General features: G+C 37.2%; 8 protein-coding genes and 2 long non-coding RNA genes across 14 annotated transcripts; 5 read left to right on the top strand and 5 right to left on the bottom strand.

Moving 5' to 3' along the window:
- Positions 1-18,792: 18,792 nt before the first annotated feature.
- On the top strand, positions 18,793-21,672 carry LOC103960158 (bifunctional protein FolD 1, mitochondrial). Its single transcript, XM_009372574.3, has 5 exons — positions 18,793-19,119; positions 19,593-19,909; positions 20,664-20,900; positions 20,993-21,160; positions 21,395-21,672. The coding sequence occupies exons 1-5, from the start codon at positions 18,912-18,914 to the stop codon at positions 21,563-21,565; spliced, it is 1,101 nt and encodes a 366-aa protein (XP_009370849.1). The 5' UTR covers positions 18,793-18,911; the 3' UTR covers positions 21,566-21,672.
- A 43-nt stretch (positions 21,673-21,715) lies between these two features.
- On the bottom strand, positions 21,716-26,008 carry LOC103960157. Its single transcript, XM_009372573.3, has 15 exons — positions 25,699-26,008; positions 25,431-25,561; positions 25,211-25,343; positions 24,960-25,116; positions 24,799-24,877; positions 24,435-24,475; positions 24,235-24,351; positions 24,062-24,142; positions 23,360-23,422; positions 23,213-23,264; positions 22,974-23,048; positions 22,828-22,875; positions 22,633-22,668; positions 22,471-22,545; positions 21,716-22,049 (listed from the first exon to the last, which is right to left on the bottom strand). The coding sequence occupies exons 1-15, from the start codon at positions 25,856-25,858 to the stop codon at positions 21,975-21,977; spliced, it is 1,323 nt and encodes a 440-aa protein (XP_009370848.1). The 5' UTR covers positions 25,859-26,008; the 3' UTR covers positions 21,716-21,974.
- A 5,492-nt stretch (positions 26,009-31,500) lies between these two features.
- LOC103960164 (ethanolamine-phosphate cytidylyltransferase) lies at positions 31,501-35,364 on the top strand. The gene is made up of 9 exons (XM_009372580.3): positions 31,501-32,171; positions 32,260-32,495; positions 32,629-32,810; positions 33,022-33,093; positions 33,369-33,436; positions 34,062-34,182; positions 34,499-34,564; positions 34,668-34,790; positions 34,979-35,364. The coding sequence occupies exons 1-9, from the start codon at positions 31,825-31,827 to the stop codon at positions 35,048-35,050; spliced, it is 1,287 nt and encodes a 428-aa protein (XP_009370855.2). The 5' UTR covers positions 31,501-31,824; the 3' UTR covers positions 35,051-35,364.
- On the bottom strand, positions 35,032-36,880 carry LOC103960163 (protein LURP-one-related 5-like). Its single transcript, XM_009372579.3, has 2 exons — positions 36,464-36,880; positions 35,032-36,272 (listed from the first exon to the last, which is right to left on the bottom strand). Exons 1-2 carry the CDS (start codon positions 36,722-36,724, stop codon positions 35,865-35,867), a joined length of 669 nt encoding a protein of 222 aa, XP_009370854.1. The 5' UTR covers positions 36,725-36,880; the 3' UTR covers positions 35,032-35,864.
- A 2,285-nt stretch (positions 36,881-39,165) lies between these two features.
- On the bottom strand, positions 39,166-40,200 carry LOC103960162 (protein LURP-one-related 5). Its single transcript, XM_009372578.2, has 2 exons — positions 39,815-40,200; positions 39,166-39,635 (listed from the first exon to the last, which is right to left on the bottom strand). Exons 1-2 carry the CDS (start codon positions 40,073-40,075, stop codon positions 39,228-39,230), a joined length of 669 nt encoding a protein of 222 aa, XP_009370853.1. The 5' UTR covers positions 40,076-40,200; the 3' UTR covers positions 39,166-39,227.
- Positions 40,201-46,042: 5,842 nt separating this feature from the next.
- Positions 46,043-50,073, top strand: LOC103947694. 3 transcript variants are annotated; one of them, XR_007255147.1, is made up of 9 exons: positions 46,043-46,208; positions 46,413-46,549; positions 46,713-46,836; positions 46,980-47,052; positions 48,444-48,638; positions 49,262-49,340; positions 49,448-49,522; positions 49,590-49,670; positions 49,865-50,073. It is a non-coding gene; the product is annotated as an uncharacterized LOC103947694 (long non-coding RNA). The 3 variants fall into 3 exon arrangements; XR_007255150.1 differs by having other exon boundaries at positions 46,043-46,218; XR_007255148.1 differs by lacking the exon at positions 49,262-49,340.
- A 1,042-nt stretch (positions 50,074-51,115) lies between these two features.
- LOC125473280 lies at positions 51,116-53,367 on the top strand. Of its 3 annotated transcripts, none has more exons than XR_007255153.1 (4): positions 51,116-52,016; positions 52,201-52,315; positions 52,590-52,686; positions 53,315-53,367. It is a non-coding gene; the product is annotated as an uncharacterized LOC125473280 (long non-coding RNA). The 3 variants fall into 3 exon arrangements; XR_007255152.1 differs by lacking the exon at positions 53,315-53,367 and adding an exon at positions 52,837-53,231; XR_007255151.1 differs by lacking the exon at positions 53,315-53,367 and having other exon boundaries at positions 52,590-53,231.
- Positions 53,368-56,371: 3,004 nt separating this feature from the next.
- Positions 56,372-57,933, bottom strand: LOC108868150. Its single transcript, XM_018650607.2, has 2 exons — positions 57,559-57,933; positions 56,372-57,466 (listed from the first exon to the last, which is right to left on the bottom strand). The coding sequence occupies exons 1-2, from the start codon at positions 57,653-57,655 to the stop codon at positions 57,171-57,173; spliced, it is 393 nt and encodes a 130-aa protein (XP_018506123.1). The 5' UTR covers positions 57,656-57,933; the 3' UTR covers positions 56,372-57,170.
- A 1,570-nt stretch (positions 57,934-59,503) lies between these two features.
- On the bottom strand, positions 59,504-62,913 carry LOC103960160 (probable serine/threonine-protein kinase PBL8). The gene is made up of 5 exons (XM_048575858.1): positions 62,183-62,913; positions 61,583-62,062; positions 61,350-61,486; positions 61,141-61,264; positions 59,504-60,077 (listed from the first exon to the last, which is right to left on the bottom strand). Exons 1-5 carry the CDS (start codon positions 62,232-62,234, stop codon positions 59,611-59,613), a joined length of 1,260 nt encoding a protein of 419 aa, XP_048431815.1. The 5' UTR covers positions 62,235-62,913; the 3' UTR covers positions 59,504-59,610.
- Positions 62,914-63,221: 308 nt separating this feature from the next.
- LOC103960159 (50S ribosomal protein L17, chloroplastic-like) lies at positions 63,222-65,075 on the top strand. The gene is made up of 2 exons (XM_009372575.3): positions 63,222-63,486; positions 64,566-65,075. The coding sequence occupies exons 1-2, from the start codon at positions 63,237-63,239 to the stop codon at positions 64,973-64,975; spliced, it is 660 nt and encodes a 219-aa protein (XP_009370850.1). The 5' UTR covers positions 63,222-63,236; the 3' UTR covers positions 64,976-65,075.
- The last annotated feature ends 2,212 nt before the right edge of the window (positions 65,076-67,287 follow it).

Below are 67,287 nucleotides of genomic sequence, written 5' to 3'. Positions count from 1 at the left end.
TAGTAGGACAATTATTTTGCATTGCTACACCAATCACATGCGCAAACTCCACATATTGCCTCATATCATAGGGCCTAGGGGGCATGCTTTGCTCCCAGTTTCTATCCTCCATTCGAGCACGAACAAAATTGTGAAGAATAAGGAGAGCAAAAGCGCATATTTATAGGAAATTTAGGGACTTTGAGCGACGAAGCCTTTGTTGTGCAAACATTTGCACTAAACACAGTATTGATTCCTCAGATTCACATGCACTGAATGCTCTAACTCAAAAACCGACTGCACTTTGAGCAACGAAGCCTTTGTTGCGCAAGTGTTCGGCTAATTCGCATGCACTGAATGCTCTAACTAAAAAACTAAACGAACTCTGTGCGACGAAACCTTTGTCACCCAAGGTTTTCGTGGGAAAAACTTCGTCGTGCATTTTTTCGAGCCAAAAAAAATTACCCATGGTTTTCTTATGGACTTTGCGCGATGAGTATCTTTTTTTTGTCATGCAAACTATATTGCGTGACAAAGGTGTGTGTCGCACAAATTAGCACCATTCTTGCGCAATGAAGCTATTGTTTTCTTGCGCAAAGCGCACTGGCGCAATGAATTTTGTTTTGTCGCCCAAACATCTGTCACACAAATAATTTTTCCTATTAGTGAAATTATTTAAGGGCATGTTTGGGTGAGGAACTTTCAAATTCCAAGGAATATAGGCATAATGAGGAAGAGATAAATCACAAAAAATTAAAATAGAAGAAATTAAAAATGCACCATATGAACATTTACAATTTATGTATAAATTCCTCATATGCCGTTGTAATGTTCATGAGGATGCATTTATAATCCACCTAACTAATTTTTTGTGATCTATTTCTGTTTAAGTTCCTTGGAATTTGAAGTTCCCCACCCTAACATGCATGAAGGTTTTCATTATTACTCACTACTTAATTAAGGTTTTGATATTGAACTTTGACAAAAAAAAGAACCCAGACTAGAAGCTGAAAATGGAAACTAATTAATTTGCAACATATATTTTTTCACATCACTATGACATGAACATGATGCATGAGTCATGACAAACCATGCTATTTGCATGTTGCCAAATTTCCTTGTGACAAAAATGCACGAGAAAGTCGACGATAACGCAAGTGAATTACAAGGATTTACCCCAAGAATGTCAATATGACAGCATGAAAGATTGTGATATCTGCATCTTGGATTCTGGATATAGCTAGCTTGCATTTTTGGGTGTATTTTTGTTCGGTACACTTAAGTGATGGTACTGCTCACCATTGTACTTATAATTCTTAGGAGAAATGCTAAGGAGACTCTCTGAAAGTAGGACTTTTCATGGACTATCTGCCACATCAATGTTTAATGTTAACCTTTGAACCAAAATATTGTGCTAAAAACATGAGGTGATAGATAGTCCATGGAGAGTCACACTTTTGAGAGTCTATGGAGAGTCCCATTTTTAAGAGTCTCCTTAGCAATTCTCTTACCATTAGATAAGTTTAAATTTTGAGATTTATATATATCCCCTACACAAATCTCGAAATTTAAACTCAACTCAAGATAATAAATAAGGTAGTGGGCATTACCATCACTTGAGAGTGGTAAGCAAACAAGGTAGTGGGCATTACCATCACTTGAAAGTGGTGAGCAAACATATTCCCTGCATTTTAATCCATGCATGAAATGTTTGATTTTTCTTCCGCCAAACGTAGTGTCTTAATTCGTCGTTGTTTAATTACAATGCAGTTTGCTAATCAATTGATAATTGTTTTGGAATTTACTTTTTGGTCGAAGAAAAGGACGCGTAATTCCAGTAAGTATAAGCTAATTATCTACTAATTAAGATTTGATATGTATTTGACTCAGAAGGCCAACTTTTTCATCGTTTTCAAAGTCTTCAATACCAATATTGACATGGGAAAACGTTGCTATGCTAAAGCTAATTAGCTACTAATTACTTAATTAGTGATTACATTACCAAGCAGAACATCTCATGCTCGTTCCAAGGCCAAACCTAATGGTAATGCTCACAATTCTACTTATAACTCATAGGAAAAATGTTAAAGAGACTCTTTGAAAGTAGGGCTTTTCATGGATTATCTGCCAGATCAATGTTTAATGTTAATTATTTTACCAAAATATTGTTCTAAAAACATGAGGTGACAGATAGTCCATGGAGAGTCACACTTTTGAGAGAATCTATGAAGAGTCCCACTTTTGAGAGTCTCCTTAGCAATTCTCTTACCATTAGATAAGTTTAAATTTTGAGATTTATATATATGTCCTACATAGATCTCGAAATTTAAACTCAACTCACGATAATAAATGAGGTAGTGGGCATTACCATCACTTGAGAGTGGTATTAGTGGGCATTACCATGACTTGAAAGTGGTGAGCAAACATATTCCCTACATTTTAATCCATGCATGAAATGATTGTTGTTTTTTCCGCCAAACGTAGTGTCTTAATTCGTCGTTGTTTAATTACAATGCAGTTTGCTAATCAATTGATAATTGTTTTGGAATTTACCTTTTGGTCGAAGAAAAGGACGCGTAATTCCAGTAAGTATATGCTAATTATCTACTAATTAAGATTTGATATGTATTTGACTCAGAAGGCCAACTTTTTCATTGTTTTCAAAGTCTTCGATACCAACATTGACATGGGAAAACGTTGCTATGCTAAAGCTAATTAGCTACTAATTACTTAATTAGTGATTACGTTACCAAGCAGAACATCTCATGCTCGTTCCAAGACCAAACCCTAAAGTAATATTTTTGTATTGCAGCTTCGTTAACAGCAAGGAAAATAGTTGCGTTGATATTGTAAACTAGTTTATTTATTTAAATTGCATTTAGGCCCTTTCCCAACTGCTCCATGTAATATAGAAAGGAAATGAAAAAAAACACACAAAATTTTTGGCCTCAAACACACTCCTGTTTAATTTTGGCCGTTATTTTTGCTTGATTTTTTTCAATGGCCAAAAACAGAGAAATGTGTGTTACAAACTAAAATGGATGTGTGAAAATTATCTCTCACATAGAAAGACAGAAAGGAGAAGTCTTTCAATGTACTTGAAATACTACTATGTTCAGGGGTGGATCCACCTTGTGGCAAGGTGGGACAATTGACCCTCTCAACCTCAGAAATTCTCTATGAAAGAGTTGCATGTTGCCCTTTAAAAATTTGAGATGCCCTTGGAAGCTGCCCTTTAACTGCTCAATAAATTACCTCTATTGGCACTAGTTGGGTAGCTACTAACCTCATACCTTTGTATGCATCGTTATGGGCACTTGTCTATAGGCTCACTTGGCATACGTTAGCATCTGTTGGCATGCTTGCTCAAAAGCTAACATCAGTTGACATGCCAGCTTGAAAATTGTTGGCATATGTCGATAAGCGTGTAATATGACTTAGAAAATGACCAGGCCTAACAAAATTCAATGAAATTCCAATTTGCATGCTATTCCGTTCAAAAATATTGTGCGTTTTGCGCATTATTCTTACTAACTCTCCAAATAATATTTCATGAGCCCGTCGCTGTCTATACAATGTCGCTATTTCATTCAATTTATAATGTATGTATTTATTTTTTTACTAATATACATTAAAAATAAGATGTAGCTATAATATTAATTACGTATAATCTAACACGTGAAATAATACATTCCAGGACAAGAGTTTCCAACCGACAAAAAAAATTCTCTAGAAATAAATAGAATATAAAGAAGACGGTAAAATCTAAAAGTTGTGGGCATGCAATAATAATATTTAAGCCTCGTGACCCACCCAGAGAGGGAAGAGAGTAGCTGTCAAACCTCAGTTCCTGAAAATTGAAGCCTAGTGTTTGACATTTTGCTTTCCTCTGCATTACCACCCATCAACCTTTTCTTCTTGCTCTTATTTTATTTGTATGGTATCTCTCTCTTCTGTATATTTTACTACTTAACTTTTTACTGACTTTTACAGCCAACAAAAGCCTAGCAGTAAAAAACTATGTTGCCTTGTTCGACACTCCCACCGGTTATGTGTTGTTGCCCTAGATTTGGAGATTAGTGTCAGCTAATTAACTTTTGAATAATGTTTGAATACTCAAGAATGAGCAGGAATTTTTACTCAAAATTTTTCGTATTTGAATTACAAAGTTTTATGTTTATGATCAAAACTGTTCACGTTATAAATCACTCTGTAAAGATATATAATTTGTGCAAAAAATGAGTTAAAATTAAGGTCCTTTAGTTAATGTATTGTAGCAAATATATAGACAGTTTGTAATACTTTTACCAATTCCGTTCATTTGTCAGTTCGATGAATAAACAATCTTAGATTTAATTGATTTTTTGCAAAGACGATCTTTATAGAGTGATTTATAATATGAACGGTTATGATCATAAACACGAAATTTTATGAATCAACAATGAACAAATTTTAAGTAGGAACTTTTCTAGCTAGGTTTATGAATGAAGTACAATAAGCAAGGGGTTTTGGACAAACTGAACATCGATAGAGAATTGAGGAAAATTATTAGTTGGCTTAACACGCGACATGTTGATGTTATGAATTTGCTTAATTTTTTTCTACGTCCTATTATATAAAATCAGTACTAATAAATGAAAACATTATTCACAATTATATTATGCATATACTTGTTAAACCAAGTTTTGGTTACTAGGTAATAAAAGTTTGTTTTTGTTGTAGCCTATTTTATTTGATAAGGGGAAGGGGGCTAGCGGCAAGGGAAGAGAGATAGGGAGATGTGTTTGTAGAATCGTAGGGGAATGTGTGTGTTGAGTATGTGTTATTCCCCTATGCATTGCCTTTATTTATAGTAATAAGAGGGAGAATAAATCCTTCATCCCAAAGGAATACAAGTCCATATAGGAAAAAATAACTAGAATCAAATCTAATCTAGGATTTACACAATCACACTTAAACTAGGAAAGTTCATAACACTCCCCCTTGAGTGTGTAAATACTCAAGGTAGATTTAGCATCATGCAGAAGTTGAGAAAGTCAACTCGTCGACACTGATTCTGGGAACAACGCTATTCTCAATAAGGGAGGAACTTGCATAAGGAAGTAAGTCTCACTAAAAAAAACCCTAAGGCTATGGTAAAAACCCGAGAAGGGACAAAAATCATAGTCTAAGGAAAAGTGAGTGAGAAATGCAAAGTTAAAAGAAACGTCTACGAGACGCCATCAGGGATATGATCAACCCAAGGTGGGTGCCTCGTTAAAACCTAGTTAGGTAGCAAAAATCCAGTGGGAAAAATGCTCCTAATCATAGGAAAAAAGAGTACATTAAGATCAAGCAAATAATTCAGGATACTCCCCTTGAATTTGACATAATTCCAAAGAGAACTAGCAATGTTACAATTCAGAAAGTTTACGCATACCAATTCCTTGAACAAGCTTCTAAAACATCGCCTTTGGTAGTGATCTGGTGATGAGGTTGGCCAGATTGTCTTGTGAACGGATTTGCGTGACTTCAATCTTCTAATGCTCTTGTTGTTGATGTGAGAAAAACTTCGGTGCAATGTGCTTCATGTTGTCTCATTTGATGTAACCCTTCTTGAGCTGTTCGATGCATGCTGCGTTGTCTTCATAGATTGTTGTCAGGACATCCACAACGGGGTAAAGATTGCAAGAGCTTTGAATATGGCCCACAACTGCTCTCAACCAAAAGCATTCCCGAGTTGCTTCATGTAAAGCTAGAATTTCAGCATAATTAGATGAAGTGGCAACTAAGGTATGTTTAGTTGACCTCCAAGAGATTGTGGTGCCTCCAATGGTAAAGACATAACCCGTTTAAGAACGCGCTTTGTGCGGATCAGATAAGTATCACGTGTCGGCATAACCAATAAGGCAAGAATCAACTCGAGAAGCGGGGGGTGCGGCATTACTCGAGGATCCATAGGGATAGAACAAGCCAAAATCCGTAGTACCCTTAAGGTAGCGGAAAAAGTCTTTAACACCAGTCCAGTGTCTACGTGTTGATGCATTATTGTATCTTACCAAAAGATACAGTGAATGATATGTCGGGTCTAGTGCATTGAGCTAAGTACAATAAAGCACCTATCGTACTTAGATAAAGAACTTTAGGCTCCAAAATTTCTTCATCATCCTCATTCGATCGAAGGGGATCTCGTTTTGCATCTAGCGATCGAATGACCATAAGAGTACTTGAAGGCTTTGCTTTATCCTTGTTAAGGCAGCATAACACCTTCTGGGTGTAGTTCGTTTGATGTACTAAGATTCCATCTAAACGGTGCTCTATCTCGAGACCAAGATAATATTCAGTTTTTCCTAGATCTTTCATCTCAATTCTGAATTCAGGTGTATGACAGTTTTGGCAAGCTCTTTAGGAGTTTCGATGAGGTTCATGTGATCGACATATACTGCAGCTATCACAAAACCAGAATATGACTTCTTAATGAACACACAGGGGCATAATTCGTTGTTCATATATCCCTGACTAGTCAAATACTAACTCAGATGGTTATACCACATTCTTCCGAATTGCTTCAAACCGTAGAGTGAACGCCTCAGCCAAATTGAGAGCATGTTCCGGGGTTTAGAAATATTTGATCTAGTCAATGTAAGTCATTCGAGAACTTTCATATAAATTTCTGTATCAAGATCCCCATAAAGATACACAGTTACTACACCCATCAGCTGCATACTCAGTTTTTCGGAAACTACCAAACTGATAAGGTAGCGAAAAGTAATCACATCCATAATGGGTGAATAAGTTTCATCATTTTCAATCCCAAGGCATTATGAGAAGCCTTGCGCAACAAGACAAGCTTTGTAATGCATAATTTTGTTCTTCTCATTACGCTTCCGAATGAAAACCCAATTGTAGCCAACGGGTTTCACATGTGGAGGAGTAGAAGCTACAAGTCCAAACACCATACATTTCGCAAGCGAATCGAGTTCGACTTGGATTGCTTGTTTCCAGTTTGACAAATCGGTTCTACGTCGACATTTATCAACGGAACAGGGTTCAACGTCATCACTCAACATGATCTCAGTAGAAGCTGTATATACTAATACATCGTCGACGATCATCTCATTTCTACACCACACATCATCTAAGCTAGCATAATAGACCGAAATCTCACGATTCTCGAGAAGAGGATTCGTCTTTTCAAGGACACTTCCGTAATCTAAAATTTCCTCATGAGTTGGATAAAATGAGTAGGCTAAAGTCGAATTCACGGTAGGCTCTTCAGAAGCTTGTGCCATGGGTTTTCTCTTCCGGGGGTGTGAATCCTTTGAACCAAGAGGTCTGCCACGCTTATGTGTAGGAGCAAATGATTAGCTAACAACTAATGTACGTGGATCACCAAAAGTTGGCATCCTGGGCCTCCAGGAGGGAAGTTAGTAGTACATTTGGTACATCCATCTTTGCAAGCATATTCGCAGCTAGAATTTGTGATCTTGTCACTCTCGCTAGATCGGTGAAAGCATCTGGCATGTTTTGGAGATCTAATATGCGCTACACTTCAGTTTCAGACTGAGCGGTGCCAGGATCTAAATGAGACAAAGTGGGAGTCATCCACGATAATTTGTGTCACTCTTCAGGAACGTTGACGTTCTTATCTCCCTCCGAACGACAGGAAAACTGTCTCATAAAAGTGACAATTCGCGAAACAAGCAAGAAAAAGATCGCCTGTCAAAGGTTCTAAGTAACGAATAATCAAAGGTGAATCGTATCTGACATAGAATCTCATCCATTTTTGTTCATAAGGGTGGCAAAATCGGTACATAGACCGCACAACAAAAAATAAGCAGTTGCGATATGTTGGGCTCATCTCCAATAACCAACTGAAATATGCTGTATGGTTGGGTTGCAACAGGCCTCAGGCGGACCAACATGGCTGTATGCAATATTTCATGGCCCCAAGCAATGATCGGGAGCTTAGTACGTATGACCAATGATCGAGTAATCATTTGTAAGCCTTTAATGAATGCATCTGCCAGGCCATTCTGGGTGTGAACATGGGGTACTGGATGTTCAACTTCAACCCCAATGGACATGCAATAGTCATCAAAAGTTTTAGATGTGAATTCTCCAGCATTATCCAATCAAATAGATTTGATCGGATAATCAGGGTGATGAGCCCTGAGCTTGATAACCTAAGCCAACAGTTTGGAGAATGCAGCGTTCCTTGTGGACAATAAGCATAAGTGTGACCAACGTGTGGAAGCATCAACCAAAACCATAAAATATCTAAATGGTCCACATGAAGGGTGAATCGGTCCACATATGTACCCCTAAATCCGTTGTAAAAAAATGGGAGGATTCCAACAAATCTTGTCATAAGAAGGCTTAGTAATAAGTTTTCCCATAGAACATGTTTGACATGCGATTCCTTGAATTGAACTTAAACTTCAAGTTAGTGGATACCCATGTGATGACTTGAGGATATAGCGCATCGTTATTTGTCCAACATGTCCCAAACGCTCATGCCAAAGTGTAATTTCATGTGCGATCCTAGAGGTAGGGCCAACCACATAGTGGCTTTCTATGAGGCGTATAGTCGTAGTATACAGACCACTTGGGATACGCTCAATCTTCTTTAGAATATGCTTCTGGCCATATTCGTACGAAGTTACGAACAGAAATTCAACTCCGTTGTCTACATGGATTTCAGCGTGGTAATTGTTATCTCTAATGTCCTTAAAGCTCAACAACGTTCTTCCGGAATGTGGAGAATAAAGTGCCTCATCAATGGTCAAAATCGTACCATTGGACAACATTATTCGTGTCTTACCGTATCCTTCAATCAAGTTGGATGGACCTGAGAGGGTTGTTAGAGGTGCATTCTTAGGTACCAAGTTAGTGAAATAGATGCGTTCACGCAAAACGGTGTGCGTGGTTGCACTATCTGTTGAACAACTAACTCCCCCACTAGTCATACTTAGAATGAAAATTAATTTGAATTGGTCACATGCATAAAAGTTCTTAAAACAAATATCCATTCAAAATAATTTAAGTATTCAAGGATGAAAATGAATTAAAACTTAATATCCAAAAAACAAATCGCCAATAAATAATCCAAACATAAAGGAAAATTGTTCAAAATTAACCAAAAAACCATAAGGGGGTTCAACCACTACTGTGGAATTCAGCCCCATGGTCTTATTTCAACTAAAAAAAATAGTTTATGTCTAAGATTCTAATATTCCATAAGTGTGGTATCCTCCTGAAAGTCAAAAACCTCAATTTTGGTACTCTCTAGTTCGTCCACTTGCACAAAGTTTGATTCAAACTTTTTACGACGACAATGATATTCAGCTACAACCTTCTAGGGAGCTCGACAAACATAGGACCAATGGTTCTTTGAACCACAGCGATAGCACATGTCTGTATCTATGGTTTCAAGTGTTTAAACTAGGTGTTTTGCCCTTATTCTTGAAGTTTGGGGCCTTTGGAGTGAGGTTAGGTGTTTTGGGGCTTTATTTCCTCCTTTAGATGGGCCTTGACTCTATTTACGTTGACGAGGTAGCTTCTGGCCACCTTTACCACGCCTCTTTTGGGGTTTCGGGTGTTGGTTTGTGCTATAGTGTGTTTCAGGCACAGCAATTTCCCTAGTAGGTCGAGCTTGATGATTTTTCATCAACAACTGATTTTGTTTTTCAGCTAGAAGTAAAACAGAGATCAAATCTGAGAACTTAGTGAACTTCTGAGCTCTATATTGTTGCTGCATGACAATATTAATAGCAGAAAAGGTCGAACAGGTCTTTTCCAAGAGATCCTCTTCGGTCAAAGTTTCGTTACAAAACTTGAGAAGTGATCGAATTTGACAAACTTCATAATTATATTCATTCACATTCTTAAAGTCTTGGAAGCGCAAATGCTACCAGTCATGTCTTGCTTCAGGTAAGAAGATGTCCTTTTGGTGATCAAAACGATCAGCCAAAGCGACCCATTGTGCTCGTGGATCCTCCTCATCAAGATACTTAGTTTGCAATGCGTTATGGATATGTCTTCGGATGAAGATCATAGCAATGGCTTTCTCAGCTTCGCCAACAAGGTTGTCTGTCTCATCTTTAATGGCGAGACGCAAATTCTTTGCAATGAGGTGGAGCTTCACATCTTGGATCCACTTGAGGTAGTTCCTTCCAAAGACCTCCAAAGCCGTGAAGTCGAGTTTGTTCAAATTCGACATGTTCTTATCACAAAAGATAGACAAAATGTGGTTGGTGCAATAAAGAAAGAAAATCAATCCATTCACATAAGAGTAGAACATTCAGGTTCTAATAGACATATATTGGTCAAAATTCACATGAAAAAGCTTCGGCTTTTCATGGGTGATGTTTTTAAGAAAAACTTCAGGTATTCAAACAAGGCATGTTTTTAGAAACTTTAGGTTTCGAAATAATTATGAACTTCAAGTTCATATGTTCCTACAGACAAACACAAATATATACACAGAAAAATGCAACAAGAGAATATACAAATAGAACTTCAGGTCTAGAATTATAATTGAATTAATTATTTGGACTTCAGGCCAAATTTAAAGTGTGGGTGAAAAAATGTAAAACCCATTTGGGCCTAAAATAATTAGGCAATTAAACTCGGGGCCCAAAAATTGGACCAAAGCCCATAGGTGAGTTAAGTAAATATGAGCCATGCAGCCTAGGCCCAAGAATGGGCTGGGACAGGCTCGGGTGGATCAGGCCTAACGAGCAGGTAGGTTGCAGGCCTAATAGTAACAAAATCGGTTGCAAAGGAAATCAGGCCCAAAAAGATGGCCCAAATAGGGGCATGATCAAGTATGACGCGACACCAGGGGATACCGTGTACTGGCATTGGGCTGGGTCCAATAGAAACCCAATGGGGGTTAGATTTGGGTCGGGACAACAAATGACAACAACAAGCCCAACAGGCGCTGATGCAAGCCAAGGATTCGAGGCCCACTTGGGCTCAGGTTAAAGGTATTCGAGACACCCCAAAGGCACTGGGTATCGAAACTAAACTGGGAGAAACACTGGTGTCGCTTCAGGCAACTTTCCTTGGGGGTCACAGCATGGCGAAGCTTGTGGGTTCAACTGGTAACCCAAATCGTGGATGGAAACCTAGGTTTCGACGTCGGGGATATCCGAGAATGGTGAGGATTTGAAGAGTCTGTCAAAAAATTTCTTTGATATTCTTCGGATTTTTGAGAAAATTTCATTGTCTCCGACGATGGTGAGGTCCCAAACACGACTGTAGTTTGTGATTTCCCAGGAACGACGTTGGTGAGGCTGTGGCCGACTGCGGGCGGCGCCAAGTGTTAGGGTTCGATGCCAAAAGGCATCTTCTTAGATGGAGCAATGGTTTTGCTCCAGTGCTTCGCAGCCCAAGGTAGGCTCATATGAGCTCAGTGGTGTTAGAGGTCACGGGTTTGAATAGGGTTTTCAATTTCAATTTTTTTTTCTTTTCTTTTTTTTTTTCAATTCAATGCTTATTTAAGCATATTCAATTCAATAGTTTAATGCATGTACATATATTTGATCAGTTCATGGCAATATCAAATTCACATAATTCAACAATTATGAATATAATGCATACACAATTTATGTAGAATCTAAAATTCGAAAAACATAAAGTTGGGTCATGTATTATGGTGAATGTTCATGATATCAAGGCTGCAAAAAAATCGAGATAAAAAACTTTTTTTTTGGAAGAACCTGATTGCGTGATGATTTGGATGAACTGGTTTGATGCAGAAAAAAATCTTCATCGTCAAATTCCTAAGCGCAATGGTAGGAGCGTGCTGATAACGTGTTGTAGCCTATTTTATCTAACAAGGGAAAGGGGGCCGGCGGCAAGGGAAGAGAGAGGGAGGAAAGATGTGTTTGTAGAATCGTAGGGGAATGTGTGTGTTGAGGATGTATTATTCCTCCTTCGCAGTACCTTTATTTATAGTAATAAGAGGAAGAAGAAATCTTTCATCCCCAAGGAATACAAGTCCATATAGGAAATAATAAATAGAATCAAATCTAATATAGGATTTACACAATCACACTTAAACTAAGAAAGTTCATAACAATTTTTTGTTATTTCTTATTATATCATGGACGTAAAAAAATAATTGGTGCAATTACAAAATAATGTTTAGCATTTTGTTGAATAAACAAGTTCTTGAATAAGCTTAGAGATTGTTTGAGACGCTTTATGATGACCAAAATCACTTCTAACTACATCCGTTAGAAAAACTCAAACGTAATTTCGGGTTTTTAAGACAGGTCCATGTACTTCTTTGAAAAACGCTTCCAAACTGTATTTATAACTAGAAGGGTTTCATACAAAACCAATTTCAGATCCATACGGATCTTAAAAGTTTAGAAGCAGCCGCTTAGTATGACATTGTATAATTATGGAACCACTTTTACAGTGAAATATGTCTCGAGAACTGGCAGCCAGAGAAACAAAAACAGATACGAACAAAAAGCAGCACGTTCTGTCACCAAAAAGTAGGCTGACTTGTTTGAATCCCTAATACGTAATTAGAGAAAGAGATCAAAAGATTAAATAATTTACTGTAAATAATTATCTAATTAATTATGAAGGAGTTCGAACAGTAATTAGATAGATAGATGCAAGGTGTGGGCATTGCATGTAAAAAGTTATTTGTCTTTTGGACCGTCGTCCTCTCGAACTCTTTCTCTCTTCCTTTTCTTCTGTTTCTGCATTTCTGACGTTGCTGACACAGTCACAAGCTAAGAACACGTGAAAGAGAGACATCACCCACGAGCATTCCCTTCATTTTTTGAGATGTGAAGATCTCGACCACATTGGTCCTTTTCACACATTTCTGAATGAATCCCAACTCATCAGCTTTTTGTTTTACCTTTTTCCCACTTTCTGTTGTTCTTTTAATTTACTCATCAATCACCATTCACCATTCACCATGCATGCTTATCTCGTTATCTAAGTTTCTGTGTTCTTGTTCTTTTCTGCACCTCTTTTTACTTTTCCTCTCATTGTTCTTGTTCTATCCCCTCCAATGTGGAGCATCTTTTCACATCCTCACCAAGTTGTGTGTGGCTAATTTTAAACCTACTGTACATGGCCAACACAAATTGAACGACTGTGTTTCACGTGCGGTCGTTTGATTTACATGTAGGTCAACCTGGATCTAATACTATAAAAAAGTTGAAATTCTAATATAAAATTTATCGGCTAATTTTAAATCTAACGTACATGGACAATAGTCACAATACAAAAGGGATAATGTATAATACATGTGGCTGTTTAGCGTATGATCTTAATGGTGAATTATCATTGGATTATATAGTGGACAATTACTTGATTTACAAGTATAATTACTATTCAATGAATACAAAAAGGGAATTTTGAATGATACAGGAAAATCAGAGATTATGGAGAATCTCGGTGAATTAGGTTACATTCGCAAGAAATCAGAGGATATTATCTGTCATGGAGTAACCAGGCTCTAATATAAAGAACTTGAGATTCCAAGGTAAAATTCATTGACAAGTTGATAAGTACTCCAATTCTTTAGAAGCAACAAGATTTAGTAGACTTCCAATGTGAGACATTTATTCACATCGTCAAATATAATTTAATGTTGTAATAGTATGACACTGTAACACTCTAGTCCTTCTGAAAATTATTGACAAATGCCTTTTCTTTCTTATATGAACAGCTTATTGGAGGCAGGTTGTCTTCCCTTTTATTTGGGTACCCTTCCTATCCTCTCCTATTTGTGCGGTCACAATTAAGTCACGTCAACATTTTATATTCCTATTGCTTTTTATCTGGTTCATATTGTTTTTTATCTTATTATCTTTATAAAAAAATCAATATAAAATGTTAATGTGACTTAATCATAACCGCACAAAATAAAAAAAGATAAGAAGGACACTCAAACAGGAGGCAGACAATCTGCCTCCCAGCTTATTAGTGTTCATATTTTAAAACTGGAAAGATCAAACCCAGCAAGTTGACAAACAAAATCTGGAAAATGCTACTGTAGGAAGATTTTTACAGAAATTACATTTGTTTGATAGGAGTATGACATTCATAATGATGACATGGCACACCTACTTGCTAGCTCTTTTCTCTGTATTTGGAGGACAGATGGATAGAGAGAGGGCCTCAGAATTCCATTTGGTTTGCGTCCGCTTAGACATGGACGAAGTGGACTATTCTTCTGACAGGTGTTGGTGTTTTCTGGTCTAACTTAGCGTCTTCACCTTTCTAATAAACTCACTCAATCCCCAGACCGCAATCAGTGCAGGGATTATATTTGGTCGAGTCGAGCTTCGAAAAATGTCACTATATTCAGAACTAGTTTTTTATAATAAGATTTTGATTCACTTTCTTTTTAGAACACGCTATAGGTTACTGTGCACAACAAGTACCCTATTCGTTATTGTGTTGGTGCTAGTGTGATAATATACCATGCAATTAGCTAGCTAAATTTCACAATACATATTAGAAAATGCAATATTAGTTGGGTGTACGAAATTGATCTCTTCTCTGATAGCTAAAATTCGCAATACATAGTAGAAAATGTAATGTTATGTGCGTGTACAAAACTAATACCTTCTCTAATACAGACGAACAAATATGCTAATTTTGTGTCTAACTTTTTTTAGAACACACTACAGTTTACTGTGCACTACAAGTACCCTATTCACTATTGTGTCAATGACAGTGTGATAATATACCATGTAACTAGCTAACTAGCTAATTTCACAGTACACATTAAAAAATGCAATGTTATTTGGGTATACAAAACTGATACCTTTTATGATACAGACGAACAAATATGTTAATTTTTTTATGTCTGAATTTTCTTGTCGTTAAGAAAATTGATTACATCTGTAAAGATGTGAACGGTATAGTGATTACATGTGTAAGATTGATTACATATAATTACAAAGGTGACAACAAAAACCTTTTTTTGGAGGTAACATGTGATGTGCCATAATCTTTACCCCACAGTGTAAGACTTCCATGCATTCAGCTTTTGTATGTATGAACGCTGTAACTTAAACCACATCAAACATCTCATCCAACTGTTGATGCCAATAAGTACCCAATTATCACTCTTGGCCTTTGAAAAGACATGTTTGGCCCAAAAAGTAACGTGTTGACCAATGACGACTCCCATTCAAAACCCTAGAAACATATGGAGGCCGTCAAATTTGAATATTTCATGTTTCATGTTTCAACCACAGATTAATCTCGGTTTAGTTAGTTCTCATTCCTCAGGCGTACGATTATATTCCGTAGACCGGATGTGCTCATTTATGTATTTGAGTTCGATTGTTTTTTTTTTTTTTTGTTTAAACTAGTTTAAAATATAATATTTCTTGTTTTAATTGTTTGAGCACATAGTTCACGTCCTCCAATAATTTAGTAGCCTTGTTGAGAAACCCTACAACATCATCTTTGCCTGCCATCAATAAAGAAAAAGGTTGATATTTGCAAGAAAACGATTTGACGCTCAAATTTGCTTGTTCATAAAGTTTGCAATAAAATGTAAAATAATATCATATCCCTCTCTCCCAAGTGCTTGTGGGTTAAGGTGCCATTGTATAGGCATCAAAGTCTTTCTCGATGCCAAATTCCCCTACATCTGGCTCCAAGTTTCACATTCCTCATCTTTCTTCATGTGCCATGCATGGTAGTGGGTGTTATGTTGCCACTCTCACAAGTTTAAGAAATTAGGATACATGGAAATTAAGTGGCTCATTACTTGATGCTTAATTTTTTTCTCCCACACAAACCATCATTGCTTACATATATATATATATATATATATGTGTGTGTGTGTGTGTAATAATACATAATATGATTTTCAATACCTATGTGTAATGGGAAAGTAATTATCTCATGCAACAGATTACACACAATTTTGTATCTTTCTCTTTTATCACGCGATAAAACATAAAAAAAAATTCGTGAAAGGACGCGGTGTGGAGTGGGCAGTGCAGGCAATGTCATATTGTCATGTTAATAGTGTCAAAGCGATTGATCAAAATTGAGGCAGGTCACATGGATTGATGATGTATAGAACAATATGAACAAGTTATATAGGTTAAAACATATTGATGCAGAAGGCGATAATCTGCATTTGATAGGAAAAAGACGCACTAAGTTGTACCAAAACATTCGAGCCTTAACAACACAACAAAGGCATCCATTTAAACTTTAACATCAAATTTAGAATGTGGTTCAAAGCATAGGCCAAAACTTGCCGCTGGCTGTTCATCATATTGTAGCAATATTCATAAATCACCTACAAAAACTTTCAATATGTCCACTCTCTCTCTCTCTATGTCCCTCTCTCTCTTTCTCTCTCTTATGTATGAATTTGATAAGACCATCACTTTTATCATCTGTCGAGGAGTCGACTTGATTGATTTGATGTGTGCATATACGCGCTGATCCATGCAAATATAATCTATTTTTTGCAATATGATGAAAGAGAGATGAGTTGGAAAGAAAATTACATTCGAGTGATTCCACGATAATAACTCCATGCTTCCCTCAAGGGGAGACTCTCATGTCTACACATGCACATACAGAGTTTTGTTTTACTGCTGTTTTTTTGTTCGTTTTCTTGTTTTACATTTGTCTTTGTATTTTTGTTACTTCTTTATTTCCTGGGAAGATTAATTGAAATGTTGAAACAAGCATGTCATCCTAAAACGTGCAGATCATCAATTAATTTCAACTATAAGTATATACAGTAGAGGAGCTAGGATTTTCAAATAATGGGGTCATAATTTTGACCAAAAAAACTTCAATGTATCATTTCGTCGAGAACATGTTAGGAACTTATTCTTGCCAATATTTGCCGAGGGCTTATGCCAACAACACTATGACCTGTAGAGACTTGTCGAGGGTGGCTATAGACAATTGTGGAGAAATGTTGAAGACTATCAAGCCTTGTGGCATTTCATCGAGGTGGGCACAAAAGAATTGCACAAAGAAGAGAGAAAGGGAAGACAGGGATGATAGAAAAAATAGAAGAAGTAGGAAGAGAATGTTGTAAGTTAGTTTTTCCTAGTTGTTTAGGGTTAAATACAATACACATACAAATATATACATGGAGTTTTTGAAGTTTTTGAGGTCATGGACAAACCAATAGCCTGTGCTGACTCCGCCACTGTGTATATACATATATTAGGGAAAAGTATTTGATTTAGAACCCAAAAGAAAGAAAAAGTACGTATACCAGATGTTTAAGTTAAATAGTGAAAGGAATATACTTGGCTCCCTTCTTTGCAAGTAATTATTTCTACTTACGTGTTAATTAATTACAGTTGAAAACATGTGTGTAACTGATTTGCAAAAAGGAAAAACGATCTCATCTCAATCTTTGAATGAATTATGCAGGAAAGTATTAAGATATTTATTTCTAGTATTTTAGGAGAAATTCTTCTGTTAACCTCAACGACGACGTCTTTTGTACACATAGAGTTGCTAAAACTAGCCTACATACGTGGTTAGATGCAATACAGAAGAGTTCCGCTAAGTTATTTGAGTGGACGTATGGATGGCATGGTTGTTTGGACCGTCAAATAAAGTAAAAAGTCCCATATAGTCATCTTAAACAGCAAATTACAATGCATTATTATTTTTAATTGCAATGCCGGAGCCAAGTTTTTATATGTGGGAGCGCCTCTCACATACATATATAATTGAACTTAAAACATGAGAGATTAGAGTAATTTGCATAAAAAGTAATTTGCATATAAATGGAAAGACCCTAAATTTGATAGAGAGAACTAAAACATGAGAGATTAGAGTAATTTGCATAAAAATGGAAAGACCCTAAATTTGATAGAGAGAACTAAAACTATTGCACAAATCTAGAAACTCGAATGAGGTCAAGATCAAGCAAGAATTTACTTATTTTTTAAATATAAGTTAAAGCCAAAGACTTGATAGAATAAGGAGGAGAAGTGAAGACCGCACTGCAATAAGAGTGATGGAGAGAAAAATGAGATCTGACATGTAACAAAAAGAGTTTGGATTGAGAATATACTTGAATTTTAATATTACTAGACTGATATACAGCAACAACATCTGTTATAGTAGCAAGAAGAAGAAAACAAAGGCAATATGGGTCAGGAACTATTATGATCCCTTAGTGATTCGGCCACTATCTAATTGCATTGATGTTATATTCATAAAAACGCCACCTATATAGATTGCAAGAATGATTAAGTAGCGACAATATCAATACGATTAGCTATGAAATCTGATCCGTGTCTCTATAACGTTAACATAGACTAATACAAAAATTTCTTCAAACTTAGTGGGCTCCATATGTTCGTAAATGGATTATTCATAAACAAGCGTATGGACGGCTGGACCCACTTTTCTCCATGGAACAATAATGAGTGAGTAAAATTCTGAGGGAATGTCAAAGCAGATAAGAATCTTAGAGATTTTCACATCATAGTCGCTCATTATACATCGTGCGGTCAATTTTCGTTACATACTATTTGTATTTAATCTTAAATAATGACTTCACGATGTACGATAAATGGTTAAAATGTGAGGATCAAATTTCAAAATAATTTCTGACTTCACGATGTACGATAAACATTTAAAATGACAATTTGGATCCGAATGGGATCCAAATCCAAAGCTTGGCCTTTTGTGGGTCCATTTTTGTACTTGGAATATGAGCGAGGGCAGGTAGAATGGGCTTGCTCAGTTTATGGGCTTGGTTGGTCCAATCCATTGGGCCTTAAAGATATTAACAAGGCATTTGGGCCTCTGCCTTTTTGCAGATAAGCAAATGCTCTCTCTCTCTCTGTAAATGGTGATGCGCAAAGAAAGGAGAGTCGAGAGGAGAAAGACGCAAATGAAGTAGCAGCCAAAGGGGGTAGACAACAATTTGGAACAGGAGCAAAAGCAGAGCAATGATTCCACGAGTGTCATTGCCATGGCGGAACGGACTCAGAACCAGAGTTCCGGCGGGAAGCAGAGGCTGCAGCGGAGCTCAGACCACCTTGAGAAACGACGACGGCCACCCGATTATCATCTCTCCTCCTCTTGTCTCCTTAGACATACCTGACGATTGGGCTCCCGCCACCGCCCAATCTGGGTTTTCTTCCCCTTTGAGTTTCTGTAAGCTTCCTGCTTTCCCATCTCTGCTGGTTAGCTTTCCTCTGTTTATCTGCTTCCATTTCATTTCTTGTAGTGTTTAATGTGTTAATGTTTCAATATTTTAATTAAATTAAGTGGTATTTGATGGTTTGTAGAAAACCCAGTTCCTAAAATTTTGATTTGTGTTAGTTCGTCACAGTATTATGCGTTAAAGTTTCCATATTTCTTTTGGGTAAATTAAGTTGTATTTGATGTTCGTTTGTTAATGTGTCCATATCATTGTCGCCAACAATAGCTACCTGACATGTTATCTGTACATTTTCGACAATACTGATATGCGTAGAGAAGCACAAAGAAGTTTCAATATTTTGAGTAAATGGAGTGGTACTTGATTGTCACAGAAAATCCAAAATTCCGGAACTTTGATTTGTGGTAATTCATGATAGTATATAATGCATTAACGATTTCAATCTTCGTTTTCATGCCCACCTCAGCAAACGAGCAGCAAGCTGCTGTGATTGATGGGAAATCGATGGCGGATGAAATTAGATCAAGAATAGGCAGTGAGGTGAGGAGGATGAAGAAGAGCATTGGAATGGTTCCTGGATTGGCTGTCATTGTGGTGGGCCACAGAAGGGACTCGCAGACTTACGTCCGAAACAAGGTGATGGCTTGTGAAGAAGTTGGAATCAAATCAATGGTTACTCAGCTACCTGAAGAGTGTACAAAAGATCAACTTCTTGGCGCTTTATCTTGTTTCGATGTGGATCCCTCTGTTCATGGTATTCTTGTGCAACTTCCTCTACCACAAGTAATTTCTTAATCTGTGCCAATACTTCTTTAAGCTTTATTTTGTGCAATATGCTGTTCTGAGAGTAAAGGATGCATATAGAGCTAGACTAAAATTGAAGTTATATATGGTATGTTTATTTTATCTACAAATAATTCATTTCCCCAATGAAAATGTAGTAGATGGTCATGATGATTCTCCAATTCCGAGATAATTTGAATCTTAAACATAGGTGATTAACTAGAACGATCATTTTGTTAAGAATGATAAAACAAACTTATATACTTGTTAGCTATTACTAATAAGTACTTTACCTGAAACTACCACACTCAAGGGAATGCCCCTTTATTGGGGTTCTTACTTGACTCAAAAACTGGGTGGGATAGGCTTTAAAGCCTAAATCTATCACACAATCACCCACCGATTGGAAGCTTCCCCATTTTTAGAATTCAGTTCCCTTAAAAACCACAGCACATTTCAAGCAAAACGGTGTCTGAATTGTGCTAATCCAACAATTTCAAAGTTTCGGTCACTTCAGGATTGCAGGCCCATACGTTTGGTTTCAAGCTTGTGAGATCCCTAGTTGACAAAGTTGAATTCAAGAGTACAGCCACCCACCGAACTTGAGACTTGACCCTTGAGCACCCTAGTGGATAGTTATTACTCTTAGATCATGTGTGGCAAGTTGGCAACTAAATAGTTGAGGTTTTGATGCATTACATGTCAGAACTTGCTGCTGTTGTATGGATGACTTACAACAAACTGTCTGGGACAGCATTTGGATGAGGGAAGAGTTTTGGATGTGCTGAGTCCAGAGAAAGATGTCGATGGCTTCCACCCGATTAATATGGGAAATCTAGCTATGAGAGGAAGGGAGCCTTTGTTCATTCCCTGCACTCCCAAGGGTTGCATTGAGTTGTTGCTCAGGTCTGGTGTGGAAATCACGGGGAAGAAAGCTACTGTGATTGGGAGAAGTAACATTGTCGGACTTCCAGCATCACTGCTCCTGCAGGTGATATTATATTCTTTCAAAAATGAAATTAATAGTAAACAATCCATAGATTGCTAATGTACAGGTATAATTTTCTTTGAATTGTTGTGCAGAGGCACCATGCAACAGTCAGCATTGTACATGCGTTCACAAAGAACCCAGAACGTATCACCTGTGAAGCCGACATTGTGGTCACAGCTGCTGGAGTGCCTAATCTGGTCCGTGGAAATTGGCTGAAGCCTGGAGCAGTTGTTATCGACATTGGAACTACTCCAGTTGAGGTAAATACCAGACTCCTCTATCCGTTAAGTTATAACGTTAGAGAATCGAATAAATACCACGATTGGATAATATTGATTAAGCTTCTGTTATATTGATCAACTAATGGCAACGCCATAGCAGAATCCAGTTTTCTTGCACCTATTTTTAATTAAAAGTTTGAATTTGGCAAAACAAAACGACTGCTTCTTGATTAGTTCGCTTTCCGTATGTTAATTGCATATATGCATTCGCAGGACTCGAGCTGTGAGCATGGTTACCGTCTCACCGGAGATGTTTGCTACGAAGAAGCTGTGCGGGTGGCTTCAGCCATCACCCCAGTGCCTGGAGGAGTTGGACCCATGACAATTGCTATGCTTCTATCGAACACTCTCGACTCGGCGAAGCGAGTATACGCCTTCACATGAACTGTAATTTTGTTGATTGTAGCATAGTTTTGGTCATGTTAAACTGCAGGCTTTCGTTGTTTTTTTTCGACTTTCAAACTCATTCAGTGTTCAGTGTTCAGTTTTCAGTCACTCGAATCATCAAATTATCTAAGGACTACAATAGGCTGCTGAATCAAATTTTCGGGCTGATAGCCTCGTAAATAGGTAATATACAAAAGATTCATAATACAACATTCTGTACCTTCAACGATCGCACGCCCTGATGATGAAGGAAACCAATCTGGATATCCAAACCTCCGGAGATGCGATGTAAAAAAAACGAAATGAATAACATGGTACAATTCAATGCTGACAGAAATCACGAATATCATCAATCTGGCACAAAGATAAAGTATCCACTCTTCAATCTGCGCCGACGCTAAACCAGTCATTCTTCCACTTCAGTCGCAGGTTCAACCGGCTCTGTGACTGGTGGTATGCAATCTACCTTGTAGCGCAACACCTATATTCCAGCAAATGAAAAGATATAAATGTAAGAAAATTCCGATATTGAACATGTAGAATCCAACCGCGACCAATTCATAATAAAGTTTGAAAAAAGATCGGATTTTGCTTTCGATCTCTCAAAGTTGATGATAAAGTCGTCTGACCTACTTTAGCTACTTTGTTAGAGATGGAGACTTAGCAGCCACTATACGTAGTTGCATAGGATTATTGAAAAGAAACGTAACAGAATGTAAACAAAAGACGCCAATTCTGTTGACAACGAGATATGATCCAACGCAACTTAACGGTTCAAACTTCAAAGTGAAGTTTCCAAGTAGCATCTAAGGCCCGCTTGTTTTCAAGCAAGAATAATATGTAAAGCGGCGTAGCAAAACAAAAACTGAATATCTACAAGATACCGAAACATGTCTGCGTACCTTCTTAAAAAAACTAGAATAGGAATTGTCCCAAATCAGTTTGTAGTTTCCCACCTCGCATGTGCAGAAGTTTCCCTGTGAAAGGACATATATTGAAGCCAGGACATTAAAATAAAAAATGGTGTTCTAACACCACAAATAGCCAGAAATAGCAGAACTTACTTGGTCAGACTCAAAACGTCGGTAAGGTAAAATGAGCTGTGGTAAAACCAGCAATGCCCCCAAAGTAATTACAAGAAAACAATTAAGTTAGAAGGAGCAAAAAGAGGGAAAAAAAAAAAAAAAAACAAGGATTGAACAGGAAGAGAATAAAGTGAGCATGGTAATTAATAACTGACGCGTCATCGTTAAACTTACAGATTTTTGCCCAGAAGGATTTGTATACTCAACACTAAATCCAATATCCTGACCACCAAACATAACTATCAGTATGCGATGAACGTTGTCATAAATTTTGCATAAAGCAGCAAACGAGAAATCCCAACAATGCTTAAGAACAATACCAAGTTTATCTTCCCTTGTACAAGCGAGAAATCCCAAGCAATATATGAATTGATTGCGTCCACAGCCAATGAAACCTATAAAGAGTAATGAAGCTACATTAATTACCGGCTGGGTATTAGTTAAACGGCAACAATTGTTAAGAAATAAAGCAATAGAATTACACCCCCATGCATGTGAACACTAAGCACGACGTCATGAGGAAAAAGAACAAGTACCACGAGAAGATATATAAACAAACCTCATGAATTTTCCCAGCTGGAACACTGGTCTCTTGGTAATCATCGTTATTCCTACACAGAAGAAATTAACAAAAGTTTTAATTCAAAATTACAGAAGATAATTTAAACAAATAAAAAAGAACTAAACCAGAGTCTCAGTGCCCCACCTTCCTTGTAATGCGCCCGCAACCTCTGCTGGGATAAAAAAGGGGGAATTTGCAAAGACCTCACTGAAAAAAATGCATACGTAAATTGATATAGGAATAAGCGCAACCTAGCAGCAGGACAAAGGAAAAACAGGCTTGCAGCCCAATATGACAACACTGCTTTTATTTTGGATGTGTAAGTGTGTGAGTACTATCATGCCTATAATACACAAGCAAGCAACCATGATTAGCAATTTTTTACATCTACACATGTTTACGGTCAAAAAAGGATAGTCAAATCAAACCCTTAGCAAAAGGAAGGGGTATATAAATTGAAGGGGCGATGTTATTGGCACTCCAAAAAAGTCATTTTGCATGTGTATTTTTGTTTAGGGTGTTGCTATCCACACACCCCTTTTTACCTCCCACACACTCTTGTTAATTTCTGTCCATTTGATCTTATTCATTCGACTTGACGGCCGGAAATTAAGAGGGTGTGTGGGAAGTAAAAAGGGGTGTGTAGATAGCACCACCCTTTGTTTATAAATATAGAAAGTTTGGCGTGCACGCTAACTTTTTTGGAGTGCCAATAACATCTCCCAAATTAAAACCTCAAAACCAATATGCAAGTGCTTAATACAATGACAGCGATAATAATCATTATAGTCAGGATGACATATGAAATTAAAGTTACCCAATCCAAAACAGAAAAAGGAGTAATACCTGATGAACGTAATAAACCTTACAAATTCAGTGGTGTAGACATCAACAGCTTCTTCGAAGACAACTAACTCTTGCTTGCTTCTTCTCAATTCATAAAACAAACGAAAGTGTCACCATTAAAAACAATAGAACTACATCTTGAACATAACAACCTAAGGTAAAAAGATTCTCACAATTTTCTAGTCTCAAATCGCCCCCAAGACAACGAAATAAAGAGTCGTATAAGAAGCGCCATAGTTGTAAGGCTGTATAAGGGTGGTCCATAACGCTGTCGTTGCTCTTCCATGGGCCTATTAATGAAGGATACAGTAAGAGTATAAGACATTCATTACTATAGGAAATGCAATCAAACTACTCCCACAATAAAACTTACCCATCATCATCATTTATTTGGCGAATAAAATCAAGTAAAACCTGCATCCAAAAGGAAGTGCAGGAACAGTTACCAATGATCGACAATCTATAACATGGAATCAGTAAAATGCACTTAAATTCATCTACAAATATATAAACTGAAGCTCCATCAAATAACTACGCTCTCACTAATACATACTAAGGCAAAACAAGAAATCTAGGTAGATAGGCAAGTCAAACTGTTAATTATTGATCAAACCATTAAGAACATTAACCATGGAAATGAACAAACCAGCAGTGGATATACAGGTCCATACAAAGCATATGGTGTAGTAGGCAAATCCAGCCAATAATGTGGTAAGTAAAGGCCGAGAGGAGCATACCTGTGGAACCCCAACCAAGTACTTGACAAGTGTCTTGTAGACACCAGTTGCAGAACCAAGCTGCGCTAACAGTCTCCTCCTGAAAAGTTTTTGGGCCGAGTAGAATGTGAGATGGAGCATGTGTTGCTTTTCAACTGATTGGCAAACGCAAGGAGGCTTACCTCTCCATTTGTTGGTTCCACAAGAGAGCATAACGTTCACGTATAGTTGCTCCAGAACTAACCAAAGCTTCAACCTCTGCTTGCTTATTCCTCTCTGAACGCTCCCGCTGTAGTCTGATGAGCCTTCCCCGAAAATCCTGGGGAATGTAAGTCATAACTGCAGGCAGCACATTCAGAAAATTCCATTACGACCATAGAAAATTCATGAATAACTCATCGAAACACAACACAGGCAAGTGAGAGGGAACTACCCGTGTTAAACACACGTTCGGAATTTTTTGCTTGGAAAGTCTCCAATGTCTTCAAACTGGTTTGAAATTTCTGGTGGAGACGATCAATCACAGTAGCAAGTTCAGCATCATCAGGACTGGACTGCTTTCGAAGCTGCCGAAAGAAACACGGATCAAAACACAACGAAAAGGCAGCATCTTTCGCAGCAAAACGACTTACATTAACTTAGCTTAGACTTACAGTTTGAGGCCAATGGGATTTTTCAAGCAAAAATAGTATCTCTTCCATATGCTCTCGATTCTTCCACATGTTTTCGTCAACTTTATGGGGAGGTTCACTCTCCAATTCACTCACTAACAATCTCTCCTCGCCTAAAAATCAAACCCATTCGATTCATTCACTATGCAAGATATTGAATTTTTTAGATTGCAAGCAAAAAATTGGGAAAAGTTGATCACTTTAGCAAAAATATGTAAAATTTTCATAAGGGTTTTGAAATTACGATGACCTTGAGCCGCCGGAGAGTGGCGGAGCAAATCGGCGGTCAATGATCGAATCTCGGCTGAGAGGCGAGCGACGTCGTTTGAGAGAGGGGGAAATTGGTATGTGTCGTAGTAGGAAGCGAGAAAAGCCCTGGTTATTGGTACTATACCCTCCGTGGAAGCCATTTTTACTTGTGAGCAAGACCAGTCCAACGCGATCTCCCTTTACCTATCTTTCTCTCTCCAGCTTTCTCTCTCTTACTTTTCTGTGTTCGTCGGCAACAGGAAGAGGGGAAGAGGAAGAAGGAAGTTACGGCGGAATAACGAATTTTGAAAAGGAATAAACCAAATAGAGAGCAATTGAGTCAAGTCCACGCCACTACCCAGCGTACCACTCTCACCTCATTAAAATTCTCTCTCCTTCTAAATCACTTCTCTCTTCTCCTCTTTTCTTCCGGAGTCGGATTTTCTCTTTTTTTTTTCTTTTTTTTTTTAATATATATTTTTATTTTTCTTATATTTAAATGGTTACAATTAAATCAGATCGATATTTTATATTAATTTTATATATAAATAGACAAAATAAAAAATATGAAATGAGGAGATGGAAGAAGATGGAAAGAGGGGGGGGGGAGATAATCCTAATCCTTCCCTCTCTCTCCCTTCTCTTTTTATCTTTTTCTCTCAATAAAAAAATTACCTTAAAATATTGACATAGCTTAATTGACTCCCTCCCTTCTTTTTTACCTGTCTCCCAACAAAAAAAAAAAATCACCTTAAAATATTAACGTTGTTTAATCGTGACCGTTTAAATAAAAACGAACGAAAAGAGAATAAAATTTGAAAGAGAAAAAATCCTACTTACTTATGATTATTTTAAATTTAGATCAATTGTATTTTACTCTTAAATGGTTTTAAAATCGTTTATTATTCATGTGAAATCGTTTTTAGATTTTTAAAATCTAATGCCTAAAACCTTTGATTTCAATCACTTTAAAAAAAAAAAAAAAAAACCACCTTCTCTAATCACTCAACTTCGTCTCTAAGTTCTAATTAGATTTGAAACCACGTAGTATTATGATTTAGTGGTATTCATTTTCTTTTGTAAATAAAAGATATTATATTCGATTTTCGTCAAAACTGAATTTGAACTACATTATTGATAGTTCATTTTGAAGCTAAGCTCACCTAATCATATAATACCGTTAGTTAAAAAACAAAAAATTAGAGTGGGGATGTACATTAAAAGTCAAAATGGTGATTTAACAATGACAAAATCATATGGGCGAAAGTGCAATAAAGCGGAATGAGTTATTGAAATTGAAGCAAAGAAAATAAAATAAAGCACAATAAGTTAACAAGACGAGGGCTTTGAGAGATGAACAAATACAATGTAGACATCTCTACGTTCATGTCAATGCCACCCCCTATTCCGCCGGCCAATTTCCTACGCATCTCCAGCTTCACTTTTTTGAGTTCACAGCGTAGCAAACTTCACCATCGAACCCACCAAACAAGAAGGAAACATAAGCTTTCAAACGGCCGGGAAGAATTTGAAAAAATTTACTTTTCTGTTTGTAGCAATGCAATCTTTGACACCTCTGCGCTATTCGGATATTGCACCTCGCGCTAGTGGAGGGATTGGCGTTGGCCACCATGGGAGCACAATCGGGAAGAATCTGAAACAATTAAATTTTCTGTTTCCAACAATCTTTGACACCTCTCCGGTTACAATGTTGCACCTGATAATATTTTTTATCCAAACATGGAACTTCTTCGCATTTACTGTCATATACAAGGTATCCTCGTTATTTTGGTCCAAAAATACCCCCTCAATCTCTGTCAATGGAGAGTAGTTTTACAATATCAAGTCCTCTAAACATATGTTAGGACTTACACAATAATTTGTTAAGAAGTAGACTTCCTCACATTTAAGTTGTTTAAAGAAAGATCTCTAAAGCTTTTCATACCTTAAAATTACATATTGTCACGTTTAGGTAGCAAATACTTCTTGTTAAGTAAATACCATTACATCTTAATGACATTTAAGTCACGCTCACAATTCTCTCATAATTGTGATTGCTAAAATGCATGAGATTAGTAGAAACATATGAAGCTATTCTATCTTCTTAGGCCTTAAAGCCTCACTAGTCTTTTAAGGGAAGCATTTTTGCTCACCACCATTAGTGTATTGTATACTCACCATCCTATTTATCATCGTTGAATGAGTTTAAATTTCGAAATTTGTGTAGTGGATAAGCACAAATCTCAAAATTCAAATTTATTTAATGGTGCTAAATAGAGTGGTGAGCATACACCACATTAAATGGTGGTAAGCAAAAATGCACTCGTCTTTTAAGATAAGCACAAAATCTTTCTTCCCATGAACAACCATGATATAACAAACTTATTGGTTGCCATGACAAATTTTGAATGCACGTCTTTAGGCCAGTATGCAAGTGTATGTACACTTCCTATGACATTCTCTTATTTTGCAAGATAATTTGAAGTCTTAATCTTCCAATATCTCAAATAAGGAACTGCTTCAAGACTTAAATCTTCCAAATTTTGCAAACATGTATATGTCTAACCGTTAATTTGGCAGTTCTCTAAATCCAATGAACGTAAAACTGATTCGCCATTCTCATCTGTTTGGCACAAGTTCTTGGCCCTATATATATATATATATATATATATGTATGTATGTATGTATGTATATGTTAATGCAATTCAAATGAAGTTCCTTCCTTAAGAGGAACTAATCCCAGGGATTGATACTAATCTGCACTATGAAAAGCAAATGAATCCACGAGTCTCTTTATACATACCAATTGTTCTAGCTTTTCTCATTGAATGGGTTTTCAGTAGCATACTAGCTGCAATAGAACCTTGTCACCTGTCACTACTTTGGAAAACTTGGCTGAGTATCAAACATAGTCAACCAATGAAGTTGTTTTGTGATAATAAGGCTGCTTGCGATATTGCTCATAATCCGGTGCAATATGATAGAGCTTAAGCATGTAGAGGTTGGCAGGTTCTTTATTAAAGAAAAACTAGAAGGTAAAATAATTTAAGTGCATCTAATCAGAACGGAAGATCAAATAGCTGACATTCTCACAAAAGCAGTTTCTAGTGAAAAGTTCTCTAAGTTTTTAGACAAGTTGGGCATGTGTAACATATATGCACCAACTTGAGGGAGAGTGTTGACTTGTATTGTTTCCTATAATTTAGGATTTCCTAGTTTAGGATGAATCCCGTGTAATTTGGGTGAAATCTCTTTGTAATATCCTGTAATTATTTTTTCCTATTTGGTTATGATTAAGATTGTATATTATGCCTCTTTAGAAGAATAAACATATCATTCAAAGCAATCTTGTTTCTCATATGGGCATTCGTTTTTAATACACTATTGTCTTCTTGATTTGATTTACTTTCCATATGCTTCTATATTGTTATCAATATATACAAGGTGTTTGTTCAGAAAAATTATACAATGTTGTATTCCATATCGAATAAGCATGTCCAAGAGATTAATATTAAGTAAGCTTAGTTCAGACACCTCCTTGTAAAAAATATATGTGGACACACTTGCACTAGTAGTGGTTTATACATTTGGTATTCCTTTTGTTACTGCTTGATGTATGTATATGGATTTTATGAAGAAAACTGAGGAGATTTATATTCATGGAGGAAACATTAGCTTACAAACGGGAAGAACCTGAAACAATTTACTTTTCTGCTTGTCGCAATCACTGACACCTCGCCTATTCGGATATTGCACCTTGCGCTAGTCGAGGGATCGGCGTCGGCTACCATGGGAGCACAAACGGGAAGAATTTGAAACAATTAAATTTCTGTTTCCAACAATCTTCGACACCTCTCCTATTAGAATGTTGCACCTGATAATATTTTTTTTGCAGACATGGAGGTTATCTACAATCATATACAAGGTATCCTCGTCATTTGGGTCAAAAAATACCGCATCAATATCTGTCCATGGGCCTATCACAACCTTTTTTTCATCCACCAAATAGACCCTCTTCTTAAGTTTCACAAACAAACTTTTTGCTTCTCCATGGATCCTTACTCTCTGATCATCTTCTTGTTCTTCTTCTTCACCTCGCAAATAGACAGATTGCGGGAATTAACGGCGGTAGTCACACATCAGCACACCCCCATCATAGCTGCTATGCATCTCACTGGAACAAAGTCCCACTCATGACTAAAACGACGTCTATAACAGGTTGTAGTAGATAAACTAGCACTAGCACTCTTGTCGATCATGGACGGAGTCATCTGAATAAGAATGTCTCCGTCATCACTCATCCAATACAGCATTCTTGTGGAAGCAACGCCAAAACTGGGACTCATTTTTTTCAAACTAAAGTTGAACGCAGATAATACAGTTGTCTCCCTCCATTCACCAGTCTCAGAAGAGAGGATCTGCACTTTGAATTCGAGGGAATATTCTACGTCGTAGTCGTCATCACCATCATCAGGATCCATTAATCTCACAACTCTGCACCTATACTCCGCATTAAGCTGGATCATATCTCCTGGCTGATAATCTTCCTCGTTGTTATAGTAGGGAAGATCACAGATGAATCCCACTAGTACAAATGCGCACACTTGTGGTGGGGGAGGAAGAGGAACCCACTGGTTGTGTATGGATTGCAGATGTAGTAATCCCGCTGGTTAAACTCGCTTGCGCAGCACAGAACTAAGTCATTATACGTACCTGCCACAACTGGCTCTTGTTTCAAAGTGTGGAAACTCACAAGTCTTTGGAAAAGCTGATTCAACGGTTTAGAGGACGGGGACATTCTTTTAAGGAATTCCTCCCCTTCTGAATTTATTGCAGTAGTTATTGGCTTTTGCTTACGATCCCTTTGGAGGTATAGAAAACGGCCAATGAAATGAGGATCTGAAATGAGAGTGCACCAACGCTTGGAAACGCACTTGCATTGTGAAACGTACTTATAAGAAGGAAGTTGACAAAGGATTTCAACCCATAACGAGTCCGGTAGATCATCGATATTGCTGTTCATCAATTTTGATGATGGCCAACTTGATGTTGTTGCTGATGATCTTCTTACTCGTATCGAGTGACAGATATTAACCGAAGGCGGTACTGCTCCTGAGGGGGATTACCGGCTTATTCTGCTGCGGGCACTCTTCCCAGCAATAGTACGTACTCTTAGGACCTCTCATGGCAAGATGCAGTGTTAAAGCCAGGCTGTCAGCTTCTGAGGGTATTCAGAAACAAAACAAAAAAAAAAAAAAAAAAAAAAAAAAAAAGAAACAAAAAAAAAAACAAGATAGGTACGCATCAAGCTTGGTTTCCAATCTATACTACTCACAAGGATTGTACTGTACCTAACGAAGCAAAATTTTGCAATTCACGGTCTTGCTTCCAGAATTTCGTCTGCGGATTTGGACCGCCAACTGCACGAATCTGCAACAATGTAACATGCAAAGGAAAAATGAACACCAACAACATAAACACAACAAATCTGGAAGACAGAAACAAAAATGCAAAGCCAAAAAGAACCGAACTGGCAACATTAAACCAAAACCTACTGTAAGTGCACCAGAAAAGAAAGCAACCCACGAGTACTACAAGTCCAATTCAATCCAAAAGTTGCAACCCTTGAGATACACGTGCAAACAAAGCATCCTCGATATCACCGGTTTCGTCAGCGTCGAATCATCTTTGACTCGGAAACGAAAAAGGGCGACGAGGATTGCAGATATGAAGAATTTGGGTGCACAGACATGTGAAAGACGGATGAGAGAGAAAGAGATGGGTCCGCGAAATATGGGTTTCACTTAACCCGTTTCAACGCGAAACTATTTTGCCTCAATCCAAAATCTCAAACCGTCCGTGTTTGATCCAACGGCGAAGAAGCACAGCGCTTTAGGCCTAGCCCAAGAATCACCCGCCGCACAGAAAAAGAAAGAGTGAAAATTGAGCGAGAGAGAGAAAAGTGAGGGGAACCCCCGAACAGAACCCAACAGTTGCAAATAAAAAAAGTTGCCGACTTTCTTCGATTTTTCGATTCGATACTCCGAAGGAAATGTTGGGTTGAATCAAATGACCGAAGCAATCTCTTTCGTTTTGATTTGATTTGGCAAATTTCAGAAGATTCAAGATGGGTATGGAAGATGGGAACTCAGAGAACGCGCGGAGCTGGGCGAGGTTTGTAGCCACGGGTCTCGTAGGCGGGGTGGTGGTGGCGGTGGGGGTCGGCGTCGGGGTTTCGCTTCTGGGCTCAGAAGAACGCGGCGGACCTCAGCTTCCTTTGGGACTTCCATGGCGGAGGAAGAAGAACAGACCCGTCCGGGTTTACATGGACGGCTGCTTCGACATGATGCACTACGGCCACTGCAACGCCCTCCGTCAGGCGCGTGCCCTCGGCGACCAATTAGTGGTCGGAGTCGTCAGCGACGCCGAAATCATCGTCAATAAAGGCCCCCCTGTGACTCCTCTCAACGAAAGGTACCAACTTTCTGTGTTGATCAGCTGATTAGCTTCATAATTATGGGTTATGTGAATGTGTGGTTTAGCTAATTACCTTGTTAATTAGGATGATTATGGTTAATGCTGTGAAATGGGTTGATGAGGTGATTCCGGATGCACCCTATGCTATAACCGAAGAGTTCATGAAGAAGCTGTTTGATGAATACAATATAGACTATATCATTCATGGGGATGACCCATGTGTGCTTCCTGATGGGACCGATGCTTATGCTCTTGCGAAGAAGGCCGGCCGCTACAAGCAGATCAAACGGACAGAAGGCGTCTCCAGCACCGACATTGTTGGTTAGTTCCATTTCTAGGAGAGGAGCTGATTAAATACTGATGTTCTGTATAGAGTTACGGTTGTATAGTTCTGTTATTGCGGCAGTTTGAATTTGTTAGTCTAATTTTATTATTTGATAATTCCTTGTAATAGGGCGTATGCTTCTCTGTGTAAGAGAGAGATCTGTTAATGAGAACCAACATCACTCTTCCTTGCAAAGACAATTCAGCCACGGTCACAGTCAGAAGTTCGAAGATCGTGGATCTGGAAGTGGAACCCGTGTGTCTCATTTCCTACCGACATCTCGGAGAATTGTTCAGTTTTCAAACGGAAAGGTAATTTTGTCTCCGTAACTGTATCCCTACTGGTTATTTGAAATAGAGCAATTTTTTTCTTCAATCGCTCACCTAGATTCCGAAGTTTGTTTCTTTATAAACAAGGCATATGAAAAAGGAAAGACAATTCATGATTTCTGTGTCACGTATACTTGGCCTTGAATTACTACGCTTTGTCACTTTTTAATGAATGCTTTATGCCTGAATGCAGGGGCCTCAGTCTGACGCGCGCATAGTTTATATAGATGGTGCATTTGATCTTTTCCATGCTGGACATGTGGAGGTAATGTGGATGATTTTACTCACATATATTTAGCTTTTACTTCGCTTACAGTACTCTTCCAGACACAAATACAAACACGAACACACAAACAAACAACACAGACACACTTACACATCTGCACCGTTTTTCTTAGATGTAGGATTGTTTTCTGTTCATTCTACTATTATGGTCTTCTTGTCTGTTTCTCTTGTTTTCCAAAATTTGCTTTAGATTTGATAAGCTAGTAAGGGAGAAAAAACTTACTTTTTGGTTACATGGCCTTCCTTTTCATATAGATCTTAAGGAAAGCACGAGAGCTTGGGGATTTTCTTCTTGTTGGAATACACACTGATCAGACTGTCAGGTACTATCTCCATCTTACTCTCACTCTCACATGTTAATTTCTACAACCAATAACCCTTTAATCACTTGAATCTACTTTAGAACCATATAGAGTTTGACAATGCTAAAAATCAAATCCAATAGTAAACATACAATTGTAGCAGAATGTCCTGCACACGCATGTGTGTGTATATTATCTCGTCGCATGAAAAGCAAATGACTTCATAAGTCACTTTATACCAAGTGTTCTAGGTTTTCTCATTGAACAGAACCTTGTCGCTTGTCACTACTTTGGAAAACTTGGCTGAGCATCAGTTTATCTTTCATGAAATTTGATTTACTTAATCTACCTTTATTGTTTGCACCCGTTTCCCTGCCTTGTGTGCATTTTGGTATCACATAAAAATGCCACTTTGCTCTCACCATATGTGTATTATTTCAATTCCTGGTTGCGATTGAACCCAAAACTTTATATATTTCACTAATACTTCAGTTCATGAATGTCCACCTTGTATATATGTTAATTTATTATTGCGCACTCTCATTAGGTTTTTATTTTCTTCTTCGAAGTACAAATCCTTTTATTGCATTATATACTAGATTTCAAAATCCACTAGTAATAGCTGTTTCTAATATTTGCATTGCAGTGCTAATAGAGGAGCACATCGCCCAATAATGAACCTTCACGAAAGAAGCCTAAGTGTTTTGGCTTGCCGCTATGTGGATGAGGTTATAATCGGTTCTCCATGGGAAATCTCAAAAGACATGGTGAGCTTGTCTTACATTTGGTCCTGAGTTTGCTTAATTATGCTTTTAGTCAGCCTTCATTCTTCTCCTGTATTCTTCTGGTTTCCTTATGGTTATTTCTTTTCGTCACAAAATTTTCTTATTCGGGAAGTTGGATATAGTTAATTTCAAAACCCCCCCCCCCCCCCCCCAAACATTTAATGTTACTTGAACTAGAATTTGGGTCTACCAGTAATCTCATTTGAGTACTTTCCATATTTTTGTGAACTTCACTTGTTTAAAACAGTGCTCACATTTATAATTATATGATTCTTTCTGGAATGTTTTATTGCTGCAGCTCACAACCTTTAACATCTCCTTAGTGGTCCATGGAACAGTAGCAGAGAATAGCAACTTTGAAAAGGTAAATTGCAAAACAAGGTCCTAACGCTGATATATTTACTTCGGTAGCTTTAATTCTGGAGCCGCCAAGATGCGTTGGTTATTTAGACATTTTTATTTTGCAGGAAGAAGGCAATCCATATGAAGTCCCAATCAGTTTGGGCATCTTCAAAGTTTTGGATAGCTCGCTTGATATCACCACTTCCACGATAATTAGAAGGATTGTATCCAATCATGAAGCATACCAGGTTTCCCCCTATACCTGAACTTCCTCGCAATACTCTTGTTCAAATGTGGACCCATCATATATAATGAAACTTCCAACGTTATAAACATAAAGCATTCTTATGTTCAACAAATGTTTTAGTTGATATTGTTTTGAAATCTGCTTAGCATGCTTCAAACATATGGCTTATCACTATATCTTTTCCTGCAGAAACGTAACGAGAAAAAGGCAGCAAGTGAGAAAAGGTATTACGAAGGCAAGGCTTATGTTTCCGGTGACTGATAGACGTAGATCTCTGAGGCCAATACATGGCTAGCCGTTGGGTGTACCTGTTATTTTGGTACTTTCACCAAGTAGTACTAACTTCACAGATGACACAGCTGAGTTTTGGTACATTCACATGATGTTTTTCACAGATCCTATTATCACATGCGATTCCCGAGTCTTGTCATGCAGCAATATTTTTGTTGTATAGATCGATATTTTCGGATTCAATCCACAACCTCTAGAACTTGAGAAAAACTAGTTTGATTTTCCTTCTGTGCCATATCTTTCCCAAAAAAGGAATAATCTTTAGACATCAAGTTACGAGGTAATCTCTCCGAGTTTGGTTTACTTCTTTTCGTTGTCGAAAACTTGTCCTGTATAGACATGTTTGGCATTGTTAGTAACATGTGTGGCGCTGGAACAACCAGCTGTTCCATAACATGCCATGTGCATCCTGTATAAGTCGATCAACAAACAGTTGTGTATGGCTATCCTTTGCCCTTTGGGATAAATACACCGAAAAGTTTCGGCTTGGGCAAGGCGGTAGTATACGTATATTCTCTCACACGTACATATCACTTGCCGCTCACATGACGCGTCTCAAAGAGAACGACGATCTAAAGTATGTACATAATTTACAAAAATTGTGATTTGAACAAACCGACAAGCACAATGTCATGGCCAACTGGTTTAATCCAGAATTGCAAACTCTTGGTTTACTTAGTAACAAGAAAATGGGAGTGATGGCTCCTCTACAAAATATGAGATCCAGTGGGGTACAAAAGTATCCTGTTTTATATGGGATTATTTTTGTACATCACAAGGTAAATCAAGAACACAAGATCGGGGTAAATGTCTTCCCACAAATCCGATCCAAAATAATTACAAAACCCATAATTAATTCAAGATCAAATCCAGGTTGCACGACCAAGCTGAACACGTCGTTTTCTAGCAAGACTGAATTATTTACTCGTTTTCTGGACACAGTGGCCACAAGTTCTCCACTGCAATCTAGAATTTTGCAGTTTCTTCTCCCAAAACAACCTTCAACTATGAAATCTGGTGCACTATTCGAGCTCGTGGATCCTCCCATGAACACCTCAGCTGGTGTACTTTTATTTCTGCTGCCAAAAAGATTTGATCCACTTTTCATGGTGAACACTCTGCTGGATTTAGGGTTCTTTCCACATCCATCTTCTCCTCTATATGCATTCCATTGATCTTGCAAGCTCAACATCTGTTCATTTCAAGAATGGATTTGGATAAGCTTTCATGTACCATATGATATACAGAGAAACGAAATTATTATTCTAATCAACTGATTTAACTCATGTATGTTATCTCGTATAAGTTTGAACTATATTTATCGTATTGGTTACTAAACATGCATAATGCAATGAAGAGGAGGATTTGATGACAAATAATTACCTGGGGTTTGAGGGTCAGCAAGGCTCTTCCAGCTCCATCCATGAGTACAAGTCCTCCTCTAACGCAACAGTTCTTCCTGGAATAATTGTCTACTCGAAAAGTTAGAATTCCACGATCGTCAAACACTGTAAATCCATCAGTTCCCTGGAAACTCATGCTGGATCTCTTCCACACGGTGAGCACAGACGGAGGCACATGAACATCTTCCACCTGATGATGAAACCTTTCTTTCAACGACGCGGCCGGATGTATCCTCGACATGGTTAGCTAGATAGAGAAAATCGAAAGGTGTCGGAGAACACAGAGAGAATGATAGAGAGGAATATGAGTAGTGACAAATGATTTAGCTTTGGTTTTGCTGTCTGAAACTTGAGAATAAAACTATGTCCAAAGATATGTGTGTATATATAGAGGCAAGGACAGAGCTAGAAATTTCTTCTAGTGGGGGCAATCCGAAAATCAACTAAGAAAACCTTATTATAGTATGACTTATACCTAATATGATAACAGGGATGATTTCAAATGATGATGCATCACAATTCCAATCTTACTAAAATTTCAATGTAGTAGTAGAAAGTGACAAAGTGATAAGAAAAATATTAATACATGATTACGCGGGAGAGGTTTTTCAGTTTGAATGACAAAATAAGAGCACTTTTACTCATATAATATTTAATATGGAGTACATGCAGTATAAAGATATGTTGGATATTAGATACATATATTTTCTTCAAAGATAACGCGTGTGTATTATATAATTGTAATCTACAACTTAACAAACAAATCACTTGAGTGGGGGCATATGCCCCCAATGAGCCTTCATTAGCTCCGTCCATGTATAGAGGTAGGAGCCTATATATATATATATATTGGTACATACAGTGAAAGGACGTAGGTACGTGGAAACAAAGAGAGAGAGTTTTGTGTTCTCTGTTGTCTAGCTAACTGGTTAACACTGACTTCTTACGTCTGTCCCCAGCTTTTTCAACTCTGCAATCTCTACTATGGAGCCTGGCTGTTTTCCTTCTTCTATTCTTTTTCATCATTTTTTATATACAACTTACAATTATTTATATACAATTTACAAGACTCTGTGACCGCACCAGTGACTAGCCTACCTACTTTACATATATTAACAGGTTGGTTGTACGTTGTAAATTTATTTTTTGTGTCACATAATCTGGTTCTTTATGGTATCGAGACCAATTTGAATTCTTCGTCCAGTAAAATTACATATAAATGTATAATCGTAATAGATGGTGAAATAACCTATCATGCCAAACTATCTGACGAATAATATAATTGTGTACTGCACCTTATCTTCATAAGTATAGACATCTTATAAAATGTTTTCAGGTTGGAATGTTCGATCTTTTGGTGGGCACATAAAGTGCATGGTCGAGGGTTAGGCCAAGTAATCATTTTATATCATTTGGCTTTGTGAATTCATTAGCAAACATCATCAATGTCATGTTTTCATGAAAACCTAAGAAATGCATCAATGGCACTAATGCCACAGACAGAGTGGGACTCTCGATCAATGGCATTTTGGTTCATTAGCAAACATCATCAATGTCATGTTTTCATGAAAACCTAAGAAATGCATCAATGGCACTAATGCCACAGACAGAGTGACTCTCGATCAATGACATTTTGGTTATGGAGCCGAGTAATGTTTTTGATATACCTAGAACACTGTCCACGTTATGTTATAAGACATTAATTTTGTTGTTCACTTTTATTATAATACGTAAAATAATACATTACGTAACTTGTGTTATCAACGATGATCTTAAAAATTTCTCATGGCCAAACTGACGCGTTTGCTTTACAAGTCATGATTACTTTAAACCTCGATCGATCTGGCTAGGATTAATGGACTCCATGAAGTGATTTAATTCAACCAATGAGCAGCAATTAAGCAAGTACATTTGATGCTCATTAGTCAAAATTTCCTGCGTTCATGTGAGTCCATTTGTCGGCATACTGAAACTTTGCACCAGATATTCCCATTTGTATATTTCAATTGGGGATATTATATAATTAATTTAAGCTAAACATCCTATTTGGTATTTGCCACTCTACATGACCAATATTATTCGAAACCAAGAATATATTTTCGTCTGGTTTTAGTTGGCAAGCAAGGGATTTCTTGTTGTCATGTTGTGTGTCGTGATTCATAATGCGTGACGTCATCCACGCACCCTTTATTAATTTCTGTTCTTTGATCTTTTTTAATTTATTCGATCCGACGATTAATTAGAGAGGGATGTATGGATAACTCTACCCATTCATAATATGTAGTTAGCCGATTAATTGGCCATAAAAACTCTTTAAAAAGAACTAATTGCCATGGGAAATAATCCATAAGAAATGTGTCCGATTTAGGGAATGTACATGTAACGGTAAGATTGGACTGACAGATGGATAGATAGTAAAAGGAAGAACATATACCATTAGTGCCAATTAATTAATATATCATCGTTGGTTTAGAGATTCTTAATTAAGCAAGATTGAACTCTTTTATTTCTTCATAAAAGAAGCGAGCGATGTTCTAAACTATGCTTATTTACAAAAATTGCAATTTAAACAATGCGACGGATATACTGTCCTAACCAACTGCCTTGCATTTAGATTTGCAAACTCCTTGTTTAATTAAATACAAGAAAATTGGAGTGATGGCTCCTCTACAAAGTATAAGATTCAGTGGGGTAAAAAAGTATCCAGTTTTATATGGGATTATTTCTGTACATCACAAGGTAAATCAAGAACACAAAATCGGCGTAAATGTCTTCCCACAAATCCGATCCAAAACAATTACAAAACCCATAATTAATTCAAGATCAAATCCAGGTTGCACCTCCAAGCTGAACACGTCGTTTTCAAGCAAGACTGAATTATTTACTCGTTTTCTAGACACAGTGGCCACAAGTTTTCCACTGCAATCTCTGATTTTGCAGTTTCTTCTCCTAAAACAACCTTCAACTATGAAATCTGGTGCACTATTTGAGCTTGTGGGCCCTCCCATGAACACCTCTGCTGCTTCGCCTTTATTTCTGCTGCCAAAAAGATTTGATCCACTTTTCATGGTGAAGACTCTGCTAGATTTAGGGTTCTTTCCACATCCATCTTCTCCTCTATATGCATTCCATTGATCTTGCAAGCTCAACATCTGTTCATTACAATAATGGATTTGAATAAGCTTTCATGTTTCATATGATATAAGGAGAAACAAGCGTACTGCTCTGATGAACTGATTTAATTCACTTATGTTATAACTCATATAAATTCGAATTGGTTACTAAACATGCATACTACAATGAAGAGGAGGATTTGATGACAAATAATTACCTGGGGTTTGAGGGTTAGTAAGGCTCTTCCAGCTCCATCCATGAGGATAAGCCCTCCTCTAACGCAACAGTTCTTCCTTGAATAATTGTCTACTCGAAAAGTTAGAATTCCGCGATCGTCAAACACTGTAAATCCATCAGTTCCCTGGAAACTCATGCTAGATCTCTTCCACACAGTGAGCACAGACGGAGGCACATGAACATCTTCCACCTGATAATGAACCCTTTCTTTGAACGACGCGGCCGGATGTATCCTCGACATGGTTAGCTAGCTAGGAAGAAATGAAAGGTTTCGGAGAACACAGAGAGAATGATAGAGAGGAATATGAGTAGTGACAAATAGTTTCGCATTGGTTTTCCTGTCTGAAACTTGAGAATAAATCTATGTCCACAGATGTCTATATATAGGGGTAACGCTTTATGCAAAGGGATTCTCATTATAAAATAAAATAAAAAAAATAAAAAAATAAAAAATAAAAAACAAAAAAAAGGGATTAGGTGTGGTGTACATTCTACATCGAATTTTAATGATTCGAACCGTTTATTTTGTAAATCTCAATTCATAGATCATTCTTGCAAAAATTCAATTCAATCCGAAATTATTTGCCTATTTAATTATCAAGATAAAATTTCATTGTTTCTTATATAACAAAGTTTTCATTAATTTTTTAAATCCAATTAGATGTCTTAAATATTTATGATTTGGCTAATATTTTGCAATGATAATGTATGAGGTGTGACTTGAAAAATAAACGGTTTGAATCATTAAAGTTTGATGTGGTGTGAACCCCATAACTAATTCCTATTTAAAAGCTCCATATGTATACAAGTATATACTATGAGAGGACGTATGTACGTGGAAACAAAGAGAGAGAGAGTTCTCTGTTGTCTAGCTTATGGTCAACACTGCATTCTTTCGTAGGTCCCCTTTTTTGGCGCTGCAATATTCCATGAGCCTGCCTGTTTTCCTTCTATTATTTTCCATCATTTTTTATATACAACTTACAATTATTTATATATACAATTTACAAGACTCTTTTACCTCCCCAGCCAATAGGATTCTCTCCGGATCTTTTGGTGAGAATTTTGAGAATCCGTGAATCGTGTCCGTTTATCGTACATTATATGATCATTTTTTGTCAATTACTGTTTATGTTTATTTTTCGGGAATTATTATTAGCATTTCAAAAATCTCATTTGGCACTCCAAACTTTCTATAATTAGAAAGAAAAATACATTTGTGAGAAGTATAGAATGAGATTTTTGGAGTGCTAATAACAATTCCCTATTTTTAAATAAAAATATTTAAAATAATTTCTGACCGTACGATGTAGAATAAACAAATACAATTCATTGATCTTTGGGATCCTCATAAAGAGCATCCGGTGAGAACCCGGACTCCCTCACCAGCGACCAGCCTCCCTACTTTACATACATTTACAGGTTGTTTATATGTTGTGAATTTGTTTGTACTTTATGTTATTGGGATTAATTTGAATTCTTCGTCCAGTAGAATTACATATAAATAGAATCACATATAAGTATATGATACAATGAAATAACTTATCAGGCCAAATTATCTGACAATAATATAATTGTGTATTGTACCTTATCTTCATAAGTATAGACATTATATAAAATGTTTTTAAGTTGCAGTGTTCGATCTTTTGGTGGGCACATTAAGTTCATGGTCGAGGGTTAGGCCAAGTAATCATTTTATAACATTTGGCTTTGCGAATCCATTAGCAAACATCATCAATGTCATGTTTCCATGAAAACCTAAGAAATGCATCAATGGCACTAATGCCCCAGACAAAGTGGGACTCTCGATCAATGACATTATGGTTATGGGGCCGGGTAATGTTTTTTGATATACTTAGATCACGGCCCACATTACGTTATAAGACATATTAATTTTATCGTTCATTTTTATTATAATACGTAAAATAATACATCACGTAACTTGTGTTAATGATGGTCATAAAAATTTCTCACGAGGCCAAACCGACTCGTTTGCTTTACAAGTCATGATTACTATAAAACCTGGATCAATCTGGCTAGGATTAATGGACTCCATGAAGTGATTTAATTCAAACAATGAACAGCAAGTATATTTGTAGCTCACTAGCGCAAACTTCCTGCATGCATGTGAGTCCAATTGTCGGCATACTGAAACTTTTGACCAAACATTCCCATTTGTATATTTCAATTGGGGATATTTATATAAGCTCATCCTATTGGCCACTCTAGATGACCAAATTATTCGAAACCAAGAACATTTTCGTACGGTTTAGTTGGGAAAAAAAAAAATAAATAAAAATAGGGATTTCCTTTTGACATGTTGCGTGTCGTGATTCATTATGGTCACATTCTCTGTTAATTTTTGTTATTTTGTTCTTTTTATTTCATTCGATCTGAGAACTAAAAATTGATAATGGTGTATGAATAACACCCAACACCACCCCCCCCCCCCCCCCCCCAAGGAATTTGTTTGATCAAGGGAATGAAAATGTAAGATTGGACTGACAGATGGATAAATAGTAAAAGAGAGAACAGATACTGGGCACCGTTAGTGCCAATTAATTAATATTTCATCGTTGGTTTAGAGATTTTTAATTAAGCAAGTTGCTCAGTGCCCATTGTTTTGAGTCACTAAAGCACTAACAAATCACTATAACGTATTGAACGCGGGTTCATATTTTATCCATCCAAAGATTACCACTTTTCTAAAATTGTCAATTAATTTTGATTTTCATTACACATCATTGACACAACAGAAGTGATAGGTTAAAGTGGGATCACCGTTAGATAGAGTTGGTATGCCAGAGAAGTGAAAGAAATTATCATTTTGATTGGGGAGGGGCTTGGAAAACCAAAAATCGAGAAAAACCGAGTAGAATATCAAAACCGAAAATTCCGAACCAAACCCAAATCTAGTGGTTGTTTTGATTTCGATTTCGATGGTTCAAAAATTGAACTGAAGTGAATGAGATATAAAATAATACTCCTTTTTTTATATTTATGTTGAATATTCATTTTTCAAGTCAGCCATTAGACTAATTTCAATTCAAGCCTAGTTATCTTATATTTGATATTTCAATCCAGGCCCATTTCTTAAATCTCCACATTTTTTTTCTTCATTTCTAGGTTTAAAATATAAAAATTTGAAGAAAAACGAAATTGAACAAAAAAAAAAAAAAAAAAACTAAACTGAAACAATTCGGTATTTACTTTACAAATTGCAAGAACTGAACCAAATAGTAATTTCAAGTTGTTATTTTGGCTAAAAATCAAACCAAAATGAACTAAATCCACTCCTAATTTTGACCCACTAAACGTTATTAAACTCCCAAAATTCATCATATGTTGTGGGAGACTAGTTTGATTCATATCTCGTTGTTCCCTTTCCAAAAAGATATCTTGATTTAGAAACAAACTTCGTAAAGTCCAAAAACATGGTTCATTGTAAAAGACACTAGCAATCTAGAAATCATTATTCACGCCGAAACTCACCAATCTAAGATGTTGTTCCAATTCTACATCAACTATAATTATCAAGAACTTTTGTATTTAGAAACACAAAACTAATCACATTGTTGACATTCTTTCTAAAAAAATAGGCCTTATCATTATGCATGAATATTTTGTACTATAATATTTTATAAATAAATAAAAAACTGATGTTTGTTATTTTTATCTCCCTTATTTTCATCATGTACATGTACAACAATAACAAAAAGGGAGCCTCTCAAATGGAAGCCGACATCCATTAAAACAAAGGGATCAAGTTGGGTGATAAGCAGCCATCGACCTATGTGCCCCATGCACATAAATTCGGCTTCTCTCCATTGATCCCGTCCACTAATATTTACTATAATTTAATTAGGCATCCATGTTATATTGATAAACCATCAATCCTGAGATAAAGAAGATGATGATGATGTCTTTTTACTGAGTATATAGCATATGTTTAAATAGGGTCAATTACTTTGGGTTTTTAAAAGAGGGTCAATTATTTCACCAACTTTTAAACGGAGTAAAGTTTTACATATTCTGAAAACGTCAATTACAAAGCAAAAAGGTATCAATACAAAAGCTAGACTTCACAACCTCATCAAATTGTGATATGATTTTGAAAAGTTGAGTGTACATACGTAGAGAATTGATTTGCACACATATTTTCCCTCTCTTTATACATTTATGTTTATTTTTTGTCTACTTTTTGAATAAATAAAAAAAATTAAATAACATAAATAAATAACTAGGAGTTTGTAGAAAGAGAAAAAATATGCGCGAATATCCTTATATGTATATGTACCAGGCACCACATAAAATACTTATGGATATAACTCTCACACAGATTTTAAAGTTTGGTATCTTGAATAAGTTTGCTACAAATTGTATATCAATCACAGCACTGAACACATCTTGTTGAGAGTGAATATCAAATCGGAAAAAAGAAGAAATTTTGCATGTACTCTACTTCTCATATTGTCAATTGGTTTTATAGTTGAACTTCAATTTCAAAGTAGGTTGGCACACATGTAAAGCCCAATAGCCACAAGCATTCTACGTCATCTAATTTGAATTGTTTACGTGTTAGACTTGAAAACTCGTTGCATGTAAGGGAGCATGTGAGAATGTGAGTACAAAGTCCCATGACGGTGAGGAATCAATTCATACAAGGACTTATAAGAAGTTGAGCTACTTTCTATTTGTCAATTGGTTTAATGCTGAAACCTTAACTTTCCATCTCTTACGAGAAAATAGATATAATTCGAATAATTATACTTCAAATCAAATGACACTTTCCGTCATCTTTTACGTGCATGCATGGCATATTATCCGAACTAAATTCTGTCCCGTCATGACCAGAAATCCCCGAATTCACGCTCCTGGTAATGAAATAGCTCGTGGATCTAACTTCGCAGACACAGAAATTGAAAAGGGTTGGATCAATTCCTCCTCTAATTAAGATTAAAATAACATATGGTATGTGTAAACCCGAAATGTATGAATGTTTATATAAAATATTGACGTGAGTGGCGTAATTAGAAATTAACATTAACATAATCCAGGAAAACTCAAAAGCTACATGACATTAGGTTGAGTTGGATCATCGTCTTCTTCAAATACGGCAACAGATTAAAGCAACAAAATAAATAAACGTGGATTAAGACTAAGGATGCAATAGTGGCTTAAGGATAACGATTAACGACGTTTCACAATTCATTAGTGGATAACATATACAAATTATTATTAAACTAAATATAACTGTTCGTGGTCTGACATAAAATATAGTACAAGAGCAGCCTTCTATCTATTTGAAGGAGGTGACTGGGGTGAGATTTTTTTTTTAAGTGCCCCATGAAGTAAATTAAACCATTATCTGATTAAGTTATAAGGATAGCTGCAGCTTTCAGCAGGTTGCACAACTACTGATCGAGACATGCACCACCTCGTGTTAATTTGTAAACCGAGAAGGACTTTCATGGGTACACATTATGATAGAACCGAGACTTTCGTGTTTATGATATCATCTCCCTTTAGGCTATAACTTACAATCCCGTATGAACTTGTGTTGTTTTGCTTATCGTTTTCATTAATCGACTTTAGATAATTATCCCCACTTTGGTAGTGATGTTGATGGGAGAGTGAGAAGAGTATATATACTAGACATGACATTAGTTAAAGTGAGAAGCGTGCAACTTTTTATTTGACTTGCTTCTCCATAACCATGCTGACATTTAGATTATTCCAGTAATTAATTAACCAAATCCTTTTTACGGGAAATGAAGGGAGAGGAATGTCTTACGATGGATAATGTTGTTAAACCTCATGCACACACTTCAAAAATATCTTCGTAACACATACAGCCACATATACATAACCCTAATATATAATTGGCATTATCCCTAGTGAGAATTACTTTAGTCTAAAGAAGCTGGCAAAATTGCACTGTAGAAATGAACAGTGTTTTAGGCCGAATTTCACTTTATTTACGAGGTTGCCACTGACTCTGTCTGCCGTTGATCATGATGCCGCGTGTTGATAATCGTGGTTAGGCAGGGGTGCGATGGTCGTTTTGAGTCTAGGGTTTCGAACGGATTGGGTGGGTTAGGGAGACTTTCATTTCCCTTCTTTCTGTGAGCTTCAGAGGGACTCGGTGAGACCATGCCGTCAGGAGAAAGAGCGGGAGGGAGAGAGATAGGGATTTGGTGAGGGGAAGGCATATGGCTTGCAGGTAGACAGTCATAGGGGTGTACGATTCAAGGGGAGAGAGGAGATTGAGTGGTTGCATCACTCTCACAAGGTTTCATATTTTTCACAGGACCCGCTCACCCTATGGGCACCCGCGCCGGTGGGCTTGGCCCTTCCATCTCCTCCAACCGCAGGTGCATATATGTATATATATCTGTCAAATCTACTTATTTGCATATGTGTCTTTGTAGGGTTTGTTCCTGATCATTTTTAACAATCTATGCACTTATATTGCTTTGGATTAGGATTTCAAATTGAGGTTTTTAATACGTTTGTTTTGGAATTTTTGAGATTGTTGGAAATTTTAGGGTTTGATGATTTTTATTTCAAATATTCAGTTTTAAGAAGCATATTAACAATGCACAAGGAGGAGCCAAGGCAAGTGTAGCCACTGTAAACACGAAGGATTCCAGTATTGCTTCTGCGCAACACGACGTTGTACAAAATGGAGCCCGTGTACATCCCCAATTACATGGTACAGATTTCTAAGTATCAGTTCTCTTTTAGTCTAGAAAATGTATGTGTTTGAAGGAGTTCGGGAATATTAGATAATTGTGTTCTTTTTTAACATCTGAGTTGCCCATTTTGTTTGATTTTCATTTCTTGGCAATGTTTTTCCTTCTACTGATTTAATGTAGGAGGTTCTGATACGCCCATTGCAAGCACGCTTCCCGGACAGCTGAAGCTTCAGCCTTTCAGAAAAGCTCCCGAACTTTTCCAAAGGCTCCGACTTCTCAGAGAAGCTCTGCAACTGTTCCAAAGGTTCCAAAGGCTCTGACTTCTCAAGAACACCACCTCTCTTTCATCAACAAAGCTTGATAATTTGTTTTATTTATTTTTTTTGGAAAAATTCCCGATTTTGATTTTTTCAATTTTTTTTTTTGTTTTGTTTTTGTTAATTGCAGCTGCCAGTAGCAATTTTCCCAGTACACATGCCCTTGATACAGCTCACGCTACTGTTCCCTGTACCGCTACAAGGTATGCATGCTGATTTTTCCATATTCTTATTTATTTTATTTTGTAATATTTAGCAAAATCAAACATTTGATCACCTTCTTTTGATTTTGGGTTTGGTGGGTTTGATGCGTACTAATAAATTTATTTGGTTTTGGTTGATCTGAAATTGGTGATTGCATAACACGTTGGAATGTGAATTTTCATGCGTTTTGTAATTCTGAGTCTGTGTTTGAATGCTGTAATATGTTGGATTACCTAGATACTGGCCTTCCATGACTCCCTTGATTTATGCATGATGGAACTAAGTTACTTTAGAATAGATAATTTTTCTGGTCTTCTTACTTTTGTTGGAATGTTGTTAATGTAATTTGTTAATTTTGGATATTTGTTTGTCATGGGTTCTGTAGAATTAGACTCCAATTGTGTCATCTGGTTTTCTGATTTTTTTTCTCAATTAGGATTAGTTCTTACCAATTTCCTATGAGATTTGTGCATGTTTGTTTGTTAATGCTCATTGCTCGGTGAGGGTTTCAGGGATGGGAGGTCATAGAGATAGAGATAGAGATAGAGATAGAGATAGATAGAGGGAGACAGAAAGGGAGAATGAGAGGGAGATGGATAGAGAGGGAGAGGGAGAGAGGGAGAGAGGGAGACAGACAGAGAAAGAGTGATTTATGCATGATGGAACTAAGTTACTTTAGAATAGATAATTTTTCTGGTCTTCTTACTTTTGTTGGAATGTTGTTAATGTAATTTGTTAATTTTGGATATTTTTTTGTCATGGGTTCTGTAGAATTAGACTCCAATTGTGTCCTCTGGTTTTCTGATTTTTTTTCTCAATTAGGATTAGTTCTTACCAATTTCCTATGAGATTTGTGCATGTTTGTTTGTTAATGCTCATTGCTCGGTGAGGGTTTCAGGGATGGGAGGTCATAGAGATAGAGATAGAGATAGAGGTAGAGATAGAGATAGAGATAGATAGAGGGAGACAGAAAGGGAGAAGGAGAGGGAGATGGATAGAGAGGGAGAGGGAGAGAGGGAGAGAGACAGAGAAAGAGTGATAGAGAGAGAGAGAGGGAGAGGGAGGAGTGGGGATCTCATCACCATTGCTGCAGATCCTCGATTTCATGAGTGGGAGAGGGGGGACAGTCAGAGAAAAGCACGGGGGCCATCGGGATTTGAGGGAGAGGAGGAGGGATCGTGGCTAGGGGTTTGGGTTTATCCTATCTTTCTCATCGCTTTCAGAATTCTATATATATATATATATATATGCCAATGGAAGTTAATAATTTTATTGTTCTCTGGGGTTGGTTTTGTTCATGAATAAAGTACTGTGTTTTCGCTGTATTTTGGTTTCAAGAAGTTGATGGTTTTGGGTTATGTTCTTTTTTCCCTTTTTTCTCAATTCTCAGTGAGTGGCACTTTTTCTCAATGGAAGATGATAGTTCAAATGTGTCAATGGTTCTGGAAATACGATTACAAGTTTACGTACATTCAGTCTACCAACAGCATTTCTATGCACACAACTCAAGACACATGGATATGTTCCAATCTCAGCGACAAGCACTACTATGAGGCCACTACCATATGCGAATATCTTCATACATGTCGGTTCCCTTTCTCACCCTCTTCATGTTTTATCCAATATTATGTTTTTTATCTGATTTCATGTGTTTTCTTGACGCTTTTCCATTCTTTGATATGGGTAATTTGTTGTTATGTTTTCATGATCTGGGTCTTTTTTCAATTTGCATTTTGGTTGTCCAAGATTTCTAAGTTTTTTTATTTATAAAAATATAAGAACAAATTAAACTGAACATCAAGGAGTTTATTATGATCAACTTTTTGAAGTGTCGGTAACACTTCGCTTTAGGAATATGTAAAACTACCAATCATTGTTTGATAATTCCTCATGTAATGAACGACTTGGACTTTACCATAAATTAATTTAATTTCTATTACAGCAAATCTGGTCATTTTCTATGTAAGTTTCCCTTCATGGTTCAGTTCTGGCATTCCCCTCAAAACATCATTTGTGTCATTTCCTTTTTTTCTGTGTTCAGCTTACATACCTTACATATATATTGGAGACTACAACGACAAAAGATGTCAGTTGAATGTATATAAAAGCCAAGCTGCTTATCTTATCGACCTCATTCACTCATGTGTCCCTCTGTTCATTCATGATTGTTTTAAATTTATTCAGGTTAAATGTGTTTTATTCATGCAGTTACGTCTAAAATAGTTGATTCCCGCCGCAACACACGGGCATATTTTCTATATAGACTAAGATTTGGTAATATATGGAGGTGAGATGAGCTATTTCATTCCGAACTAAGACCTAAGAATCTTCGCAATTCTTATCCTTTAAATTTTGCATTTTTTTAAAATATTTATTAATTTTTTGGTGATGCAGGCAGATGAGCATGTTCGAAGGGAAATCATGAGCCATAGATCACTGAAGCATCCGAATATCATTCGATCCAAAGAGGTTAGTGATCATAAACTATTTTCATTTTGTATTTTTTTTAAATATTTATTTAATTTTGGTGATGCAGATGCAGATGGATGAACATGTTCAAAGGGAAATCACAAACCATAAATCACTGAAGAATCCGAATATCATTCGATTCAAAGAGGTCAGTGATCACTATTCAATCCTTTTTTAGGTTTCAAACGATACTATTAAATGGTTTTCAACATTGGATTTAATAAACCTCTAATACAGGTTTAGAGTTTTGGTTTGGCTTTGATGTTTTCCACCATCACAGATTTTCCCTGATTCTTTCTATTTTTATTATACTTATAAATGAAATTGTTCCCTGGATTGCAGTTACTTTTCAGCATCCGACAACACTGATATAGCATTTGATGTACACTTCACTTTTGAAACCCAATCGGAATTATGTTCCGGTCAATATTGAGGATCCAGGTAGTTCTAGGTCTCTCTTTTCTCTCTTTCCCCCTCCCTATATGTAGTTTAATCTAATTGAACAGCTCTATTTATTTAAGATTTAGTTGCGTTCGTTATTACTAAAATTTGTTGCAAGAAATTGGGGGATGAATTTGGTTTCGGGGGAATGTTATCCTTTTTTATTCTTATACTGCACAGAAAAAAAAAAAAAAAGCAATGCATTGGGTGCAAGTATGTGTTTTTTATCATTTATTTCTGTAGTTTGAAAGTCAATTGTGTTTTTGTTGCCGCATCATATAATTATTCAAAATGCCCTTTTTAGCATTTCAATACCATTTGCACGTCATTGTTAGCACTTCGAATACCTTATCCCCAATTTCAAGATCATGCAAAACAATGTGACATTGCCTCTCTGTTTATCTTAACATTGCCTCTCTGTTTTTGGTATCTTTGTTTATCTCTCTGACAAACAAGTGCATGGTTTTCACATAATCACATTACGTGTTTCTTTATCAAACTGTATACGATTTCTGATTCTTTCACGTATCAGACAATATAACGAACTTGAACCCAAAGAAGACAATAAATGTCAGGCTGCTATGTACAGGTGACATACAAGCATCTGTATTTCATTCGAAAATCAGGTGAAATACAGGTGTTTTTATCTGCAAAAAAATTCGGATATGGTGTCCTAATAACTTTCTCATGCTATTCTATTTGATTCTTTAATAAAAGTTTTGTAGTTTTTAGATTTGGTGGATCTTAGTAAATTAGGTAGTAAAAAGTACTCTTTTGCTTATTCTCAATGTAGTCAAATTTTCTCAAGACAATTTGAGCAGGGAAAAACAATGTCAAACATATGTCGTATATATAAACGTTTCTTTTGGTTGTGAAGATACACTATGGAGTGTGCATATTTGAATTGTCAGTTTCCTCAAGTGTATTCAATCTCCCATTTCATTATATAGACCTCACGTGGTACTTAATTGTTCTCCACTAAGATGCATGCTTCAGTACAATCGAATGAAAAAAAAAAAAAGACCATTGCAATGTTGGTATTTCGTATATCTTATTTATAACTATGTTTTCTATTGCAAATTATTGCCACAACAATTTATATACGTGAGGTCCATGTGGCTATTATGCGTGCATTATTTTCTTCTAAGTGAGGATACGGGAAGTTTTCCTCATTATGCTCCTATGCCCAGTTGGTCGGGTGTATATGACTTGCAGTGAGCTCAGGGACACAGATTGGTTAGTTCATCCATGATGCTGAGTCCTATCTTGAATGGTATCTTGGCCGCCGCGTTTTAGATGCTTAGGTCCGTGATTGAAGTGTTATTTGTAGTTTTTTTCTTCTTTTCAGAATTCATAATGTTTGTAACTATAAAAAACAATATACTTTTATACCTCTGTTTCTCTTTTCTTTGTTTTCATGAGAAAGTAATTGTCATTGGCAGCACTATAAAAAACAATCTCTCTGCATTATTCTCTGCTTCATACATAATTACATGATTTTAGGTTTAATATCTAGCTTTTTAGTTGTAGATTACTTATATGGGTCTTTAACTGCAATATCAAATTTCTTACTTTTTTCATGTTTTTACTTTTGACTTGCTGATATCTATTTTAGAATGTGGAATTATATCTAATATTTGTTTATTTTCTGACTGTCTTAATGCCTCACTGTCTGTAGATTTTAAATTTTGGTAAGAACCATGAAAATGATTGAAAAGCATGATGTTGTTTTCGAAATATATATTAGCATCCCCTTCTCACCCAACTGCCAAAATTAGGTGGCTTGACTTGAGGTGTTTTCAGATATTGTAATTGAATGAACAATTAGGTTACACTTTAACAAAAATGTGTAAAAAGGGTTGATAACCGCATTTTTAAGAGAGAAGTACTATTTTGTCTAATCCTTTTGAGTTCCCATATATCTTCATTGTTTCATTTATACATCTGTTGGAGGATTGGAGGGGATTGGGAGGCAGATGAGTGAGACTTCTGATGGTTACACAGAAATAAATGGTCTCTCACATCTTGAACCAGATTATTATTGGTTTGGCAGGTATGAATGATTCTAGCCTTTTTTTTAGAGGAACTATGCTTTCCATTTCAAACAGAATATTCTGTTATTAGAAGCAATTACATAGAGTTTGGCCAACTAAAATGGCTGGACAGAAAAAATGGTCCTAATTGTTCACTCTCTAATGATGTTGGCAAGTAACGTTGATTGTTCTAAACGCTGGCAGTGCTTCTGTTTTCCACAATGTAAGCCCAAGATTATGCAATGGTGCTCAATTTGGATTTGTTGCATAGCTAGAAGGATTATCTTGCAGTAATTGTTGAAGACTGTTATATGCCAAGGTATTGATTCTTTCGAATCCCAGTTAAAAAAAAAAGAGTCAGATTTACATATATTTTGCATCATTATAATTAGTCTACTTGGGTTAGCTTAAGATTACAGAGAACAGCCTACTACATGGGGGAATAAATCTTTCTTATAGCATGCATATCCATATATAGCAAGCAAAGTTTCACTTGGTTCTTAGGCACTAGACCGTCTTTCCTTTAGCTTATAATTAGCTGCTCATGAATTCTTGCCATCTTATTTTATTCTTCTTATTGGGGTGTTTTACAGCACCGTATATTTTTTCAAGGAGCTTCCTCAGTTTGTTGTCAAGGCTGGTTCAATTTTAAGTAATATTTATGGTGTAGATTGGGAAAACAAACTTGAGGTATTAATTTTTCAGAGATAGTTTATGCTTGAAATTAGCCCTGTTTTTATATCTTCCAACATTCTGTTTTCTTGGAGTTACTGTGTGCTTGAAAACTTGCTGAAACAACAATGGAACAGTTATTTTGTTTTTTGTTAACTGCTGAAACAGGTGCTAGGCCTACAGGCCATATATTTTGCTACCTTAACTGCAGGGTAAAATATGTCTGGACTACATCTTGCTTTTGTTTCTTACGGAAATAGGCATCCTGCATTTTTTTTCTTTGAACATTAGTGCTTGAAAGCTTAGCTGCTGAAACAAAAACAGAACACTTTTAATGTTTTTTGTTAACTGCTGAAACAGGCCGTTGGCCTACAGGACATATATTTTGCCATCTTAACTTCAGAGGCAATATATGTGTGAACTGTATGTTGTTTCTGTTTCTTATGGAAACAGACAATTTTTTGCAATCACATCTTTTGTAATCAAGAACGTTCTGTTAATTGTACAATGTCTTTTCATATCAGTTATGTTGAATGTATACAAAAATCAAGATGCTTATCTTACCGACTATTTTCACTCATCTATCCTTCTATTCATTCATGATTATGTTTAATTTATTCGGGTTAAATGTGTCTTATTCATGCAGTTAAAGCTGGTGCATTCAAGTCCCGCAGCAACGCGCGGGCATATTTTCTAGTATATACTAAACTTAATGATGAAATGAGCGGTGACAATTAAACTGGTGGCAGCAGCCTCCTTTCGTTGTCCGATCTCTATATATATAGTATAATTACTTTGAAAGGAACCTGACTATAGTGTGATAGGGATCGGATGGACAAAGGAATCTATTACGTTTGTCAATATATTTCGTATTCTTCACTTCAAATTGAGTATTTTATCATTTTTTGCACCCACTGGTGTATTTCAAAAGACTAAACGATTAGTATTAAAATTCATAAATCTTTCTCTTGATCGATCTTTCTCAAATATACAAGGTACGACATGAGCTAGGTAGCCTAATTAATTAAGGACATCACCAAACAAAATAATTAACTAATTTAAATTTGCAAGGGCGCACTCCCCAATTACTGTATATTATCAATATGGTCTTCGTCATCCCATTATAATTCATTAATTATCTTAAGATATGTAAGCATCAATAACGTCCATTAGCACCAAGATTAGTATTGCGGTTTGTTTTTTAAGGAAATAAAAGGTACAATGTTGTTTTTTCCTATGGTCAGAGTATAAACTAATGGGGCAATACCACCTACTTTAACATTATAAGAGGACTCTAACTTTAGAAGAGGGTGCATAACTGCATGTGTTTCAAATTCACACGTTCACTTTCCAATCAAGAAAACAAAAAGAAAAACCTTTCACTTATTTATGTTTTTTGGGAGAAAATCTTTATCTCACATACTTAGTTAATCATCGTTATTAACTTAATTTTGAGTTAAGTTTGGATAACTTCAAAACCTTGAGGAGTGATTCGAAATTTTCTAGAGTAAAAACTCTTGGGGTGATATCAAATTGGAACCTTTTAAAACATTCCAAAAAATTATCTAAATGTTTTGAAAAGTGGACATTTGTTAGGTCCTCTAACATTAAGCGATGATTTAGGTGATTTTTACTCTCAAGTCATCTATGAAGCTCCGAATTTCCAAATTGTTGCAATTTAATTAGCCAAGCAAATTTATGGCTTAACTTGGCTAAAAGGAGTCAACTTGGAAATTAGATCTCCAAAGAAGATGATTAATTAGTGGAGAACAACTTTTATATTTGTCCACCTCATCATCTAATGCTAAAAACATCATCACTTGATGTTGGTAATTAAGATCATCACTTAACACCAGTGACCTATCAATCGTCTAATTCATAAACCGTACATTAAATAGTTATTTAAAATGTTTCAAAAGATTGACTAATTTGGAATCACTCTAAAAGATTGAGTAATTATCTGTACTCAACCCTTTTTAAATAGGAGAAAAAGTGAAAATCACCTGCAAGACGATTTCATCAATTTAGAGTATATAAAGAATATATACGCTTAGGCTTAGCTATATATTTTTCACTTGGGATAGTGTTATTTATACTCTCATTTTTACCTTCCACACACCCTTGTTAGTTTCTGGTCATTAATCTTCTTCAATTCATTCGATCTGACAACCAAAAATTAAGAGGTGTGTGAGAAGTAAAAATGGATATATAGATAGCACCACGTACCCTTTACTTTATACCAGTGGTCTTTAAATGCATGCCCTAAACACCTTCACATTGGGGAAGTTAGGGTTTCTGCATACAATCAAGTTTTACTTATGAAGCGTACATTCTATGTCACAAAACTAGTTGCTTGGCGAGAAATTTTTATTGTGTCCAGAATACGGGACATGTCATTAAATAAGTGAAAGATTGTTAATTTTTTTAACACAAGTACCTTGCCACTTATATAATGATACATGATGTACCGCACTTTATTTCGGGCACATTGAAAAGAAATCTCTCTTACTTGGCGTCCGTGTTCAGCAAAATTGATGCATGCATGGCTACATATTATGATGAATTTGAAACGGTTCGTTTTATGTTATTGGACTAGCTATTGTACATAATTTTTATGTTTGGTTTTGGATGGTTTTTTTACCTATTTGTTGTACTATTCTATGTTGATTCGATAAAAACACCTTATTCCAATAAATAAAAAATGTACTCCAATCTCGTCTGTGTGACGCATACAAAGTACTTATGGTGATCATAAGCATTTTTGGTAAAAGTGTGACGCATGTGACAAAAATAATGTGTCAAACGTTAACCTCAAAGAACAAGTAAACTAGCACTAGTACAAAAAAGCCCATGGACGCCCTCGTCTCGTATGTCAAAAACCATCGTCTATTAGAATCCACCTGAGACTATAAGAAAAGTTTAACGATGACAACTCTAGCACCCTAATTAAAGGTGGTTAATATAATGCCACTTAGCCCTAAACATCCTAAAATCTTTTGAATGATCATAAAACATAGTAAATATTAGAATTCGGCTGAAAATTTTCATGTCACTACAAAGGAAGTGAATTGAACTCGTGATACTGTGCTTTTTGAAACGGCAACTCAAAGGCCCAAATCAGGCACCCTAGCCCAAATATACAAGGCATTCTTCCTATTGCTGGATTTTCACTTTATTGTTCCACCAGGTAATCTACATAAAAGTGCTTGATGCTTATCCGAAAAAGTGTTTCGATGATCCATAAGTACTTCTAAGTTTATATGCCAAATGTCGTCACAAGGTATTTTTTTATTGTCAAGAAACACTGTTAGCTCTTCTAAAAACAATTCCAAACATCCCCTAAAAGCACTTTCAAAATCTTAAAAGAGCTCCTACTGTTTTGGAGAAGCCTGAGATGTAATATTCTTCAGATAGTGCAAATCACTTTTCTTTTAAGAAAGCATCTGGTTCCACCTTTCTTTCGTTAGTTAACCCACTTTTTGTCTAAAGGGAATTGTAGGATTCTGGTAAGGGGAGTTGTAGGATTCTGGTTTTGCACTATTTGAAATGGGTCTCACCTAGAATCCATTCGGAGCTGCATAAATGACTAGAATTTGTTTTCAATTAGAAATGGTGCATATATACATTGTTTTGGTAAGCCTTGCACCTTTATTACACAATGCCCGAGTCTCCAAAAACACTTTTAACTAGTGCTCCTCATTTCCATATAAAAAAATAAATGTACCTCTAACAAAAGTGGGTTTCAAACAAAATTAAAACGATTACAAGTAGATTTGATTCCTACGAAAACACTCAACAAACAATGTAGGCCATTCATCTTCATTCAACCATGTACTAAAATAATATACCAGAACAAGAATATATGTATGTGATGGGTGTGGACCGATGCATGTACAAATATTCAAGCATTATATATAACAAGTTGCCCACGTGGGTGCGTGACAACATGATATATTTTTATACAAGAACTTCTCGAAACATCGAATAACAATCTGTACCCTCTGAATTCTCTGACAATGCAAGGTTGTCATCATTTGTATTTTAGCCATCGGCTCAAAACCCTAATTTCAAATCTGTGTAATGCTGCTTTCCTGTCCTCCAGTCAAGGCCTACTGCTGGAACTCAAACATTTGATCGGCCGGCAAAAGGATCTGATAGACCTAAAACATATTAGGAAAAAATAGAGTGCATTTCCCAAATTTCAAATTTGTTAAACTATTGTTTCCTTCACTCACTCTAGCCGGGAAATTCACCTATAATAAGCGGTATTGTGGCAATATAAGTCAATCAAGCATGATCATGTATCTTAACTTTATCATATGATAATACTTGATTGGCTTGTGATATGCGAACTGCTGTGACTCAAATATGGCCGGCCGGCTAAGATCTAATACACAAGTATATACCAGAAGATATACATAAATTCAAAGAGAAAGATGAGGCCTATATGTAGCTAGCTAGAATATATAAATATATATATAGAGGGGTGGGGGGAAATGGCATCAAGCAGGAGTTGTGCAATTGGCGCAGTTGCAAGTCTTGGGGACAAAAGCGCAAACTCCAAAAGGTTTGTTGGGGAGCTGGCAGTCGATGCCGAAGCAGCAAGGCATGGAGATACAGGTGGTGGCTGAGCAGCACTTGCACGGCAAACACAGCTGATATGGCGCCAGTCGCCGCCGTTGTGTATCGTGATTAGGTTTAGTCACGCCATCAATGAAAAGCTTATACTCCGTCGGACCGGCGGGATGAAATGTCCCCGTCGTTGTTGATTGCCTTAGGTTTGGCTCATACGTCTCACCTGCATGATAAAAAGAGTAACTATATGCGATTATATATAAATTAAACTTAAATATATACTTGTTGCAGAAATTAAATATATAATTAACTTACCAGTTGCTAATGCAGGGTTAATGGTTAATAGTAGCCCCATGATGAAGATTAAGAAAACCACCAACTTTATGGTGGTACTGTTTGTGGAGTCGTCCATGTCTCGCAGCCAAGCAAACACCAGAGAGAGAGAGAGAGAGAGAGAGAGAGAGAGAGAAGAGAGATGATTGGAGAACGAAACTTTGTGTGGTGGGAAGGAGAGGAGGAAGAGATTTGTTAAGAGGGGAGCGGGACAAGGAGAAACGGATATTTTATTTTTTTAATTTTCTTTGGTTCTTAGACATTTCCTCTGTATATATAGTGGAAGTTTTATGAAAAAACAGTAATGGAATCTGGAGTTACTTGGGATGTATAATATTTAATCGTGGTGAATATCTGACTCAATTTTTATGGGTTGGCAACAAAGAGAAGTTTTCCAGAGAAGAAATTTTAGGGTTATTGTTATTTAACATTCAAGGAACACATATGAAACAAGTAAACTTAAAAATGGAAAGGTAGAATAAGGAAGAAAAGGATCCTCGCCAGATCTTTTGGCTGGGGATCCTAGGAATCCCGTAATTGTGACCGTTCATCATACATCGTGCGGTCAGAAATCATTTCAAAATTTAAAATTTAAAATTAAATATAAATAGTACCTAACGAAAACTGACCGCACGATGTACGATGAACAGTCACTATCACGGGATCCCTATGATCCCCAAGAAAAGGATCCGGCGAGGATCCTTTTCCGAATAAGGAAACTAGATGTCTAGTATTAATATGCATATGTAGGTCACTTTGCTAAAGTAATGTTGTTCTCGAACTCCTCTTGCACACAAATTTGAATTTCCTCCTCGTTGATAGATTTTTAGGTGTAGTTAAAATACAATCACGTGACGTTATTATTCTACTCACTTATAACATAAGAATTTGTTTGTTTTTTGTTAATCTACATACACTATAAGTACGGCATATCAACTTTGTCATCCATCTTTATTATAATACGTGAAATAATATATTATGCATGAACAGAGCAACTATAGTGCACCACCACTCATTTCTTATTTGCAGAAAAAAAAAAAAAAATCTACAAGTAATACTACATGGCTAAATACAACCCATTTAAATGAAATAACATAATCTTGTTAATATTGACAATACCCGCCCAAGATTAATGACTACCCCATATACAAAGATCCGAAAGAAATTATAAAATGGTTGGAAAATCAGATGAAAGATCAATATAAAAGATAACATGGTTACATTCAAGGTAGTCATATTTGATGATAGTGATGGGTTGTCTTCGGTAGTCTAGACTACAGAGTAGTCCAAATTTTTTAACCATATTTGTTAATTTTCAATGTTACTTTATTGTTTGAAGATGCATCCACTCAACTAATTTTTGTCGTCGTCTCTAACACTACGTAACCTATGTTCCTAACACTCATAAAATATTCCCTCCCCATTTTTTTTTAGTACAACGATATATTTTACGCTAGGAGAGAGGGGGAGTTTGGTTAAGCTACACAATGTACAACCTAATTTGATATTGAATTCACCATCCACGAAATTCGATTCTCCCCTTGGTTGACAATCAGAAAAATTCCTCATATTAAAGGCTAAAAATAACACTTGATTTAGGCTAAATTTCCTAATATTGTTCATTATTTGGCTCATGCACCAAGAAATATCCACCTATGGCCCTTTGAACGTAATGACACATTTATACCACCTCCTTGTAGGGAATAAGGTTCCCTTCAATCCTTAGATTCAGTTCAAATGCAAGACATGCCTCTGACTGTAGACAGATTTAGGCAATTCTGCTGAGTCAAAGTGAGTATGGCCTCACTCAACAACTAACAATTTAACTTACTAACACTATCGTTTCTCAAAAACAAAACAAAACAAAACATTCAATGGCCTCACTCTACTTAAAATGCAGGCGTCGAACAGAAACGATTACTTAAGGTAGAGGAAGACGGCGATACTATATAACAAGCAAATTCTGTCATAGCAAAAAAGGTTGGGGGATGATGCATACAAAGTACAAACAAGTATACAATATAGATGACACTCTCATCTAACTCTGCAAGCTGCAGGACCTCCTGGCGATAAATTTGGGTTGGGTGATCGACAAACAACACCAGGACCTACATTGTTAGAAAACCTGTGACGCATTCTGTGCTCAGGGATTCTGGTCATGGCAAATGGTCCTCCCGTTGAGTTACTTGGTTCGTTGCAACTTTGTAGAGGTTCCAAAGTTTCAACTACATCACTCATTAAGGGCCTTGCTTTGGGGTTTTGGCTGAGACAGTAGTATGCCAAGCTGCAGGCTTTCTGTGCTGCCCTGACTGAGTACTGATTCTCCAACCTAGGGTCGATTATTTGTAGCAACTTTCTTTTGTCGTTCAGTTTTGGCCGCGCCCAATCTACCAAGTTCTGTTCCCTGCTTGGTCTCGTCTTGTCAACAGATCTCCTTCCTGTCAAAAGCTCAAGGAGAACAACTCCAAAGCTGTATACATCACTCCTAGCAGTCAGGTGGCCTGATCATTTCACATGGAATTGATTCAGAACAAAACATGCAATTAATACTCTTACATTACGTGAACAAGAAAATTAAACACATTGACAGCTAATGTCGGCATTTCTTCATCTGGTCATATACACAATTTTGAAGTGGAAAAGGGACCACGAGACTTATTCAGCTAGTTACAGAGAAGAAAAAACCAGGTACGTGGACATAGCAACACTCTTGAGTCAAACCTACAAGTCCCTCATCACTTCAATAACAAAGTGCATATGAATTGGTTACTTGCTGCGAGAGCTCCAATCTTAGATCTACCCGCTAAGAATTGATTACTGATTCATGTGTGTGCCTAAAGGTTCGGGACACCTATCTAAATGAAAAGTGACAATATCTCAACACCTCATACTCTAATACAATCAGTAACAGTTACGAAAATTTTGAATCGAAAGCACATTGAAGCTGCCAAGAATCCCTTAATTCAAGTCCATCTCTAAGCATTTATGAAAAGATTTGACCAGAAAATGCATTAGAACTGCCGAGAACGTAAGCAATTGCTATAGAAGCCAAACTTTTATGAAAAGATCTCAATAGAAAGTGCAGTGAAGCCAAGCATCCAGTACTACGTAAAATCAGGGTTTATACTCTGAAGCAATGTTGAAACTCTACATCAATCAAGCACAATCGCTCATGTTCAAAGAGCTACTCAGTCCCTATACCTCCCCTCCAAAAAGCTTGATTTGGCAATACCTAACCAGGTGCATCCTTACCCCTCTACCAATGAAAATAAAATCTGATTCTAGTGAAAGCACGAAAATCGAAAGACAACCGCTTACATAGCAAGAGTATAACTCAAATGGTACTAATGCTGGTAATACCGATCATCCCAACCCTCCCAAGGCACCTAGTTCGCAGTTTTTATGTTGGAATCAATCAGATTTTCAAGTTACTATAACTAAATCTTGTTCATCTTTACCAGAGAAAAATCTAGACTCTTTCCCACTCAACTAATTCAATTCATCATGTTCCAACAACTACATCAGCTAAATCAAGCATTTTGAACATGTAAGAACACGCCATACCAGTCATTACATACTCCGGGGCTGCATATCCATAGGTACCCATAACGCGAGTCGATACATGGGTTTCATCCCCTTGAGGTCCAGCTTTAGCAAGCCCGAAATCCGAAAGCTTGGCAGCATAATCCTGCATACACATGCAACCAGTGAGACTAATTCGAGCTTGCATGCAATCATTCAACAATTAATTTGTGCACAGAAACACAACTTACAGAGTCCAACAAGATATTCGAAGTCTTGAAATCTCGATAAATCACAGGCCTTTCGGCATTGTGAAGAAAAGCAAGCCCCTTGGCAGCTCCCAGAGCAATCATCATCCTCGTCCCCCACGATAACGGAACAGTTGCCTCTAAAAATGTTCACAAAAACCCTAATTAGCAACACCAAATCACCAAAATACACCAATCAAAAACCCGAAAAATCGAAAGATTAAGAGCTTAATTACTCCGGAAAAGATGATTTTCCAAGCTCCCTCGGAACATGAACTCATAAACCAGCAATCTGTGGTCGTCCTCGCAGCAGTACCCAATCAATTTCACGAGATTGGGGTGGCGGAGCTGACCGAGGAAGTTGACCTCCGTCAGCCACTCGCGGTGGCCCTGATGGCCCTCCTTGTTGAGGACCTTGACGGCGACTGGCAGAGATTTCAACCCGACCCGAACGTTCTCGTCAATGTAGCCCTTGTACACCGTCCCGAAGCCGCCTTCCCCCAAAATGTAGTCGGAGCGGAAGCTCTTGGTGATGGTCTCGAGCTCGAAGAGCGTGAAGGCGATGACGTGCGTGTACAGCACCGCATTCTTCCGCGCGTCCTCGAAGTTCCGTGGCGTCGAAGGATCGCTCAGATCTGAAATCGAACGGCTGTGATTCTGCTTCCTCTCACCGCCGCCGTTCTTCACGGAAGACGCCAGCGTGCTCAGCTGCTGAACTGCTCAATAATAAAAAATAAAAAAAAGCCATAAGCCAAAAGCTGAAAAATCATGAAATCCCAAAATTTAAGCAGAAAGATCTGAACTTTTGAAGCATCTGGAGCTCGCAAAGCACCAACCTTGAGCATTGGTCACCACAGCTGATTCCTCCCTCGTCCCGCAGTTCCCCATCTTGACTTAATTTGACCGTTACAAGTTGCAGAAAAAGCACTCCCAGCAGAAGCAGTGAGTAAAAGCAGAAGCTGCTGAGTATGATGAAGTTGTTGCTTTTGTTGTGCTGCTCCGACTCTGCTGGTGGTGCAGAGTCTCATTCTTCGGTGGCTTTCGCTTTTCTCCTCCTCTCACCTTTTTCACCTAGCTCTCTCTCTCTCTCTCTCTCTCTCTCTCTCTCTCTACTCTACTCTACTGTGCTTAAACACTTAATTAGTAAGTAATCACTACTTTTTAACTGACAAAAAGCAAATGATGAGGCTTTAATTAGAAAATTACAGGGTCAAAAAGGCGAAAGAAAATCTGGGTTTGTTCTCCAAGTCGCAGTGGTAGTTGAAGATTCAAACTTTAAAATCTGGGTTTCTCCTTAAACTCTGTGATGGGAGGAGCTCTGATGGTGATGGACCTGTGGCTGTGGATCTCCTCTCCCTCTCTCTCCCTCCCTCTCTCTCTCTCCTCGCTGTTGTTTACAGTTTGTGGGGACCACTGTTGGTTTTTATTTCTTTCTATCTCGGAAAGAGATCCCGGAAAGAGATCTAGAAAGAGATCATCTATTCCATCAAGATCACCGAATCAAGTGATTCGAACTTTCTAAATTTCATCTAACGTCCTATTTGTTTTGACCTCTTAAAAACTGTAATAATTTTTAATCGTTAGATGAAATTTAGAATGCCAGAATCACTTAATCTGGTGGCTTGAGAGAGATCCGGCTTCTTTCTCTCCAATTATGTATTTTTATGAAATATGCAGATAGATTTCGTGTTGTTACCAATTGGGCCTAGTTGGAGCAAAAGTTAAAAGAGGCCCCAATTGAAGGACTGAGTTTTGGGCCCTCAGTAAAACCCAAGCCCAACCCACTAACCCAGAACCCACTTTATCCGGAACCCACGGCTCGTAGCCTCGTAGATAAGGAGGAACAACAGAGGAAGAGCAGAACCAGAGATTTTGTTGTATGGTTTTGAAATGGCGGTGACAATGGCATTGGCAACGGCTACCGGGGCAGCAGAATGCAGCAGATGGAGCATGGCGTCTCTGAAGGGGGCGCTTCCATCCCTGCCGGAGAGGTGCACCATTCCTACTGCTTCTTCTTCTTCGGCACCGTGCGGGCATCGGAGCCTCCGCCTCAGCGTCGGTCTCCGCAAACCTGAGTTCCAATTCGGGTCTTTCTCGGGTCTTTCTCCCCTTAACCCGCTCCTCTCCCTCAGCCTCTCCGGTACCACTCTCTTCTCCGTCACTACCGTTTCCTTTTGTTGCTGAATTTTCTCCTGTAGTTATCAATGGCGGCAACTGGGTTCGTATTTTCGAGTGCAATTATGTATCTTTGTGTATTATTTCAGCTCAATTTGGTATCTTTTGTGCTTTGTTTCTGTTCAATTTGGTGTATTTGTGGATTATTGCAGTTAAATTTCGTATCTTTGTGCATTATTTGAGTTGAGTCTTGTATCTTTGTATATGTTCAGTTTACATTCTCTTCACGGAACTTCAATTGCATCTGTAGCAACACATTCTTTACTTTTTAAGGCCACGTTTGACAGCCATTTCGTTCTTTGTTTTTCGTTTACGTTTATTGTGCTAGAGATTGAGGGAAAGTGTATGAGAGAAATGAGGAATTGGGAAGGATGAAGGGAGGTGGTGGGAGTGAAGAGTGAGGAGGAAAACCAAAAACTTGAAGGAAAAACAGTTAAAATTTTGGTTTTCAGTCTTCAATTTTTGTGTCATTCCATACACATTTGTTCCTTCACCAGCCTTCAGTCCTCCTTTCTCCCATATTTCCCCCTATCTCCAGCACAAAACTGAAAATCAGAAACAAAAAAACGAAATGGTTATCAAACGGGCCCTAAGTGACTTCTAGTGTTAAATTTTCAACTAGGGTGTTCAGTTTCTATCTCAACGATGTAGTTCAGATGGTTTTGGGACTTCTGAAATGGGAAATCCATTCTGTATTGCATTGTGGATTTGGTTTATCTGATTTTCATCCAGAGGTTATTTACTGCCATGTTTCTGTTTAGATATGTTTAGATGGTTTTGGGACTTCCGAAATGGGAAATCCATACTGCATTGCAATGTGGATTTTGTTTATCTGACTTTCATCCAGAGATTATTCACTGTCACGTTTCTGTTTAGATGGTTTTGGGACTTCTGAAACGTGAAATCCATACTGCACTGCATTGTGGATTTTGTTTGTCTTACTTTCATCAGATTGTTTACTGTCATGTTTCTGTTTAGATATGTTTTCTGTCATTTGGTGTCTGTGTTGGCAGGACCCTCATGCTTTTTTCTGTCTTCTCGCAGAGTCCATGAGTTTTGAACACAACTTCACCATCATTGATAATGGTGGTCGTGTTTCTGCCATGAGACATGGCAGGAAAGTTCCTAAGCTCAACAGGCCTCCAGACCAGAGGAAAGCCCTTCTTCGAGGCCTCACTACTCAACTCCTTAAACACGGACGCATCAAAACGACTCGAGCAAGGGCAAGTGCCATGAGGAAGTACGTGGACAAGATGATCACACTGGCCAAGGATGGATCTCTTCATAAGAGGAGACAGGCGCTGGGATACATCTACGAGAAACAGATCGTCCATGCTTTGTTTGCAGAGGTACCTGACAGATATGGGGAGCGGAATGGTGGCTATACAAGAATCATCAGAACTCTGCCAAGGCGAGGGGACAATGCACCCATGGCATACATTGAACTTGTATAGGTCTGAGATTCATTTCAATTTTGAACTCGTGTCAGTCTGAGTACTTGTCAATCTAATGTTTACATCGGTTCTCATCTAATGGCATTAATTCTTATGGAGACGTGCATTTCCAGCCTATGTTGAAGCTTGTTCTCACGTTTTGCCGATATTTAAATCCGTAGACCTGTTCATCGATGGGTCAATTAATTCGTATTTACAGGTCGTTGGTGCATTCTGATATGTTTTTCGGGTGTCTAATTTTCCTCATGCTGACTTCCCTTGATCTTACTCTGCTGTGTGTATTTTTTGGGTCCTTTGATTTGTTTACATTTTGTCTCCATCACTTTGTTTGAAGCAAAATTCAAAGAAAAACAATATAACATTGAACAAAAAAAAAAAAAAAAAAAACAGTTGTTATTGGCAATCTAAATTTATAAAAAGCACGAAAGAAAATTTGTATAGGGAGTTGTTCCGAATGACAATTTTCAGGAGAAAAAAAATAAAGAAACTACAGTCATTCAAACGCCACAACAAAAAGAGAAACTTCCTCTCGCGGAACATTGAAGCCTTAGCCTCGTGCTACCTTCTCAAGATAAAAGAAATTCTTCCTACTCCTTCCTTCTGCTTCAAGAATGTTTCCACAATTTGTTGCAAAAACTTTACGCTTCCAGTGATGTTGTTCTGATTGGACAACATTTTTCTTGAAAGTCCATTCGAACTTGCCGGATTCCAAATCAATACCGGAAGACACTTGTTCTTGGTCAATCACATTGCCATAATGTTTGAGAGAAATCAAGCTCCGAGCACAACTGTGAATACTAGGCTCAATCGCCACCATCGGATCTCTAGGAAATAACATTGGATATGTCACATGTTTTAGGGAACGGACACCGTACATCGAAAAATAATGCGTTGTTGTGAGAATCTAAGAAAAAAATGCCATGCTCCCACTGACCTCAACTAGCAATCCGCGGATGGTTCTTGAGCGTATGACCATGAACCCGAAGATTCATGGCGTATTCACGCTTCCACTCTTTCCTTTCATAGTTTTTCAGCACCAATATCTCAACATGCTTACCTCTGACGGCCATAAATGCCATGCATCCTCTCAGAATAAATAGGCGCATATTGCTTGATTGAATAGGATGTGGAGTGCAATATGCAATATAACTCCTCTTTCTTGAAGTCGAGAGAAACTATACAGCTTTCTCTTTTACTTGAGAATTGGCCGGCGGCCAAATGAATCAACCAATGCATGTCTCCGTTTGCAGATAATAAGCTTGTTGATGAGCTTATATGATGAGGAGGAACCGAGTGTATCTTCCGCCACGAGTTTGTGCCCAAGACAAGAACTAGGGCTACCATATTCTTTTGGATATCTGCAGAAACACGAATCACTTTATGGGTGCTGGTTAAATCATCAAATCCCATACCATACTTGTCATATATACAGTGTTCTTCGGGTACTTGGACGTTACCCACCGGGAGCGGTAGAACTTCTCCCTTAAAAGATCAAATAAGATGCAGTACGGGCTTTCACAGTTCTCCAACTTTAAAGCAAAACAAGTTGCAGAAAACAAATTGTTGACTGATCCGAGTGTTGAATAACAAAAATATATAACATATAAAAAAAAAATAGAGTCCATACAAATTGGGTCAAACTACAAGGCAAAACAAAAATGTAATCCAGCCCAAAAAATAAGGATGGGCTTTGCATACAAATCAAGCATCCATAAATAAATTAAAAAATAAAAATACAAAAAAATAAAAAAGATATGAATTCCTTTCTACAAAAGGGGGAAGTAGCATGCAAAACAGGGGCTCCCCATTTTCCACAACGAAAGAACGTGGAGCCAGTAAGAGAGGTTAAGAGAAAGTGGAGGAAGACATGGCCTCTATCTCCTCCCACGTAAAAGCTCTAGAGGCCTCCTAAGATGTCTATAAATAGGCATCAGTTGCAGTAAGAAGGGTAGACACAGAAAAGAGAGGAGATACTCTGCAAAAAATAAGAGAAACTTTGAGAGAAAATACCAAAAGCAATGAAGTGCTGCCAGAAAAGAGAACAAGGAGTTCAACCATTCGTAAAAAGAACAAAAACACACAAGAGTTCCGCTCCCCGCCGTTGCCGTCAGTCCCATGAATTTCTTCGGGATGGTCTAAACGACCCCGTGAAGTTCCAATCAACACGTTGTTGGCGTTCTAGACTTAAAAGATTACTCTAGAGAAGGAGAAGGAAGAAAAGTCTTCTAGATAACATGAATTCCGTTCACGTGGTTATCATGTTTAAAGAGACTTGAAAACAACAAAGGATCATTCTAAATGCCATTTGTCAA

Source organism: the organism of the source record quoted next, unplaced genomic scaffold, assembly GCF_019419815.1.
Source record: "Pyrus x bretschneideri cultivar Hongxiangsu unplaced genomic scaffold, Pyrus_bretschneideri_v1 Contig11, whole genome shotgun sequence".
In the NCBI taxonomy this organism is placed as follows: domain Eukaryota; kingdom Viridiplantae; phylum Streptophyta; class Magnoliopsida; order Rosales; family Rosaceae; genus Pyrus; species Pyrus x bretschneideri.
The sequence above is the reverse complement of the archived record's forward strand: the minus strand, read 5'-3'. Positions and strand labels throughout refer to the sequence as shown.

Coding starts and splice junctions, on each gene's coding strand:
- LOC103960159 (XM_009372575.3), top strand. CDS start 63,237: ATGGCGGTGACAATGGCATTGGCAACGGCTACCGGGGCAGCAGAATGC. Junction 63,487..64,565: donor CCTCTCCCTCAGCCTCTCCG/GTACCACTCTCT, acceptor GTCTTCTCGCAG/AGTCCATGAGTTTTGAACAC.
- LOC103960162 (XM_009372578.2), bottom strand. CDS start 40,075: ATGTCGAGGATACATCCGGCCGCGTCGTTCAAAGAAAGGGTTCATTAT. Junction 39,636..39,814: donor TACTAACCCTCAAACCCCAG/GTAATTATTTGT, acceptor TGTAATGAACAG/ATGTTGAGCTTGCAAGATCA.
- LOC103960157 (XM_009372573.3), bottom strand. CDS start 25,858: ATGGCTTCCACGGAGGGTATAGTACCAATAACCAGGGCTTTTCTCGCT. Junction 24,878..24,959: donor TGGAACCAACAAATGGAGAG/GTAAGCCTCCTT, acceptor AAAACTTTTCAG/GAGGAGACTGTTAGCGCAGC. Junction 23,265..23,359: donor GCGGGCGCATTACAAGGAAG/GTGGGGCACTGA, acceptor TCTTCTGTGTAG/GAATAACGATGATTACCAAG.
- LOC103960164 (XM_009372580.3), top strand. CDS start 31,825: ATGGGTATGGAAGATGGGAACTCAGAGAACGCGCGGAGCTGGGCGAGG. Junction 33,094..33,368: donor TCCATGCTGGACATGTGGAG/GTAATGTGGATG, acceptor CTTTTCATATAG/ATCTTAAGGAAAGCACGAGA. Junction 34,565..34,667: donor AGAATAGCAACTTTGAAAAG/GTAAATTGCAAA, acceptor TTTATTTTGCAG/GAAGAAGGCAATCCATATGA.
- LOC103960158 (XM_009372574.3), top strand. CDS start 18,912: ATGATTCCACGAGTGTCATTGCCATGGCGGAACGGACTCAGAACCAGA. Junction 19,910..20,663: donor TGCAACTTCCTCTACCACAA/GTAATTTCTTAA, acceptor TGTCTGGGACAG/CATTTGGATGAGGGAAGAGT. Junction 20,901..20,992: donor CAGCATCACTGCTCCTGCAG/GTGATATTATAT, acceptor ATTGTTGTGCAG/AGGCACCATGCAACAGTCAG.
- LOC103960160 (XM_048575858.1), bottom strand. CDS start 62,234: ATGGGGAACTGCGGGACGAGGGAGGAATCAGCTGTGGTGACCAATGCT. Junction 61,487..61,582: donor GGAAAATCATCTTTTCCGGA/GTAATTAAGCTC, acceptor GAACATTTTTAG/AGGCAACTGTTCCGTTATCG. Junction 61,265..61,349: donor CGAATATCTTGTTGGACTCT/GTAAGTTGTGTT, acceptor ATGTGTATGCAG/GATTATGCTGCCAAGCTTTC.
- LOC108868150 (XM_018650607.2), bottom strand. CDS start 57,655: ATGGACGACTCCACAAACAGTACCACCATAAAGTTGGTGGTTTTCTTA. Junction 57,467..57,558: donor TAACCCTGCATTAGCAACTG/GTAAGTTAATTA, acceptor TTTATCATGCAG/GTGAGACGTATGAGCCAAAC.
- LOC103960163 (XM_009372579.3), bottom strand. CDS start 36,724: ATGTCGAGGATACATCCGGCCGCGTCGTTGAAAGAAAGGTTTCATCAT. Junction 36,273..36,463: donor TGCTGACCCTCAAACCCCAG/GTAATTATTTGT, acceptor TGAAATGAACAG/ATGTTGAGCTTGCAAGATCA.